Source organism: Perognathus longimembris, chromosome 5 (assembly GCF_023159225.1).
Source record: "Perognathus longimembris pacificus isolate PPM17 chromosome 5, ASM2315922v1, whole genome shotgun sequence".
Taxonomy (NCBI): Eukaryota; Metazoa; Chordata; class Mammalia; order Rodentia; family Heteromyidae; genus Perognathus; species Perognathus longimembris.
The window spans coordinates 82,440,778-82,512,866 of NC_063165.1; the positions used below are offsets into that span (position 1 = coordinate 82,440,778).

At 44.6% G+C, this 72,089-nt stretch overlaps 1 protein-coding gene across 1 annotated transcript; it reads right to left on the reverse strand.

Annotated features, from left to right (window-relative positions):
• Positions 1-19,450: 19,450 nt before the first annotated feature.
• On the reverse strand, positions 19,451-51,763 carry LOC125352036 (TCDD inducible poly(ADP-ribose) polymerase). The gene is made up of 6 exons (XM_048347220.1): positions 51,550-51,763; positions 47,308-48,280; positions 31,187-31,355; positions 29,283-29,443; positions 21,894-22,172; positions 19,451-21,424 (listed from the first exon to the last, which is right to left on the reverse strand). The coding sequence occupies exons 2-6, from the start codon at positions 48,237-48,239 to the stop codon at positions 20,977-20,979; spliced, it is 1,989 nt and encodes a 662-aa protein (XP_048203177.1). The 5' UTR covers positions 48,240-48,280; positions 51,550-51,763; the 3' UTR covers positions 19,451-20,976.
• Positions 51,764-72,089: the final 20,326 nt, after the last annotated feature.

Genomic DNA, 72,089 nt, shown 5'->3' on the forward strand with positions numbered 1-72,089 from the left:
TTTTATTTTAATATATGGAGTTTTAGTAGATCAACATTCTTAAATGTTTGGGCTCAAAACTCTATTACATTCTTAAACATATTGCGGATCCCAAAGGGCTTTTATTTATTTGGATTCTATCTGTAGTTATTAGTCACATTAAATACTGAAACATGGATTTAAGAATGCTTATTTAATTCTCTTAAAAATGACAGTTAACCCATTTCATGCTAACAACTAACATATTTTTGTACAAGAAGTATATTTTCTGAAACAAAACAAAATAGTGCAAAGAGTGACATTGTTTTACATCTTTGCAAATCTCTAACATCTGGCTTAATAAAAGACAGCTGGGTTCTATTTGTTTCTGCATGCACTCTGGTTTGATATATAGTTTCTGTTGAAGTATAAAAAGAAAGCTGACTTCACACAGACATGACAGTGGGGAAGGGAGGAGTATTTTAGAAATCTTTTCAGATAATTGAATACATTTTTTTTATTTTACACAAGAATATTTGCAGTGTGGAGTGTGGAGCCCTATGAAAGAATTCACATCTCTGTAATATTAAAACTCATTGGTCTTATGGCTGGGGATATGGCCTAGTGGCAAGAGAGCTTGCCTCGTATACATGAGGCCCTGGGTTCGATTCCCCAGCACCACATATACAGAAAACAGCCAGAAGTGGCGCTGTGGCTCAAGTGGCAGAGTGCTAGCCTTGAGCAAAAAGGAAGCCAGGGACAGTGCTCAGGGCCTGAGTCCAAGGCCCAGGACTGGCCAAAAAAAAAAACAAAACCAAAAAACTCATTGGTCTTTACACACACACACAGACACACACGATCTTATATATATACACATATGTATATATGCACATACATATGTGTGTGCATATACATGTATATGTATGTGCATGTGTACATGTATACATATTGCAGGTCCTGGGCCTTGAACTCAGAGCCTGGCCACTGTCCCTGAGCCTATTTGTGCTCAAGGCTAGCACTCTACCACTTGAGCCACAGTGCCACTTCCAACTTTTTTGAGTAGATTTTTGGAGATAAAAGTCTCACTTTTCAGCCTGGGCTGGCTTTGGACCTCCATCCTCAGATCTCAGCCTCCTGAGAAGCTACGATTACAGGCATGAGCCACTAGTGCCCAGCCTATACATATTTTTTAGGAACAAACAATCTTCGGTCATTAGAAAATTTCACGTCATCAAATTTTATACATTTTCAGAATGGTGACACATTATATTACACCATATAAAAAATCATTCTTGTAGGTGCTAAGGGGACAGCTTGGTTGCCTGCTTGCCTTGCTTGCACAAGGTAAAAAGATCCCCAGATCTGCAAAAGACAAATGTCACGTGTGAGCTGCGTCAGGAACGTGGACACACATCTTTTGTCCAGCGTCAGGAATGTCTTGAAGAACGAATTCACAAAGAATGTCCATTTTGCTGGCGTTAATTAACCAAATACTATGGAGTTCACTTAGCCTAGGTCGATGGCAACCAGGGTCTCTTGTTTCAAACTGAATTACTAATATTAGGGCTCAGGTCACGTGTGGGTTATACTATGGAGTTCACATGCTTGCAGGGTTCTCCAGGCTGGCCTACGGCAAGCGCAGAGATGGGTCACAGATGCAGAGTCACTTCAGGTCACATAGGACCGGAGTCCCAGAGTCATTCTAGAGCGTCCTGGAGCTGTGGAGGCCCAGTGGGGTCAAAGTGCAGAAGAGCTCCGGTGGCTGACGAGCACAGCCGATTTCAAGCGCAGCCTGGCACGGAGCTGTTTCCCTGCTACTCCAGCTTGCTGGCGGTGCCAAGGGGTGACACTGAGGAGGCCCCTGAGCGGAGCTGAAGTCCCAGGGACAGAGTTTGATGCCAGTTGACCCTTGACCCAAACCCTGATGGGTGTCCTTCCTTTTATATAATTTAGGTGAAAACGGTGCCTCAATCGCTGGATCTGGCGTGTGCATCAAGTCCGTCCCTGGTGTTTCTGATATAATTATTTACTGATATAATCATTTATTATAATAAATGATCAGCTTGTGATGGGGTATGCTGACAGATGTTGGTTGTTTACTTGCATAAACAGGAAGTCAGGATGTTCTGTGTTGGCACTTATACTCAAGATGGAGTCGCTTAAGTTAAAATGATAAAAAAAAATCATGCTACATGAAGTGAGCCAGACACAAAGAAACAAAGACTCTCTGGTCTCCCTTATTGGTAATAATTAGTACATGTCTAGGATAATCCTAGCAGATGATTGCAATAGCTTAATAGCTAGGGACATATGATCACATTAGATGATGATAAGAGAAACGATCTCCAAAATATGGAAGCAAGTGATGTTATTTTCAATGTATTGTATGAAACTACTTTTTTTTCTTCTGTTCATCTTCCCTATGATTTAGCCCCTGTAGTCACTGTATTTGATTCTGGTATCCTGGGTATTTTATATAAGTCTGTCTGAATTAGGGAAGGGATGGGAAACATTAAAATGATGAAACAAAGGGTAAAAGGCAAACCAATGCAACAGCAACACAACTGGGGGGTGAGGAGGGAGGAAAGGTAGAAGAAAAATAAGGGAGAGGGTAACAAGTTGGACAAGAAATGTCCTTACTACCTAACCTATGTAACTGTAACCCCTCTGTCCATCATCTTAGCAATAAAAATTGAATAAATAAATAAAATTCAAGCAGGTATTCTACTCTTTACAATTGTGATTATGGGGTCATTTAGTTTGTCTTGTAGTTTGACAAGATTTTAGTTCATATGTACTTCAGTTAAATTGTTAGAACCATTAAGTTCCTGGTTGATATGTCTAAATAGATGTTATCATTTATCAATAAAATTATAATTCAAGTGTTATAATTCTTTTGATGTATTTTTCAGATTAGTTTGCATTTGTATCATTTTTAGTAATATAAATACAATTTGCTTTTATGCCTAGTCTATAAATCTGTAACTTTCAAATATGTAATGAAATTGTTTACATTTATTATACTCATGACTATATATGTGTACATTAAAAACAAGAACATTGCTGGTGCTGGGAATGTGGCTTAGCAGTAGAGTGCTCGCCTTGCACACATGAAGCCCTGGGTTCGATTCCTCAGTACCACATAAACAGAAAAAGTCAGAGGTGGCGCTGTGGCTCAAGTGGCAGAGTGCTGGCCTTGAGCAAAAGAAGCTCAGGGACAGTGCCAAGGCCCTGAGTTCAAGCCCCAGGACTGGCAAAAACAACAACAACATTGTTTTGGAGTGGGTAAAATCCAGGCACAGCCTATTAGCTGCTGTTTCAGCCTGGTATATTCAGCAAATTGGCTCACACTGTTGCTGTGACACCCTCACTCACAATCTCCACACACACAATCCTCCCCCCACCCCACCCCCGTCCCTTTGTTCCTCTACTCAGCCCATCAGGTGACTCAACTTGTTCCTCGCTTAGAAACACAGTCTTGAATGTGATCCTCGGACTTCTGTTTATAATTCCTAAAATAGTCCTATTAGTGAAGTTGTCAAAGTTCAATGTGTTTCATGGTCTAAGGTTTCTCGGAAGGCTTTGCATTGTCCTGAAGAGCTGCAACACTTTCCCAGCCTGCCAGATACAGGCCCCAAGGCCTTACCACCCCTGTGTCCAGGGCAGACCCCCCAGGCCCAGCCAGAAGGAGAGCTCCCAAGGCTGGGCCTTTCCTTTCGCCCACTCGCGAGGGAAGAATGATCGTGGAGTCGCGACAGTGGGAAAGCCATGCAGGCATTCCATCCCGCCCGCCCTGATTCCCCTCTGCTCTGACTCCAGGCAGCACTGTGGAATGTGCCCGTGCCCTCTGCCCTCCGAAGGGTTAAACAAGGGCCCTGTTTCAACCAGCCTTGCTTGAGGCTGACTCAAAGGAGGGGAAAGGCCAGTCGTGCTGCCCGCCTGCTAGGTTCCCCGCATGAATCTCTTAAAAGCACAGAAGCTGAACTTGTTCTGGAGAAGGATTGTTTCCGCCTTGCTTCATGGCTGTGAATTAAAAAGAACAGAAGAACCAAGATCTGAATGTGGCCGGGGAGGAAGTTAGAGAATTGGCTCCAGCTTTTACTCAATGTTTCCTAAGACTTGACCTATGATGTTCTTTCCTGAAGGGAGTGCTGTCTGGAGCCGCCCTGTGACCAGGAATTACTTAGTTCCTACCGACTCATGGCCCAAGTGAGGAGAATGTCAGACACTCAAGGAACACAAACATTTACTCTCTGGAAGTGGCGCTGAGCACAGAGGCCAAAAGTAGAATGCCCTAAGCCACGGAGCTGGTTACAAGCTCATGCTGCCGACTCAAGAAGGGGGGAAGCTATAAGAAGAGAGGGAGAGAGGGAAAGAGAGAGGGAGGGAGGGAGGGAGCGAGGGAGGGAGGGAGGAACAGGTTGGTCATGCAGCTATAGAATAAGAATGGAAATGTGGATGGTTGTAGGGCAAATGGGAAGAGAATTCAGAAACACCCAGTGAGAGGGGTAGGAGCACAGTGAGGGTCACCCCTCCATCTAGCAAACGAACATTGAGAAGAGGTGCTAAGTGATTTACATGGGTGACATGATTGGCCAGTAAGGTAAATGCTGAAACAATATCCAAACCGAGACCACATTTTGACCACAGTTTTATACAAAACTTTAAACCACTACCGGTTTTTGGAAACACCTCTGGCGAATATGCTAAGCAATCTAAACCTATAGAAGAGAAGTTCAAACTAGAACACGGGTCACAGAGTTGGCATCAAAAACTGAAGGGAAGGCTGAATGTGGCCTAGTGGTAGAGCGCTGGCCTAGCATGCACGAAGCCCTGGGTTCGATTCCTCAGCACCACATACACAGAAAAAGCCGGAAGTGGCGCTGTGGCTCAAGTGGAAAAAGTGCTAGCCTTGAGCACAAAGAAGCTCAGGGGCAGTGCCTGGGCCCTGAGTTCAAGTCCCAGGACTGGCCAATAAACAAACAAATGAAAAACCTGAAGGAAACCATCTCAGCCAATCAAAGTGCTTTAACCGCTTCGTGCCTGGGACAGCGTGAAGACGCCACGCCTTGGGCAGGCCAACGTGGTATCTCACCTGGAGACAGTTTCTCTAAATCCTCTCCCCCGAGGCCAGCGGAGGGGCAGGAGGGAGCTGTCCCCGACTGCTCTGTGTACAGTGGAGGGGAGAGAGAAGGCAGGGAGGCAGGCAGAATGGGGGGGGGGGGACACTTCCTGAGCCGCCCTGCCCAGCCTCCTGCTGCTGCAGACATCTGTGCACAAGAACCAGTTTCACAGGCCACGAAGAGTTGCAGCAGCTGGCCGTCGGGATCCAGACGGCAGAGCTCTCTGCTCGGTCCGCCCTCGGGGGCAGCGCGCCTCTCAGTCCCCACAGTCCACCTCCGGGGTTCCTTCTCCCAGGACTGCCCTGCTCCTTGCCCAGCCCGTGCCAGGCAAGTGGCATCGTGACCTCAGGATTTGGGCGTCTGAGGCGGGGACTTGCCCAGCCTGTGCGACCACGTGGGGACAGGACCTGCACCTCAGGCTGGAAGGCCCTGTGCCTGGCCCTGCAGAGCGCTAGGGGTCAGGGCTGTCCCCACTGTGGGAGACCCAGCACAGGGTGACCATGCCTGGCGCTGAGCGAGCTTCGGAAATGCGCCCTGAGGCCCGCAGCCCGCCCACCCGCACTGAAGACGGCCAGGCTGCGGCCCCAGGGCGGCATTTCCAACCCCAGGCCATCAGCCAGAGGGAAACAGAGGGCAGGGCTTGTGCCACAAGCCCTTCTGTAATCCCAGCTACTCAGGAGGCCGAGAGCTGGGAATCATGGCTTGAAGCCAGCAACGAGACACTTATTCCAAGGAACCACCAAAAAGCAGAAAGTGGAGCTGTGGCTCAAGTGGTAGAGCACCAGCGCTGAGCAAAAAAGCCCAAAGACAATGCCTCAGACCCTGATTTCAAGCCCTGGCACACACGCACACACACGCACACACACACACACACACACACACAGAGAGAAAAGCTCTCTAACACACCTCCCACCTCAGATTAGGTTATGGAAGTCAGGCAAGCCCACCCTTGCCCCTCCCACTGCCCTATAACCAGACAGAGCAAGATAGAACCACCTAGACACGCAGCCTTGGTCAGGGGCCACGGGAGGAGGCCCAGATGGAGAGGAAACACGGAGGGAAGGCGAGGTTCAGGGTAGAAGAGACTCCCTTCACAGAGCGAGCCTGAGACCAAGATGTGTAGACCCCAGACCCAAACTCCAGTTCTACAGTCAGGTCTGGCCACTCGCTCCCTCAGCCAATTAGAGACCTGGTGGAGGCAGAGGGAGATTTATCTACCTCACCGCAGCCACAGGAAGACCACACTTCAGTAAGTCTTCAGCCACCGTCCTGACTGCAGACAGGAGCCAGAGGGTTAACTAGACAAAGTGGGGGGTACCGAGGAAATGGGATCGTCTAGGCGTAGGCCCATTCTGCTCCACACGGAGCTAAGGCCTGCCTGTTATCAGAAAACTCCAAACGTCAAATATAAAAGAACTTACTTACACAAACAAACAGTGTTGGGATTGTTGGATAAGAGTGCTTACATGAAAACATCAAGGGGTGTGTGTGTGTGTGTGTGTGTGTGTGTGTGTGTGTGTGTGTATGTGCACCTGCACTGGTACTAGGGCTTGAACTCATGGCCCCATAGTCTCACTTGGCTTTTTCACTGAAAGCTGGCACTCTACCGCTTGAGCCACATCTCCACTTTCAGCTTTGGGCTGCTTTGTGGACTTTTCTGTCTGGACTGGCTTCCAACCTTGATCCTCAGACGCTGTGGAGGCTGAGCTCCGGAGTAGCTGGGATTATAGGCATGGCCACTGGCACTGGGCGTCAGGGTCCTTCTTCTGAGGAAATCGCCATGCCTCCCGTAGCAACATGGCCTCCGTCAGCTCCAGGCTTGCATCTCCAGGCTAAAGGGAGCCTTTTTGCTGTTAGCATCCAAGAAAGGCCCCTGGGGGCCTTTATCTCTGAAAGAATCATCGGGATTCCTTGGGAATATGCTGCTCTGATTGGTCAGGTGTCATTCATAGGCTCATTCCTGGACTGGAGTGCTGTTACCAAAAGCAAGTGGGAATTACTTTAAGCTGGCACCATCAACTGTAGCTCAACACAGAAACGCGGCCGTCTTCGTTTGGTTTCCTAACAGATACCTGGCGTGGCTCTCACGCCTCCTAACAAGGAAGCCAGCTAAAGCCAAATGGCCAATCAAACACATGATGGTGTTCTATTACCCTTCCTACAAAGCCAGGAGTAAACTCATTTCTCTGGGGTGGTTTGAGTTAGCCTGACGGTGCATGTAGTGTTCCTGTCTGAATGGTCTCCAGGGATCCCCGGCTTTGCTTTGAATCAGTGACATCATGACCAGCATCTACTCTGTCTCTGCCTGCAGGTGGAAAGAATAAGTTCCTAGCAAGACCGGAGAGCTATGGGCCTAACCGCACTTGACTAAAAAGAAGCGTGGCTGGGTGTGTGCCGAGAAGAGTAACAGCCTGCTCGTGTGGCCTCCACTGCTTTGGAGTGTGTGTGTGTGTGTGTGTGTGTGTGTGTGTGTGTATGTGTGTGTGTACTGGGGCTTGAACTCAGGGCCAGGACACTGCCCCTTAGCTTTTTCACTCACTTTCAGTTTTTTACCAGTCAATTGGAGACAAGAGTCAAGATTCTTTTTTCTGCCCTGGCTGACTTCTAACCTTGACCTTCCGATCTCAGCCTCCTGAGCAGCAAGGCTTACAGGCGTGAGCCACTGGCTTGACTCGCTCTGGTTCTCACTGAGCACCTGTAGGTGTGCAATTCCTGATTCCCAGGTCCTCAGTGCACACTAGGTAAGAAACAAGTGTCCACGGGGGCGTGGAGAACACCGTAGGAGACAGTCACGCGAGACAGTCACGCGCTGCCAGCTGAGCGCAGGGCTGGCGGCTTGCTTGCCGAGACTGCCACGGTGTCCTGGTTGCTGCCGTTTACTTAGTGCAGGCTGTAGCCAAGGCTGTGGGTTTCTGTGTCAGCTCTCATTCAATCCTCACAGTTCTTCTAAGGTCCGGGCTATTCTCTTCATTCTATAGATGAAAAATCATCCAATTATTAAGAAAGGACTGAACTGTGTACATTTCGCCCCTGTTTGGGGGAACAGAGGCCAGAACTGTTTCAGGGTTTAAAGGACTAAGTGGACAGCTCGAGTATAAGATCCAGCTCCTCGTGCGAGCAGGTCCAGCCCGGAAGTGACTCTCCAGGGCCTTCGGGGCAGGCACGGGACCGTGTGTGCAAGGCCTGGGCCTCGAAGGTCACGGGAACGCTCCTGAGGACGCCGTGGCGGAGCCGAGGGCAGTGTCGCTGGGGGATCGCCCCTCCGCGGCGGTGCGCGGCCCAGGTTGCGTGTCCCTGGCCAGTTGGGCCACCTGGCTGGAGGGACACCCCATCTGTTGCTCCTGTGGGTGCTCAGAGGCCTCCACGGCCCGAGTCCCTGCCTTCAGATGACAGACGCACACTCCAGGACGTCTTTCTTTGAACAAGGTGTCGCGTTCGGCTGGAGGTAGGTGCAGGCGCCATGCGTGCTGCCTTTGCTCCTGGTCCTGTAGGACGAGAGGCATCCTCGGCTTGAATGGCTTCCTACGCCAGGCAGGCGGGGCAGAGAGGAAAGCCAGGCGTGTGTGGCAGTGACCGGTCAGGCCCTGTCCGTGGGTGCTGGGAAGGAGATCTGCTCCTCAAGAGGTGGCTGGAGGGACGAGAGACAGGGATTTACAGGGGGAAACCTTGGCAACTCTTGGTGAGTGAGCAGAGGCGGGGGTGGGGAGATGGGGGGAGGATGACCTTCTGAGAGCACTGAGGTTCGCTGATAGGCCCTGCGTTTTGGACAAGCCCGCCTTCATCTCCCTCTGTTTTTGTCAGTTCTGTGGCTTGAACTCAGGGCCTGAGCGCTGTCCCTGAGCTCTTTTGCTCAAGGCTAGCTCTCTACCACTTGGAGCCACCGCGCCACTTCTGGAATTTGGGGGTGGTTAACTGGAGATGAGAGTCTCATGGACTTTCCTGCCTGGGGTGGCTTTGAACCGCAGTCCTTAGATCTCCACCTCCTGAGTAGCTAGGATTACAGGCGTGAGCCACCGGTGCCTGCCTCAATGCCATATTTTATTATACTATGTACTGACCATTTTGGCTACCAGAACCATCGCGTAAAGGGCCGGGGGGTTCGCAGAGACAATCATGTGACCACACGTCCCACGGGGGGGGGGACCCCATGTCTCTCCCCTTGCCCTCAGCGTAGGAGGAATCTGGACAGCAGGTGACAGCGGTCATTTCTGGTCTTTGATTCCATGGCCTGCCTGCCCAGGGAGCTGGCCACGTTTCTCCTTCTGACTTCAACCTTGCTCTACTAAGGTAACCCTTTACCAATACTCACCGGGCGACAGTCTCCCTCCTAGGATCCCCGGGATGTTCCTTCCCTGCGACCGCCCAGGGACAACGACCCCAGAAGTCCGAGATGACAGGGGTTCCACGGTGGGGGGTGGGGTGGGGCGGGAGGGGCCCCTTCCTCGTGGAATCTCCAGCCCCTCACGCGTGGAGCGGGGCGAATTCACCTCTCTCTGGCTTCCAGGGGCTCCAGAAGAACTCTAAAATGCCACGGGGTCCTGGAGCTCAGACCCGCGACGGCTGCGCTCCTGACGGGGCGCCCCTCGTCCGCGCGCCCCGCGAGCCCAGGCAGGAAGGCAGACCTCAGAGCTGGCCTTGGGCACCCAGGGTGGAGAACCGCAGCAAACCCTCCCCAAGGGGCGAGGCCGCGATGTTCTTCTACACAGAAATGTCCCCTCGAACCTTACGACGTATGAAAATCAGACCCGGCCTCAGCCCCCACCCCCCCCCAAAAAAAGAGAAGATTCTATGCGATGATCGCACAGAGGGAGGGGGGTGGGACTGGGCTGTAACGTTTTGTGCGGCTCCAGGGAAGGGCTTTGTGAGCAGCAACTTTATCAGCCCTGGCCCCTGACTCCCTCCTCTGCCAACAATCTGGAAACAATGCCTCACCACCGCAGACCAGCCAGCTCCGTTCCCACGCCGGCCCGCCCGCCCGGGGCACTGTGCAGTCACTCCAGCGTGTGATACAACGGCACCTGCACAGGATCAAGTCATCAAAAGAATGCCCCGCCTCCCCTCCCTCCCTCCCTCCCTTCCATCCTTCCTTTCTTTCATGTAATGGTGCTAGGGCTTGAACTCAGGACCTCATGCTCTCATTTAGCTTTTTCTCTCATGTCCAGTGCTCTACTACTTGAGCCACACTGCTACTTCTGGCTTTTTTGCTAATTAATTGAAGATAAGAGTTTCATGGACTTTTCTGCCCGGGCTGACTTTGAACCACGGTTCTCAGATCTCAGCCTCCTGATGAAGCTAGGATTACCGGCGTGAGCCACCAGCACTAACCTTAGGATAACCGGGAAAGGCAGAGGAGAGGGAAGGAAGGAAGAAGGAGAGAGAGTGGGAGAGGGAGAGAGGAGGGAGAGAGAAAAGAGGAGGAAAAACAGGAGGAGGAGAGGAGGGAGGGAGAAAGAAAGAAGAGCAAGAGGAAGAAGAACAGGAAGAAGACGAGGAGAAGGAGGGAGGGAGAGAAAGAAGAGGAGGAGGAGAAAAAAGAAAAACAGGAAGAGGAGGAGGGTGAACGAGCAGGAAGAGAGGAGGAGGGGGGAGGAAGGGGGAGGAGGGGGGAGGAGGAAGAGGAGCTAGGGTACCAGTGGCTCATACCTGTAATATTAGCCACTCAGGAGGCTGAGATCTGAGGATCTCAGTTCAAAGCCAGCTGTGGCTAGAAAGTTCATGAGCCTCTGATCTCTATTTAACTACCGAAATAGCTGGGAGTGGAGTTGTGACTCAAGTGGTAGAGCCATACCTTGAGTGGAAAAAGCCCATTGAAAGCTCAAAGCCAGGAGTTCAAACCTTAGGACTGGCACACACACACACACACACACACACACACACACGTGCGCGCGCGCGCGCGTGCGCGCGAAAAGTTGGCTCATAGTCATGGTCACATAGTTTTCAAGCTATGAATCCAGGCCAACACCCCACCAGGATGGCCAGGGCTGCTGGTGGGGGGGGGACTCTTAGACGCCCCCCCCCTCCCAAAGTTTGGGCACACTGGGGTGCAAGACAGGAAAGCACAAGGCTCCCGTTAATAGCAGCCGTACGTGGGTGGGTCTGTTATGCTGTCTCCTGGAATTTTCCAGAAAACCCCCGAGGGAGATTCACACTGAGTCCACACCTGGCGGTGACCCCAGCCACCCCTGCGCCGCCCAGGCCCTCGCCCGCCCGCTCTTCTGCTGGGTCCCTGGAACAAAGCCTGTGAGCACCGTGTGGCCCGATTATCTGCCAGGGCCAGCCAAGGCCAAAGCCCCGTGTGCGCCTCTCAGTCTGCGGCCCGTGAGGGGCCCCAGAGCCCTCGGCGCAGGGAGACGTCAGCGGCTTAAACAGCGAAAAGCTGCAATCGGGTGAGAGCTGGGGTGAGGGAGAGGAGGAAGAGGGGAAGGAAGTAATCCCAAATTAGCAAGAGGCTCTTTGCTATTAAATTCTAAGCACTCCCTCCTTCGCTCCACGTTTCAGCTTTGTGAAGAGGAGCTTTTCATTCCTTCCTGGATGAGGAGGAGGAAGAAACTGACTTTTTAAAAAAGAGAGAGAGAGAGAGGAATGCTGGTAGCTCACGCCTGTCATCCTAGCTACCCAGGAGGCTGAGATCTGAGGATCGTGGTTCAAAGCCGGCCTGGGCAGAAAAGTCCATGAGACTCTCATCTCCAATGAACCAGCAAAAAATCCAGAAGTGATATGTATTCACTCCCTTAAGCCTGTAACTGTAACCCCTCTGTCCATCATCTTCATGTCTTTAGTTCCACTGAGGCTTCCCTTCCAATGGCAAATTCCCCTGGTGGCCCCAGAAGCTTCCAGGAGCGCTAGCGCCCAGAGCGACCTCGTCTCCCCGCCTTCCCGGTGCCAGACGCGAGACGTGGAGGGCAACCGCGGTGACTGCATTCCCCACACGACCGAACCCGAGTCCTTAGGCCTCGCCCCGCCTGCCAGCCCCACCCGGCCCCGGCTGAGAAGCCCGGGCGGCTCTGGGAGCTCCCGGCCACTTAGTCCAGTGCTTCAGTCAACATGTGCTGATCCGAGCCAGGGACCCTTCAAAGTGCCGGGGGGGGGGGGGGGGGGAGGAGGGAAGCAGCCATGTTTCCTGTTCCCCCTCCCCCCCAAACCCTCCCGCGGGCAGCCAGGGAAGGGAAGGACATACGTTCGGATCCCTCTGACAGTGACAGGGGATACGAACACAACCAAAGGGTGTGGAGGTGCCGTTGAGCTGAACGGCTATGGAAATGCCTTTCCGTCTCCGTGTTTCAGATGCAGGAGAGATGACGTGTGGTTTGAACCCCGGGGTGGGGAGGGGGGCAAGGGGGGGCGATTCAGGAAGGGCATATGGCTCATTAGAGAAAAATCACTATGCTGCGTCCCACACACAAATGGTCACCAGGGCCACGAGGACACACAGAGACCCCAGGTGCACGAGGCACGGCGCTGGGAGCCTTATCTGAGGACAGAGGGGCTCCCAGGGCCCCCAGGGCTCTTCCAGGCTGCCGTTCCACCCAACTACAGAGGAGGAGGCTGGCCAAAAGGGGGTCTCTAGAGAGGGCTGGGCGACTCGGGATTGGGGTCTCCTCCTGAGAATCAGGCTTTAGGGGAAGGTCTCGCTGTATGATCACACACCCCCTCTTCTTCTGCAGGAAGAGGGGGGCAGGGCACTGGGATGGGGGGGGAGAGGAGGAAGGGACAGGCCAAAGAGGGGAAGAGCGAGGCGGGGAGAGAGAATTCAGACAGAAAGCCACTCACGGTTCGAAGGACGTGTGTCTCCGGCAGAAACCAGGGAGGCAGTGGCGACGACCTTGGATTTTGACTTGCGTTCTCCACTTTGTATTATTTCCAAATTCCTTCTTGAAGCTGCTCGCCTGGAGTCAGAAGCGTTTCCTCATGAAGCCGGTTATGTGTCTAGGGAGGTTCAAGTTTTAGGTTTACTCTTGCTTTCCTTCCATCCTGCCTTTCTGTCTCTTTGCTTTGTTTCAGTACTGAGGTTTGAACTCGAGGCCTTGCGCTTGCTAGGCTGGCATGATACAGCAGATCCGTGCTTCTCCCAGCCCTGTTTGTCTCAGAATCCTAGAATTAGAGAGAGCAGCGGGGATCCAGACTACTCGTTTTAAAGATGAGGAAGCTGAGGAATGGCGTTGATCCAACCTTGGAAAAAAATCTGGGACTAGAATTCAAGCCTTCTTTCTCCAAGCAGAGATCTTGGATGCTTGAAAAGTACCAGGGCTTTCCACGTTCTATCCACATGTCTACTTCCCGTTCCCAAAAGACTGACTATACTGCCGGGCACTGGTGCTCATGCCTGTAATCCTAGCTACCCAATAGGCTACGATCTCAGTGAGGATGGCTGCTCAAAGCCAGCCTAGGCAGGAAAGTCAATGAGACTCTTATCTCCCATTAGCCATCAAATGGCCAAAAGTGGAGTTGTGACTCAAGCGGTAGAGTACTAACCTTGACCCAAATAAAGCTCGGGGACAGTGCTTAGGCCCTGAGTTCAAGTCCTAAGACTGGGGTGTGTGTGTGTGTGTGTGTGTGTGTGCACGCATGCACACACACACTATATATATATATGGACACAGCAGGAATTAAGACAGAGAGATTCTAGGCTATACATAAGAGCTTGCAAAGCTGTGGTTAAAGGAATCTTAATTGACAAATATGTTCAGCTTTAATAACACTTGAGACATATAAATTGACTTCAGCTCAAACAAATGAAAGAACGTTGGCCTTTCTGTAAGGACTGAGTATCTTCCACTGCCCGCGTCCTGATGCGGCCTGGGGCTCTGCACTTAGTCCTGGTAGCTAATAGTGACTTGGTGCCAAGAGAAAAAAGAATTTGGCATTTTCCAGCTCACTAAGTCTGCACAACCACATAATTAGGCATCAAGTGTATTGTGTTTTACCAGAAATTTCCATCTTGGCAGTCTTGATCAAATCAACTAAAAAGTAATTGCCACTCTGGCTATCTGTAAAAATAGAATTCAAACGCTGGGGCCTTGCCCTGAGTCTCCTCGGCTAACACATTGCCCGGGCTGGGTTCAGACCCTGCTCTGCTGAGCTAGAGGTAGTAAAGGAGACACTGTGCTTTTAGGTGTCTGTCTTATCTCGATCTTAACCTTCCATTCAACCGTACTCCTTAGGAATGGTTTTCAAATCGCCTCTACCGTGTGGTGGTGAAGACACCTGCTTTCTAAAAAAGCACTGGAGCTGAGTCTGTGATGCCTGTCTCTGCCCTCGGGGATGTCAAGGCAGGAGGAGGTGGGAGTCAAGGCCTCAAGGACACAAAGGCCCCCTCAAGGGGCTCCCAATCTAGAGGCAGACAGGCTTTTAAATGAACAACGGCGGCAGTGTGGGTGGAAAGCAGACTTGGTCTACGTGGTGACTAGGTGATTTGTCTTGTAGTCACGCACCCTGTTCTATTGCTTCTTGCATGTGCTACCTCCGTGGTGTTTGTGTTGTTTCAGCTATATGCATACTTCATTTTTGTTGTTGGTGGTGGTGGTGGTTGCGGGGCTTGAACTCAGGGCCTGGGCGCTATCCCTGAGACCCCTTTGAGCCAGGGGGCCACTTCTTGTTTTTGATTATTTAATTGAAGATGAAGAATCTCACGGGGACTTTTCTGCCAGGGCTGGCTTCGAACCGCAGTCCTCATATCTCAGCCGCTTTCATTAGTTAAGATTACAGGCATGAACCACCGGCACCCGACTACACGCTTCATTGCTTAATTTATACTTACTTTTATTACGTAGTTGTGCACGGAGTTTCAACTCCACAAGTCAGGTTATGAGTACCATGCATCTTGATCAGCGTCAGCCCGAACCGTCTGTGTTGTCCTGGGCTTCGTCCGCTCTTGGAGACAGACCTCACCATGGCGGCCCACAGCTGGACTCCGCTACTCATCTTGGCGCACTGTGTGTTGCTGTAACAGAATCCCCAAGGCTGGTGCAGTTATCAGGAAAGGACATTTCCTTAGCTCATCTGTGGCTTGGCTCATCGGTTTAGCTTCTGCCAAGGGCCTTCTTTCCGGCTGGATTACCACGTGGCTGAGGGCACGGGAAACCGGGTGTGCAGAAAAGATCATATGGGAAAAGAGAGGGAAACAGCTGGGCTCCATCATGCGTAATGACTCTCTGGCAGGAACTCACTCCTGGGAGCCATAACCCACTCCCACGGGACTCGTGTTAATCTGTCCAACCGAGCCCCGGTAGGCCCTGTCTCCTCAAGGCCTTACCCCTGCTTACACTGTGACATTGTGGTCCACGCTTCTAGCACCTGACCTTGGGGCAGCCAACCGTCCATCATAGACGTGCTCTCTTGCAGGAAGGACGGCACCAGGCAGGTCCCAGCCAGGATCTCAGGAGTGGAGTGCATGCAACGGTGAGGGAAGGAAGGACCAGGTCCCGGGAATTCCATTTCCATCCACTTTTATGTTAACAGTGAAGACTGCGATGTTTCCCTAGCTGTTTACTTTTGTGACCTTGGCACGCTCACTAGATCTGTCAGGTGGATGGGCGCGTGTCAAGTATGTAAGGCAGGAGAGGAGAGATTCCTGGCAATTTCCCGGCTGGTGTGTTGTGCTTAGTTGGGATTATGTCATCTGAAGTAAGAGTCTGCGAACCAGATCGGTCCAGGCCTGCTTCTAGTCACAAGAGCTGGAGTTGGACATCATGGTGACTTTCAGGAAATGAGGGCTGAAGACCTGCTGTGAGCTAAGTAGGGACAAAGAAATGATGTACTTACTACAAAGCCCCAAGTATTTACTCGCAATCCCATTGCAGAAATCGCTTACTAAACTGAGCTCGTAAGCCCATGCTTGTAATCCTAGCTACTCAGGAGGCTGAGATCTGAGGATCAAGGTTCCACGCCAGCCTAGGTAGAAGGTCCCTTTGGCACTCGGCCTTCCTGTAGAGAACTCCAAAGTCAAGAGTGTTTCGTCTCTCGCCCCCCACCCCCCCTCCCAAGGCCACTCCTGGTGCCAGCTGGCCTCGCTGGCTCTGCCCCCGGATGGGAGGTTTCTGAGGAACAGCAGGGATGGGCCACCTTCAGCTGGATGGTGTTCGAGTGTGGAGGCAGAGCCGGCTCAAGTGGCACTGACCCGCAACTGTCCCCGAGTGGGAAACAGAAACACCGGCCTTCACAATAATGCCTGCCACAAGGCCTGGCCCTCCCAAAGGCTCCGGCTTTCCTCCCTGCTAGAGGCTAAGCTTTGTAACCATTCCGGGGCACATCACAAGTAACCGATCAAGTAAGCTCACTTCTGGCTTCAACTTTCTAGACAGAATAACAGTGGTACGTAGTATGGATAGCAGCAGGCCCTAATAGCAAACTCCAGAGCTAAACTAACACTGGTGTTCTTGAAACTGCACGTAACTTTTAAACTTTCAATAAGCACTGGGAAATGCTCACATATACGTGCTTTTTAAATTATTAGTTTGTACTCAGTTTCCTGATGATTCTCCAGTTGCGTTCTTAATTCGTGTCCTATTACAAACCACACTTAGTGAATGTAAACACACAGGTATATAGTGTAAGAATCACAGTGTTGGTAGGAATCTAGGGCACAAGTCTGCGCCAACTCTGCTTCTAGAAGCCACCTGCATTCCTTGGCTACGGGCCTCCACCTCTACGTTTGGTGCCAGCAGCCTAGTATCTCCAAGTCTCCCTCCGATCTGTCTTTCTTATGAACACTCCGTGGTTATAGTATTACTGAACGTTACCAATTCGTGCTATAAAGTGAACATAGTTTGTTCCTAACAGAACACAGGTTGAGGCCTGTCCTCAAGTTGGCAAGTGTACAGGAGGGGACACGAGAGGTGTTTGGGGCACGAGAGCGAGCCCTTGTGAATGGATTCATTTCATAGGAATACCAGTTTGGACCTTCTTCCATGTAGACGTTCCACCTTTCCACCCAATGACAAAGCACAAGGCGGATGTAATCTCCTGATCTTGAACTTCCCACCCACCAGTACCTTGAGCCAAATGTCCTTCATTTGGAATTCCTGGGTCCCAGGCATGACACTAGACCAACAGAAAACAAACCAAGGTTACCTCCCTGGCACCATGATCTAATCACACATGCAAAGCCCCTTCTGCCATAGAACACAACACACAGACGAGCTTCTGGGGTTAGAATGTGGACATTGTGGGGGGCCATATTTAGTTTACTATACTGTTATTCTTGCTGTTGCAGTACCACTCTTAACAGCATGGGATCAAAGCCGATTGATTGCCCACCTGGACCACACACTGTTCCAAGGGCTTTGGGTTCTGTATCCCAATTTGTCTACAAGTCAATCACTTTTGCAAAGACCTTCCTTGGACACGCTTTTTGACTAAGCCGCTGCTTTCTGATGACAGCAATTATCCACAAAATCTGCAGTCCCACTCACCTAGTACCGTCTACAAAATCGTAGGTTTAGAAAAAAAAACTGTAGTCCTGTGTGTAGAAATGTACATTTGGAAGGATGCAAAGTGGCGCCATACAAATTAAGCTTACAAACACCTGGTACAATTAGCCTAAGCCATTGAGACCAATGTTACTTGGATAGTCTAAGCCCTTAAAAAGACGAAATGCACAGCCTTCAAATGGGATTTATTTTTGTCAGAAAAGTCGAGGTTCATGACCCAAATTTATCACTGCTGCTCCCAAATCCATGAGTCAAACTGCTGGCTGCACAGTAACTTGTCACTGCGGCCTGTCATTGTGTACCCTTTGGCCCTGTGAACTGTACTTAGCTCCTGTGAAACCCGCACTGCACTAACACTGGACCTGCCAAATACAGTTTGGCATCTGACTGGCCAAGCGTCAGAAATAGTCCAGTCCAGTGGTTCCCAAGCCTAACGAAACCTCTGAGATTATCACAGGAGGCTGTTAATCCAAGTTAAAGAAATGGAATGTTTCACTGCTTTTTACCCTCTTCAGCTCACTCCCTGTAGCTACCTGCAGTCTAAGATTACTTGTAGGCCATGGCTGAAGTTTCATCAATGTCATCTGTTGATCTTGTGTTGCTTCATTTGCTCCTACAATATTCTTTAAGAGACACTTGATGTCTATGCAGAACTGTCAGATGGTAACTTCTGAACTTTAATCTCACACGAATGAAGTTTGTGTTGATAAATTCTTGAGGCAATTGGAGTGAACAAGCATTCGAAGTATGTCAGGATTCCAGACCATCCTAACAGAACTTAACTGCACCGAAGTATCTAATAATTCAGTTGCAGATGGCCAACTGCTACTAGGAATGTACGTACTTCTTTAACTTGCCTACAGGACCAGAACTTAAAACAATAAACTGGATGTCTTGAGAACTTAACACTGTCCTAGGGAAAATGTACCTGGCTTTTAGTTTGTAAATAAGTGCTACCATTTGTTTATATAGCACTGGATAGTTTTTATTTGCATTTTATGATCCAGAGTTCAAACATTTCTATCATTGTCTTTTTTCATTATTTATTCTTTGCCCAGGCCGCTTTGAGCCATGACCCTCAGATCTTAGCTGCTTGTATAGCTCTGATTATAGGTGTGAAGCCACCAGCAGTTGGCTCTTGTTCTTTTATAAAGGCACATTTGAGAAATGAAAATCTAATAATGTGAAAGAGAGTGACTTATTTGTGAGTGTGGCATACTTGTTGTGGAAAGGCCCAAGTTGTTAAAGTGTTCTACAGCGATGGCAATGTGAGTAGGGTAAGTCTTTGCAAGTACCATGTAGAATGAACATTCACAATTGGATCCCAATAAAGAAAAACTGGAAATGCGTTACAAAATCCTTCTGCGAGTATTAGTTCATTACCTCAGGGTTATTTTGTATAATGAATTATAGGTAACAAGACAGTTGAGCTTCAGATTTATGAGGGATTCAGTATTTATAAACTTTGCACAAATAAAAATCTTCCCGAGTATGGATTTAAATGCATTGGAACAAACAGTTTGCAGACTCTCACTTCCAAGAATTCTGTTCTACCCATAATTTAAAGGAGTCAGCAACAGCTTTCTTTTGAAATGGTGTAAATCAAGTGCTGTGCTGGTAGTAGGAAGAAAACTACCAAATGTCTTTAGGAAGTTTTAAATCCATGTGACCTTTACAAAATACTCCTTCTTCTGTGACTCAGAGTCACAAGTTAACGTACTTGATATGGAATCTCAGAGCAGAAAAGGTTAAGCAGCATTTTCTGGAAGATACTCATCTACTCATCCCTCTGTCCATCCACCTAGCCATCCAACTGCATAGCCACCCACCCACCCACCCAACCAAAGACACACCCACCCACTCACCCACCCGGTGTTTGCTGACCATCCACTGTGTAGTGAATTCAGCTCAGTGGAAATAAAACAAAACCCAACGTTCTAAAGAACTGCCATAACTTTTATTTTTGCTTAGTTTTATTAAAAAAATAAATATGTCATAAAGCTTTCGTTTCTTTTAGGGAGAATAAAAGGAACAACTTTCATAAAATCAAATAAACAATGGTAAGGTGTTTTAACTTGAAAAAGACTGGGAATCACTGGTTTACGAGTTAAGAGTTGAATGAAAAACAACTACCACAGTTGCCCCTTTTCACACCAAAGGCAGCGAACAGGATGAACTAGGGCAAAATAAATATCTGTGTGGAAGCCCTGGTAAGTGCCTTAAACAGACTATTCAGTTTTCTTGCTTCAAACAACACAGAAGTTCCCAAAAAGTTCTGGGTGATGAAACAACACAGGAGCGGGTGGTATCTGCTGGAATTCTGTGCTGCGCCTTTGTGAACAACTACTTGCACTGTGTAAACCCAGTGTTGGCTCTGCTTGGGGTGAGTATAGAAGTGTGCCTAGTGGCCACTACCTCTGAACCGAGGTAGCGGTACATCTGCCTGACCAGACTCCAGCTGGGCTAGTGGCACAGCTTCCGAGTATGTGTTTCTATGAAGAAAGTAGTGTAAGGAACAGGACCAGCCAGGGAACCCAGCTGCCTCTGGCAAAGCAGGCTGAGAGGTGGAGCTACCACCTTTAACAGTCACTTCAACTCAACAAATACTTCTGAGAATCTACTTTGTATAAAATACAGTACTAAACCTTTTTAATTTGGCTGTAAATGTCTTCTTCCTTTCTCCAAAACTATCAGCAAGGGGATCTAGATCTGGAACCCCAAAAGAAAGTAACACTTCTAATCCTCAAGTCTGGCTTTAAGCACATTAGCTGCCCAACTTCTTCATATTACGGAAGAAGATAATGAGTTTTCTGAAGCTGAGGTTTAACACGAGTCCCGTTTCATATAACTTGTTAATGAAAAAATCTGTTGGTAACAAAATTTCAGTTTTTTTTTTTTTAATACTTCCTTTAAACAGGACTCTGAATTCTCAGGAAAACTCTGCAGATCACTAATGATCTCTGGCTGGCGATGTACTTCAGACCTGCTGACAGAAATATAAATTCCTTTCCACCAACTAGAATGTCACGAACTTACAGTACCCCAACGTAAGGATGCTTTGGCTAGGAAATGAGCAGGGGCCGTGTCAGTTCCTGCCAGTCCCCTTCAGTGTAAGTAAACAGAATGCTCACAGCCACTACTCCGCATGGCAAACTTCTACAGACCCCAGCAGCTTTCCACTACTTGGCTAGGCTGTTCAGGTTTTTTTCTAAATGCTTCTAATATCGCTGCTGCCCCTATGTACAGTGTGAAAGAAAGTGTGCAATCTTGAGTTCTTTTCCACACCCAGTACACTAACAATTAGTAATTATAAAGAATAAGTGGTCACTTTAAAACTTTTCTTAAAAAACAACACTTTCTAGCACGTAGAGAATGGGTCTGACAAGTGCTGCTGCCACCCGCACCTGCCGCCAACGCCGGGCGGGATCGAGGTCACACCAAATAACTTAGGGCCAAGATGGTTTTCTTCAAATGGAGACAGTGTTACCGACTTCTTCATATTGGATAACAAAATAAGGGTAACTCTGGTCATCGTTAAAAATGACAAAAATCTGAGGCTCAAAAAAATTATCCACACAGGAGTCGTACAGGTCACTGGTGACGCTGCCGGGGTTGACCGGAGGGGGTCTCCTCATGCCATGGCTGCCCATGGTGTACCTGCCAGTCAGCACTTTGGCCAGAAACATGAAATGGACTCCTTTGGAGGACTTCTTTGAAAAGTTATGAGAGTAGCTCGCCTTCTTTGCAAAGTAACTGCCTTGTCCAAACATTGTCGCGTGTTTTCCGCACACCCGAGGGTCAAAGTTGTGCTTGCAGATGCCATCTACCACATCCTGGGATGTCCCGTGAAACAAATGTCTCTCATTTATTATTCTGTCTCGGCCCAACATTTTCCTGTTCATATATTCCTTTTTCCTAATGCAAAGAGTGGGTAGGGAAGTCAGAAGAAGGAAATAAAGATCAATTGAATAGCAAGGTGTAGTCACAGTATTTCTTTCTAGTTTCAAGGGTGAGAAAATAAAGAAGTAGCAAGCAAAGGCACACTATGCTTAGTGTCAAAGATCAGACTACATGTTCCATTCCAGAGAAGCCTTCTTCCTTCCTTCTCCATCCCCTACTTCCTCACTTCCTCTTCCACTTCAAGGCTAGTTTTCCCATTTCATTGTCCTCATCTAATTCTCAGGGCTCTTCACTGCTGAGAGGCCTCGTTATTAGTTATGAAGTGCAGAGTGAGGTTAAGAGCATTTCTTGTGCCCAACTACTTGGGTTCGAATTCTAGCTCTACATCTTCCAAGTTCCCACACATGCATGTCTGTTATTGTGTGCATTTGACGTTAGCTCTAATAAAAAAATCTCTCCTGAACTCTGCCCACATCTCACTCACCTTTTATATTTCTCCCAAAGAAACTGGTTTTGGACCCTCAATATTTGCAAAATTCTGTATTTAAATTCAGGTACAGTTTTATGGAAAAGATTGTAGATGATTCGGTAACTTTTGTCTTCTGCAGAAACAGGCACTTGAATGAAGTCCTGAGAGGGATGCATGTAAACCCAAGTCTCTGGGTAAAAGTTGGCTGAGGTGACCCCATCTGGACAGGTGATCTGTGATGACGCAGTTGCTTCGAGGGGCGAGGGGGCCTGGCCAGGAACCCCACCAAGTGTCCTAAAATGGAGAGGTAACACCGTTATTATAACATTCAGAGTAAGTACACCTCACCCATGCAGTACTCTACAGTGGCAGCCTGAGATAGCTGTACAGCTTAAATTCTTGTTGAAGAATTCCAAAGAAAATCTTAGAAAATAAACACCAGGCAGCCATGGACTAAGCTAGTACTAGCTTCTTTCTGGCTCCTCCCTCAGAAAACTCTGGAATGTACTGCTGTAAGGCAGTATATATAGGCAAACAACCTAAAGCCAAATTATAAATATTTTCACTTTTGAATCTTCCTAGAGTCCTCTTTTGCCTACATACTTTAAGAAGCCTGGATTCAAGGGAGCAATGATAATTTATACACACTTTCTCCAAACTTGGCTGAAAAACATACACTAAAGGCTGTGTGGGATGGAAATTAAGCAAGATAAGGAGTGTGGAAAAAGGAGGTTGGGGGTGAAATTTAAAAATAAATAAATAAATAATAAAAGCTTGCTTCCATTTCTACAGAAAATACAAAAACCATGAGGCAGGCATTGAAAGCTGAAAAACTGTTGATTCCTTCACCTTCTAGGATTACAACACAAATCACCAACAGGATTCAAGTTGATAGCTTTGGGTGTGATTAAGATGGAGTACAGTGGGGTGCACGTGGCTCACGCCTAGAATCCTAGCGATGCAGGAGGATCCGTTCTGAGAATTAAAGCTCAAAGCTAGCACAAGAGGGAAAGTCCATGCAACTCTCATCTCCAGGGGCTGGGAATGTGGCTGAGTGGTAGAGTGCTTGCCTGGCATGCATGAAGCCCTGGGTTCGATTCCTCAGCACCACATACACACAAAAAGCCAGAAGTGGCGCTGTGGCTCAAGAGGAAGAGTGTTAGCCTTGAGCAAAAAGAAGCCAGGGACAGTGCTCAGGCCCTGAGTTCAAGTCCCAGGACTGGCAACAACAACCAAAAAAAACCTCTCATCTCCAATTAACCAGCAAAAAGACAGAAGTAGAGCTGTGCCTCAAGTGGCAGAACGTCAGCTTTGTGTGTAAAAGCTAATAAACAGTGCCCAGACAAGCCCTGTCGTGTCCCCCCCCCCCAAAAAAGATGGATCAGTTGCTAGGGGGTATGGCTGAGGGGTACAGCTCTTGCCTACACACCCACCTGGCCCTGAGTTGAGCCCATTTTTTTCCAAACCCCCCAAAAGGGCAATTCTAGGTACCAGAATGACTATCATTCACTGGACCTGGAAATCCAGATTACCTGAAAGGAAGAACTTAGTTAAGCAGCAGCTTGTCACGCATTCCTGCCTGACTAAATCCTATTTCTGAGGCATTCTCACAACAGAAAAAGCGGTGAGGAGCAGAGTAAGGAAATTCTGACAGAGACCTAATTCCAGGGTCGGGGGACTCTCACATCCATCAGCACAAGGTCACAAGGAAGCACTGGTGCCTGCCAGAATGGATTAAGAAACTGCAGTTTTCAAAGGAGCTTTGTGACACAGAGGTTACAACTGCGTGAACATGCAACCCATCTCCAAAGAGCACGCCCAGCACCAACACATACTGTGATCCGTGTCACTGTCCTAACAGCTTTCACCATGTGGAGCAGCTTTGAGTTTCTTTGGTGGAGGGTTGCTGGTAATACTGGAGTTACAATTCAAGGCCTGTCCTTATAAGTGCTCTACCACTTGGGCCACGGCGTCTGCCCTTTTTGCTTTAGTTCAGATAGGACCTCAAGCTTTTTCTCCCCACCCCCCACCCCCAGGCTGGCTTCGGACAGCAATCCTCCCACCTCTCAGGTAGCTAAGACTACACATGTGAGCTAACTGCGCTCAGCCTTGAATCCCCTACTTAACAAATAAACTAAGGCTCAGAAAAGTTAATTGCCCTAGTACAGCTAGCTGGTCAAGGGCAGAGGCAGTTAATTTTGAATCTAGGCCTATGGAGCTATTTTCTAAACTCACATTGCTGTCTTTTTTATGTACTTCATAATTTATACCTAGAAAAATCAAAAGGTAGAAAGCCATCCCAGTGGTGACCAGACTCCTCTGGTGTGTCTGATTCCTGCTAACAATACTACCACCAGACCTTTACAGTTTTCATACTCTTAACAGACCCTTATTATACACTAAAGGCTAGCCAAGTGTGATGGTGCATTCCTGTAACCCCAGCACTCAGGGAGGCTGAGGCAAGAGGATTTGCAAGCAAGCTGGTGCTACATTAAAAAAGAAAGGGTGGGGGCTGGGGATATAGCCTAGTGGCAAGCGTGCCTGCCTCAGATACACGAGGCCCTAGGTTCGATTCCCCAGCACCACATATACAGAAAATGGCCAGAAGCGGCGCTGTGGCTCAAGTGGCAGAGTGCTAGCCTTGAGCGGGAAGAAGCCAGGGACAGTGCTCAGGCCCTGAGTCCAAGGCCCAGGACTGGCCAAAAAAAAAAAAAAAAAAAAAAAAAGAAAGGGTGGGGGGAAGGCTATGGAGGGGGCTGGGAATATGGCCTAGTGGTAAAGTGTTCACCTCGTCTACATGAAGCCCTGGGTTTGATTCCCCAGCACCACCCTATATAGAAAAAGCAGGAAGTGGTGCTATGGTTCAAGTGTAGAGTGCTAGCCTTGAGCAAAAAGAAGCCAGGGACAGTGCTCAGGCCCTGAGTTCAAGCTCTACGACTGGCAAAACAAAACAAAACAAAAAAGCTATGGAGACACAACTGCCCAATCTAATTCCTGCCTGGTTGTGCCTCAGGTTGAGTGACTGGACAAGCCCCAAGTATTTGAAATTCAGGGACAAATTTAGAGTGGTGCTGTTTCTTCAGTCTTCTGGCCAGTATAGTGATCTGATAGTTACTCACACATGCTTGAAAATGAGTAGGGATAAATAAATCCTGTTCATTCTGAGATGTTAAATTAGACTCTACATGTGGTTAGCATCTTTGCTGAACTAAAACCCACATGCACAAATATGCCTGATGGGCTTCTACATTCAAGTTTCAATTGGCTTAAAAAAGATGTACACATACAACATGTAAATGCACACACACACACACACACACACACACACACACACCCCTCAGCAAAAGTAGCAAGTATGTCTTTATTTTCTGAGAAGGCCAAATAGTTCCTACTACTCCAGTGACATGATGTATGGTTCACATTGCCTTTTCTACAGGAGCAGATCAAACGTTATAGTCAAGGACCTGGCTGGGGTTATTACCTTCCCTCCTTCAGTTCATTTTATCCTGGGGGCAGGGACGGGAGAGGAAGAAGTCCTATGATTCAGTCTCATGACCAGGAAGTGACTGCATGAGATCAGTGTCCTTCCAGCTCTTAAGAAATGGATGCCCAAGCCCTGCACCTGACTTGTCTCTACCACGACATCAGGTGAAGTTAAATAATAGTGTGTGTGTGTGTGTGTATCTGTATGTATACATGTATGTATCTATTTATTAGCAGCAGCAGGGAAAACCTTAAAAACAGCCAAATTGATGGGAAATTCAGGAATCATTAAGTCAACCTTCTCACCTCTCATTTCCAATTCTTAAGCCATTTCTGTCCTGAATAGCTGTGGACTTTCATACCTTTTTTGGCCAGTCCTGGGCCTTGGACTCAGGGCCTGAGCACTGTCCCTGGCTTCCTTTTGCTCAAGGCTAGCACTCTGCCACTTGAGCCACAGCACCACTTCTGGCTGTTTTCTGTATATGTGGTGCTGGGGAATTGAACCCAGGGCCTCATGTATACGAGGCAAGCTCTCTTGCGACTAGGCCATATCCCCAGCCCCTCATACCTATTTTTTAATTTTATTTTTATTGTAAAGGTGATGTACAGGGGAGTTACAGTTACATAGGTCAGGTAATAAGTGCATTTCTTTTTGAATGCCTGTTTTGGTTTTTTTAAACCTTTGCACTTAATAACACTTAAGGGGTTGAAGGTATGGCTCAGGGAGTGGAGAGCCAGCCAATAAGCAAAAGCAAGCATCAGACACAGTAAGTTCGAGTCCTGGTCTCAGACCAAAAAAGAAGTAACACTTAAATGTAAAAGACAAAACAAAACTTTCTGGTTAAGGGATTGGACTCTGAATTGGGAGTTTGAAAGCAGGCTCTCCCTCCCACTATGTCAGCACGAATACTTTACAGACCCAAGGGCAGACAAGATGGCTGCACTTCCCATCCACTCTGGGGCGCTTGCCCTTCCTCTGCTCTTTTCTTTTTTCTTTTTTCTTTTTTTTTTTTTTTTGCCAGTCCTGGCTCTTGGACTCAGGGCCTGAGCACTGTCCCTGGCTTCTTTGTGCTCAAGTCTAGCACTCTGCCAACTTGAGCCACAGCGCCACTTCTGGCCATTTTCTATCTATGTGGTGCTGAGGAATCGAACCCAGGGCTTCACGTATACGAGGCAAGCACTCTACCACTAGGCCATATCCCCAGCCCCCTTCTGCTCTTTTCTTGCTGTAGCTACTGCCAAATCTCTCTGACCTGCTCATCTTTTATTTTAATTTGATTATCACTGTTCCAAATGAGACTAAGTTTTTTATCCAGGCATAGTCATGCTCCCTGTAATGCCAGCTATTCAGAAAGTGGAGGCAGAAGGATTTGAGGTCCAAGCCAATCTGGGCAAACATAGCAGGAGATTCCATCTTAAAACAAAAACCGAAGTAACAGGAGTGAAGCTCAAACCTCGGGTTCAATGCAGTACAAAAACAAAACACATAATCCAACAACAACAAAAAAGAAATCTGAAAGGGAAGAGAAAACTATTCTTTTGTTTTCTTGTAAGATAATACTAAAAAAGAATAGGGCTGTTTATTTTAAAAGTTTACATTTTTACAAAATACTGAAATTCCACTTCACCTCGTCAGACAGGCTATCTATTATCAAGAAAACAATGACATGCTGGCGAGGAGGTGGGGTGACGAGAGGACACTGGTCCTTTTACACTGTCAGTGGGAATGTAAAACAAAGCAGCCACTATGGAAGGCACAAATTTTGGTGGGAGATTTGGAGGTTACTGGTACTTGAACTCAGGGCCACATACTTGCAAGCCAGAAGTAATAGAACACCAGCCTGGAGTGAAATAAAAACAGCACATTTGGGTCTTGAGTTCAGGTTCTAGTACCAGTGCGTGCGCACGTGCATGCACACACACACACACAGACAGAAGCCAGTGGCTTACACTAATCCTTGTTACTCAAGAGGTTGCAATCTGCAAGATTAAGGGGTTTGCTGCCAAACTGAACAGAAAAAGTTCACAAGATTCTATCTTCAAAATAACTGCCAAAGAAAGGAAGAGCAGAGGAAGAGCTCAAGCAGTGTAGTGCCACTGTAGTAGCAAGCACAAGGTGTAAGTTCAAAACTCTTGTAATACTGCACTAAAATGTCTCCTTTTCCTTCATAGGGAGTAGGGAGATGTCTTTCTCTCTTCCTTTTTTCCCCACTTTATTCTAATAAAACAAATCCTTATTTTAAAAAACTCAAGATAGAACTATCATATGCTCCTGCTATACCATCTTGGGCAAATATCCAAAGGAATGTTGAATCAGCACAAAATAGAGATATTGCACACCCATGTTTATTATAGTACTATTCATAACAGCCAAGCTACAGAATCAGCCTAGGTATCTATCAACCAATGAATGGGTAAATGTGGCATATAGTCACCATGGACTATTACTTAGCCATAAAGAATAAATTATGTCCTGAAAGCGGATGGAACTGAGATTATCAAGTGAAATAAGACAGAGAAAGACAAATATTACATTTTTCTAAATCATAAGCAGAATTTAGGTCTTTAAAAAAGCATGAAGATAAAGGAAGATTATTTGAGGAGAGAAGCTAGGAGGAGGACGCGGAAAGAAGTGGAGAGAATATGACTGGCACAGAAGAGGATGGCATAAGAAAGTAATAGATGGGGTGCTATTAACAAGTACATTAGATGCCTATATGGAAATATCCCAAAGAACCCTATCACTTTGTATAATACGTGCAAATTTCCTAGACTTGTTTGAGAATCAAAGCAAGCTTTTTCCCCAACAACACAGCACTTGAAAGAATGTTTGTGTGGGAACAAAGAAGCGACACCTGCCTGCCTAGCTCAGCAGCCCCGCCAAGATGCTGGTCTCACTAATGAGTTCAGTCTCACCAGGAGGACGGTGTGTTCTGGCTACCACACAATGACATGGACCCCAGCTGTGCGAGTGAAATCCCAGGAATGACACTTTTATTAATTTCAATTAAAGAACAAAACCTTACAAGGAAAAGATTTTTACATTTGAACTTGGAAGAAAGAAAGCAAACACTTAACCGAAGCCAATGGGTATTTCTAAATTTCTTTGGAATATGACCATTTCAGGGATTAGTTGTTTGTTTTTAATGTTCTTGCAATCTCAGAATCAGATTAAGAGAATCATTTGGTGAAGTTTGATTTTGAAATAGGAATATAAAAATGGTATCTTTGCTGCAAAAACTGGTAGAATAGACCAACTATTATTATAATAGACAAGTTGATAAAATCAGTAAACTTGGTCTCACTGAAAAATCAAGCTCAAGACCCTAACATTCCAAGATGGCCCTGGTGATGATAATCTGCCTTAGCTTTTGGGGCTATGAAGAGGTTCTTTGGAGAGGGAAAGACAGGGTGGAACTTGGGGAAGACAGAAGAGAGATTAAGCTGCAATTGAAGACCAAGTTCAGCCTTACTCTTTTATTAAGAAATTTTATTCTTTGGAAATACAACAGATGATCTTAGTTACTATCACAAGAAGATATGCTAACCTAACAAATAAGAATGCAAATTATTTGAAAAGGCATTTTTCCTCCTTTGATTCTAATTCTAATGGAAGAAAAAAATGTAGACCTGCTTTGCAGGTAGTGATGCCCTGGCAGGGTTATCTATGGAAGAGAATTGGAATACTCCGAAACAAAGGCAAATTTGGTGCCTCATCTCAAGTTACTTTTAATTGTGGAAAAACACTATGTTCTGCTTTTCAGTTCAAAAACCAACAAGAGGTTCACTTTTTTTGTATTGGATTAATTGTTGCAAGTTATTCATATTCTGGTAGCAATAACCAAGACAGCTCTCTTAATTGAAACGATTTTCCTCTCCTGCATTCAGTAGCGCATTTACATTAAGCGAGAGGACACTTACTTTAAGTAAGGAAGCAGTATAAAGCATGAGCGGAAATGTGGTCTCTTCTTTATTTCTCTCCTGAAGAATGAGTTATGAAGGATGTAGTGGTTGTTCCACATCATGAATCGGACCTCTTTCAGACCCCGAGAGTTGGCTTCTTCAATCAATCGAACAACTGACTATGGAGCAGAAAACAGGAAGAAACAAAAGACCAAAAAAATCAAGTTAATAATCAGTATGAAATAGGAAAATGTAACTAAAGGCAAAAGGAGTTTTCCTCATTGCTCCACAGCAAAGGAGTTAATAAAGTCAAGTCAGATTCTTGGTATACCTAGAATCCCTGAGGCAGAATGGAAAAGTACTTCTGGCTCAGAGGAGTTAGATAAATCTCCTCATGAAACAGGCAGCTAAGACCCACTATACTACTCTACTTGTAACCCTAGCAATGTCTCACAGGGTATGTGTGTTTCCTGTTTCTTAAGGAAATTTTCAGAATGAGGACTAAAGCTAACGTACAGAGTGCAGAGGCTGGAGGTATGCTCAGCAGTGGTACTCCACTGCTAACATACACAAGGACCTGAGTTCAAACCCCAGGGATACCAAAAATAAATATAAAGTGCAAAAAAAAAAAAAAAAGTTCCAAAAGTGAGATATATCTTAGAGGAAAAACAGGGATAACATCCAAGTATTCTGAGAATACACTTTAAACAGCTTTTTCTGTTTGGAATGGAAATATTAGTGGTTACTTGAAAGTCAGAAATGTTAAGTTCAATCTTTTGTTTTATAGTAGTTACTGCTAAGGGCTGAAAATATGGCTTAGCAGTAAAGTGCTTGCCTTGCATGCATGAAGCCCTGGGTTCAATTCCTTAGCACCACATAAATAGAAAATGCCCAAACTGGTGCTGTGGCTCAAGTGGCAGAGTGTTGGCCTTGAGCAAAAAGAAGCTAGGGATAGCACTCAGGTCCTGAGTCCAATGCCCAGCCCAGGACTGGCAAAAAATAAATGAAAAAAAGAACAATAATAGTTACTGCTAACAGTCATGCTATTTTGAGTATCTTTAAAAAAAAAAAACCAAAACTCCAAAGTCAGTCAGTTCTCCCTTTTTGTATGCTGGAAATTAACTTAATCAAATTAAAGAAAGTAGATTATTAGAATGTGAAATTAATCTCTAAAGTCTATTTCAACGTGTTTAACCTGACTTGGGATTGTCATTCTAAGGCAGAATACATCATCACTGACGACAAATTCTAAATGACTAGTCTAACCATAGCTTAGTTCATAAACCTTCCCAAGTACTGTTTCCAGAATTGAAGAATGAATGCTTCCATTAGGCTTCTGAAAATGGCAAGTACAACACATGACCTAGTCTCCAGAAGCCAAGGGTAGATAAAGACAAAAGCTACTAGTTCTCATCTCATTAAAATTATCCCAAAGAAATGTACCTAACTTATGAAATGGTAACCCTCTGTACAATACCTTCATAATAACAATAAAAAATATATTCAAAAAATTATCCCAGAGATGGCTCCAAATCTAGGTCTTCATCTTTACAGTGTAAGATTCTGGAGGAAGAATTAGTTCTCAGATAACAGTTTTTGAATTTCAAGATTCATGAGAAGAAATCCATTCTCAAAAATGGGAGAGGAACTGAAGGTATGGTTCAAGTGACAAGAGATTCACTCAAAAGCTAAAAGCTAAAAGGCTGAGTAAGAACACAAGGTCCTGAGTCCAAACCCAGAATGGGGGGGGGGGGAGGAAAGGAGGGAAGAAGGGAGGGAGGTAGGGAGAGAGGGAGGGAGGGAGGAAGAGAGAAAGAAGAGGGAGTGGGGGAGAGGGAGAAGAGAAAGAGAGGGAGAATGGGAGCAAAGGAAAGAGAGTAAGAGGGAGAGGAAATATTTAATGAAAAAAAATATGTAAACACCTCAGGATACTCTCTCCATCCAAAGTGGTCTCTACAGAAGTATTTCCAAAATGTGTGGTAAATAGAGTTGAAATTACTGGAAGATGGTGTGGACAGCCTCCGTAGTTGGTCAAATTCAGTTGTTTCATACACATTCATGGCATTAAAATCCGCCCAAAACTCTTGTCCTCTGAAAAGAGCCAAGAAAAATACTGCTGAACAAAGTATCTAAATAAATACCATATTGGACATACAAAAGCTCAGGGAGAGCACCCAGGCCCTGAGTTCAAGCCCAAATAAAGGGCATTACGGGTTATTTCCCCAGCATCACATTCCCACCAAAATGTCCAGGTGGTGGACTAACGGTAATGTTGATGTTAATTCGTTTCGTCACTGGCCTAAGCCCATCAACTTAACCCTACCTTCCTCTCCCCAGTGGAAGGCACCAAGTCCTAGCACCAGCCAATCAGGGAGTCAGACTGAGAATGAAGCTATTAGAGCCCAGAGAAACAAAGATCCCCCTCTCCCCCACCCACACAAGATAACTTTTCCAAGACACCAGTCATCTGCACCATTATAGGAACATACAATATTGTCTGATAAAAACTTGGTAAAAAAAAAAAAAGAAAAATATCCAGATAAAGCCCATACTGTTAATCCACCAACATCAACATTTTACCCTGTGATAGAAGTGTTGGCCAAACATGAAGTAAAACAAGTCTGTATTATTATGAGAATCAACTATGAGAACATTTTTGTCATTTCTGTTACAGTCTGCTGTTACTGAGCCAGCCCATAACAAGCCACTGTAAGAAATACTCATTTACACAATTAGCTTATAAAGCATGGTTGAAATATAATGTGTTTCCTTTTTAATGGATTATCTAATGTTTGAAATATTTCAACCATTCATTATTTCAAGTAACTGGCAAAATGTTCATTATACTTTTTGTCTTTTTGTTTGAAACTTCTCTCAGAAAACATTAAAAAAAAAATCATAAAATACCCAGACAATGGTGACAAAAAGCACATTACTTGTAAAAAGAATCAGTATGCTCCTTTAAAATATCTGAAGATTTCCAATAACCGCCATTGTTTAGAAACGTACTAACTAGGATGTCGTTTTAAAAATGAATAGTTTTAATTAAGCATGAGATAGGAATAAAGCAATAAAATGTAGTTTTAAATCGTATTTTGAAAAGCATGAATAGGGAGACTGCAAAAGAGATAGGGGATGGAGAAAAATATTAGAATATGATCAAAGTGTGTTATATATACAATGAAAAAAAGGAATGATGAAACCTGTTATTCTGTTAAGTTCATAAGACACAAATTTTAAAAATTAAGGAAAGAAATAATTTGAATACAGACTCAAAATGATTTACAGTGCCTAGTAATATATAATTAAAGGGGAAATGTTTCTTTAAAAAGATTAAAAGGAAATTCTGACAACCAGAACCATTATGCCTAAATTAATCTTCCTATCAATTTTCATTTAATTTTAGGAGAATCTGATGTTGTAACTGCAAAGAGAAAAAAATATTTTCCCCTTGTAAGACCATTTAACATTTCTAAACATATTTTCCTCTTTTAAGCTCATTCCCTAGTAACTGCCCCCAATTATGATTTAACCAATTCTCAGTATTTCCTTTAAGGAGTTTTTGAAACAGCAGATATTATAACATGCATATGCAGCAAATGATTTTTGCTTTTATGTGTCATGATTTATTCTGGACATCACTCTACCAATTTCTGCATAGGCTTGTATTACTGAAACTTCACAGATAATGATTTGCATGAGAAATGCAGGGTTTTTTCTGCTACATTCTGTGTACATTTTAGGCCTTTGGGTATTATGAATTTTCTATGACAAATTCTAATTTAGTACAATCAACTGTTCTTTGGATAGATGTACTCAAGTACTGTTTTGGCTGTATTTGATTTTCAATATACTTTTCTAGACTTGACAGATAAGCTAACAAACTTTAAAAACACTAAATTATCTTTTTAAAAGATTAATTTTACCACCTGGCATTTTTTTAAGTGGGGGAAAGCTTTAAATATCCAAAGCCAAGAGCTTTTTCCTCCACAATCGGCATCACTGTAAATGTGTGCAGCAATACACTTGCCAAATGTTCAACATCCACCACTCTTCTTTATCAAACCATTGTTTCCTATTATCAGAAAAAGTTATGAGTCATTCTGTGTGGTAATAGATTGTAGGATGAATTAGGCAATGAATTAAATAGATGTAATCTGTTTTCCAGGGTCTTCAAAAGAGAGGACGCCTAACAATGCAAAAACAAAGCAGCAGTACATCTGCTTATCTACATTCACCATTCAGAGAATGAGAGGATGAAGAAAGAACAGATTTTTGTTACTCGTGCACAGAGGCTGATAAAGGTCAGAAAAATAAAAGGCTTAACCAATCCAAGATAACGTTTGTGTAAAAGAAGAATTGTAGGAGCAGTGAAAATTTTAGGTAGAGAACAATATAGTAGTAAAGGATTATGTAGAAGTACAAGATTAAAGAGCTTTCCAAGAACTTCACTAAGGACCAAGGGAGCTGTTGAGCATTGGAGGAGACCTTCTCAACAGGCTATATGAGACCAAGAAACTAGGGTAGGCAATGTGAGAGGGGTCAGGTCATGAATTGACCAAGTTTAGGATCTCAGATTAAGGTACAGGGGTACAAAAGCAGATAAAGGGTAAAAGAATATGTGAAAACTGAATGTGAGAAACAGTCTTAGAGTAAGACTGGGGGAAATAAAGTTGTCACTGTGAAAGGATAATCCTGGAAGTTGAGAACCCAATCTTCACAAGGACATCTCCTACAGAGAGATGGCCAAAACAGGGTAGATAGCCACTATTTAGTAAGAGTGGCTAAATATCAAGCAGTGAAATCAATCAATGTGAGTGTGTGTGTGATGGTTCTGGGGCTTGAACTCAGGTCTGGGTGCTGTGACTAAGCTTTTCTTTTTCGTTGAAGGCTAGCAGCTCTATTACTTGAGCCACAGCTCTACTTTCAGCTTTTTGGTCGCTAATTGGAAATAAGAGTCTCACAGATTTTCTTTCCGTGGGCTAGTTTGTTTGAGCCATGATGCTCAGATTTCAGTCTGAGTAGCTAGGATTACAGGTGTGAGCCACCAGTGCCCAGTAATTGTTATATCAAAGATATTAATCCTATCATGAATCGGGGGGGGGTGGGGAGGAATATTGTAAACAGGTTGTGGAGTTACACTATGAAATAAAAATAACTTGCACTGCAGAATTATTAATAATGCTGGTTTTATATACTTTCCCAAACAAACATATCACTACATATTATAAGAATCCAGATACACACTTGAAGGAAGGAGCTGGAAGCATGTTTCAGAGTAGAGAGTACCTGTTTGAAAGACTGAAGACAGAGAGACCCAGAGTTCAAACACTAGTACAGAGTAGTGATTGAATGGAAAGTATCCCACAACTGGAAGTAAATGCTTCCTTCTGGCCAGCAATTTTCCACTGTCCAGTCATCTGAAACTTCTCCAGCTATACCCACGTGAGATTCCTGACTCACCAGAGCCTCTGGAAGTAAAACACTATGATAACACATCTAGTCCATTCAAAACAATAGACTTCTCAACTTAAAAAGAGAATGAAGGCTGGGCACCAGTGGCTCACACCTGTGTAGCTACTCAGGAGGCTGAGATCTGAGGATGGCAGTTCAAAGCTAGTCTGAGGTAGAAAGTCTGTAAGATTCTTATCTCCAGTTAACCAACAAAAAGCTGAAGAAGAGATGTAGCCTAAATGGTTGAAGGTCAGCCTTGAGCAAAAAAGCTCAGGGACAGTGCCCAGACTGAGTTCAAATTCCAAGACTGGTGCGTGCGCGCACACACACAATCCAGGCACAAAATTATTTTTTGAAAATTATTTTATGAAAAGCATAGCCATTCTCGTAGCTTATTAGATGTTTTATAGCAATGGTTCTCTCATTCAACAAATATCTTCACACATAATTAAGCCAACTTTTTTTGTTGGTTTTTTTTTTTTTTAATCTGTCATAGGGCTTGAACTCTGGGCCTGGGCACTGTCCCTGAGCTCTTCAGCTTGAGGCTAGCACTCTACCACTTGAGCCACAGTGTCACTTCCAGTTTTTCTGGTGGTTAATTGGAGATAAGAGTCTCACAGACTTTCCTGCCCAGGCTGGCTTTGAACTGTGATCCTCAGATTTCAGCCTTCTGAGTAGATAGAATTACAGGTATGAGCCACCAGCACCCGGCTAAGCCAACATTTTCTAACAATAATAAATTATCATAGCATAGAACACCAACACACACTAAGTCAGAAAGAATGCCCCACATATGATTCTCCTACACACAGTCCAGATACTAAACAGCAATGATAAAACATTGTGGGAAGAGAATCAAATCCATCAAAGAAAAAGGCATTACATGAAACAAATCTGTAAGTATATCATTTCTTTATCAGATATATGAATGGCTCTTGGGTTTAATATAATCACATTGGGCAATTCTATTTTTTTTAAGGCATTTGAAACCAAAAAGCAAGTGTGACCATTTTTTCCTAAAAATCATCATAATCTTAAGTAGATCCACAGATTCAGTACTAGGCTGAACTCAGGAAAAGAGGATGAAAGGGAATGGTGCCAGAGCATCTTCCTAGTGGAGCCAACAACCCGAGGGGCAACGTGAGGTATGGCACAACGGTGGTCCAGGGACAACTCAGAAGCAGAGAGGCTTCTGGGAGAGCGGTCAGAAAAGCTGGTAGCCTACAGTTCAGGAAATGTGGGCCAAGTTCAGTTCCTCACAGGCAGACAATGGGAAACAGGCCAACACAGGTGGACAGAGGGTGACAGCTGTGTGCAAAAGCTAACCAGGCATGAGGACAGTGTGTGAGACGCACATGCAGCTCATGTGGGAGGTCAGGTGTGTGTGTCCAGAAAGGAGGTGATAAGGGCCAAGACTAGACTGGAGAGGCTGGCTAAGATCAGATAAGAGCGAGCTTTGGATTCTGGATTAAGAGGTTAGACTCGATTTGGTGGCAGTAAGAATCACCAGTGGATATTCAGTAAGATTCAGGTTTGCCTTTTACAAGGTCAAACAGCAGTGGTATAGAGGGCTGTTAAGATTATTGGCAAGGAGGATGGGAAGAGCAGAGGGAAGGCAAGAGATTGGCACTCATTTGTAGGTATTAATTAGCATAGTTGTTGATTAGAATTTATTGTTTTATGCTTACTTGTTTGCAATTATAGAACTAAACATGAGACAGAAGATGACAAGGAACTGAGGAGGCAAGGACCAGTACATGTGGGAAAGAAGAATGTGAAGAGTTAAGGATGGCTAGCAGCATGCACATGGATACTCCCAACACTTGGACTTCAGGCAGGGAGGACTACAATTGGAATACATAGCAAGACTGTGTCAAAACGAACAAATACACAACAACAACAAAAAAGAAACCCATTACATTGTCAAGGATGATTCTGAGCTGGATGACTGGAAAATGCCAATTATAGGAACCACAAAAGGCAAAACAGGATTGGAATGGGAAGATAACGTACACAAAATTTCCAACTTTACTTCAGCAAAGGTCAATTAGGAATAAACTTCTGAACAGTAAGTACCTTGTTCTGTTTCAGCCAGATCACTTAGACTTCGGAACCTTGGCTTCCTGCCTGTAAGGAGTTAATGTGTTTCTACAAAGATAACACCTGTGACCTGAGATACTGTTTACATGCATCTAATCAACTAGACCAACTAGTCTAGATTGTTGGGGCCTCTTACATTATTACAGTGAAGTAAAGTGAAAATATTTCACCAAATGGAGGGTTATAATGAGATCAGGATAAAGATGAAGTGTGGCTCTTCTGCTACCAGCATGAGACAGTTTTACAGATGGAGTATGCTAGTTGCTGCCAAAGAAATTTCACAGGCACACAAAATGTAGCTGGGCTTTTGATACCTGGCTTTGATGTCTCCAGCACTCCATTAGTAATGCTGGACTATCTGACAGCTTACATACCCTTCAAATATGTTATAAGGTGACGAGAAACAAAGCTATGGCATGTATAGTACTAGCCGTTTTGTAAAAGCAGGATAGTTATTAAGCTTCAGAGAAGTTTGTAGTCACACTTCTTATTGTTGTTGGTCCTGGGGCTTGAACGCAGAGCCTGGTCACTGGCCTTGAGCTCTACCACTTTGAGCTGCAGTTTTTGAGCCACCAGTTTTCTAGCAGTTAATTGGAGATGAGTCTCATGGACTTTTCTGCCCTGGCTAGCTTTGAGCTGCATTCCTCAGATTTCAACCTCCAGAGTACCTAGAATTACAGGTATAAGCCACTAGCATCTGGCTATAATAACTCTATGCTATTGAAGCATAGTAACTGCCAATTATTCTGCTACTAACAAAGATTTCTTGCCAACACTGTCTCAAATCAAGAACACAGAGCTGTCAAGAGAGGCAACAACTTATTTAAAATGCTTACATGCACGGCAGCACCTTTCACATTCAGAAGAGGATAAAATTCTATATTCAATTTCTGCAATACTGCAGTTTGTTAACAACTAAGTTTTCTTCCTTTTGTATTTGGAAGTAACTTATAGTCCCACACTCACCAACCAAAATTCTAAGTTTCAATTATTATGCACAGACTTCATAGTTACAAGTACAAGTTGACTCAACTACAAGTTGTAGAAGAACTACAAGTTCACTCACTTACAAGTTGAGTTAAATTTACCCACCTCACCAGATATGGTAGTTCCATCACTCAGGAGGCTGAGGCAGAAGGATAGATCTCAAGCTAGAAGTTTATTAAAATCCTTTCTCTTTTTTTTCTTTTCTGGTTCTGGGGCTTGAACTCAGGGCCCTGGGCACTGTCCCTGAGTTTCTTTTGCTCAAGGCTAACACACTACCACTTGAGCTACAGGGTCATTTCCAGCTTTTTCTGAGTGGTTTATTGGAGATCAGAGTGTCTCAGACTTTGCGGATGGCTTTGATCCACTATCCTCAGATCTCAGACTCCAGGGTAGCTAGGATTATAGGCATGAGCCACCAGCTGTGAGACTGTAGCTCAAGTGGTACAATGCTAGCTTTGAGCTAAAAAGCTCAGGGACAGAGCCCAGGCCCTGAGTTCAAGGACAGGCACCAAACAAAACAAAACAATCTTATAGACTAATGCAAGCAAGCAAACACACACAAACACACGTCTCTTTCTAATAAGATGTGGATTAGCTTAAAACTCTCCAGAAACAAAAACTACAGTTGTAATATCTCACTGCTATTTACAGAGTCTTGGGGTTAAATTCTGCCCCCTGAGAGTGCCAGTTGTATCACATAGCCAAGTTCAGTCACATGTCCTAAGAATAGTGGAAGGTAACTGTGAATGAGACATAATTTTCAACTGTGGCCTAATGAGGAAGTGAAACAATTTCTACAAGAACAGCTAGGACAGAAGACAAGCTAGTTTTTAGAAACTGTGCTTTAAAACTATCTTATATCTAATATTGCTTTATACAGCTAATATATCTTTGTCAAAATGAAAGAATATCCCCTTTCTGAAGTGAAATATTTTAAAATGGAAGTTTCTATCTACCTCAAAGTAGATAATTAAAACTAAAAAGTCTGCCATATAGTCAAGTCATAACTACATTAAACTTTATTAATTTGGTAGTATTTATGAAGGGATAAACTTGTGTTTCTATATACATTATTAACAGTATATGCAAGATATTACAGGTAAATAAAATTACTTAAAAGTAAATTGTTTTTAAATAACTTGATACCTCAGAACTCATTTATACATAAATGAAATAATTATAATCTTATATACCCTCTAATAATATATCTTCTAATAATCTCTCGAAAAAATACTATATTAGCTTAATTTCTGGTTTAACATTTAAATTACAAATGACTTTTTAAAAGGCTTTTATTCAGAATTTTTAATTTAGCCTTGTCTCTTCTCCCAATTATTCCAGATAAACTTTAACTGATAAATAAACTCGGTAATTTATTATTATGTGCTAGCACCTAGCTTATAATACATACTATTATATCATAATAGCATCTCCACTGAGGACCTGGTTTCCACAAACAAACAAGAGACTTGAAAAGAACAAATTAATATACAGAGAATCCATTTCTGATAGCCCTTTAAATTTCTAGGGTGGGGGAAGATTCCTACAAAACATATTAGCATATTTTAATTTTGTTTCTGGGAGAGACGCACTCAACAAAATATCTCTGACAAACTCAATTTTATAGACAAACCTAAACAAAGTCTTAGCAACAACCTTACACAAGCTGCCTGGCACTACCTGGATAATCCAAATGTCAGAAAGCAAAGTTCCTTCTGTTTCACATACTTTACTGGGATTCGAGGATGTCTTTCTTTTGATTAAAACCATCATGGAGAGATAAATCCAGTATTTCTTCACTGCCTATTTTTATTTTTTCAATGCCTAGAAATGAAAGAGCTAAGCCAGGTTCAGAAAGCAAAGGCCAACCACGCAGGAAATTATTTAGGGTAGTCTTTCTGTGCCAGAACTGTGAAGGTCACAGGGTGCAGGCGAGACTGGGAGCACGTGGACTACTGCAAACAAAGTTCACCCCTGCTCCCACCCCTGCCATTCCTCACTGACTACTCAGTGCGTTAAGAACTTAGAGCAAAGAACTTTAAGAAACAGCATAAGAATCCTAACACAAAAGAAAACTAAAAGCTAGTAATTTGTCAGTACAAGCTAAGCCTACTTCCTAATCATTCTGAGAAATGCCATTTCAACCAGCATGCACACCCCCTTCCCAATGCTTGGAAACAACTTCACCAAAACTGCACATCCACAAAGAATACAAACTTACTGAACTCTTTCTCAAACACTCCTTACACAATTGGAAAGTCACTAGGTTCTGCAGTGTGAGAAGGCCAATAGTATCACTCCAGCATTCTTACTCTTAAAAGAGTGTCCTTTGACGACCATGGACTCCCACTCTCTGCTGGTCAACTGGGTGTTCCCAGTAAGTAAACAGCATAGGGCAAGGAAAGACAGAATGAAGAGACAGTCTGCTATATGGAAACAGCCAACACTGCTGGTCTTAGCAATACTAACTGGATGAATCAGCAAGGGAAACTAGAAGTCTCACACTTGACAACACAAATATCACTAATTTCTAAAATCTGAGTTCCTGACTACAGAACTGGTTGGATATATCTAGCTGTCTGTAATGCCATCATTTGCACACACTGATTAAGTCTTTGTAAAATACCAACCTGGATAATGACTTTATACTATATCCTTACCTTCAAAACTTACCAAAATATATTTCAGAGCTTGTCATTTGTTATTTCAAATTCCTCCATTAGCAAGGAATTTTTATTATAAAATTGCAGCTTTTAAGTTAATGTTTCAGAAGTTGGGCTGGATTAAGTTTAACTTACAAAAAGAAATTTTAGATAGGAGTGAGTCCCTATTTAGTATCATTTCCGGTCCCTAGAAAGCTATCATTATCATAATCTAAATCTAAATAAATATAAGCATATGCCAGATGCTGGTGGCTCATGCCTGTAATCCTAGCTACTTAGGAGGCTGAGACCTGCGGATCACGGTTTGAAGCTAGCCCAGGCAGGAAAGTTGGTTTATGAGACTGTTATCTCCAATTAACCACTAGAAAATCAGAAGTGGAGCTGTGGCTGAAAGTGGTAGAGAACTAGCTTTGAGTGAAAGAGCCCAGGGAGAGCAACCACGCCCTAAGTTCAAGCCTCATGGCCACCCAAAAATAAATTTAAAAAATAATAAAATAGAAGCATATAATAAATAATACTTAAGAAATACTTTAATAAACAATACTTAAGAAATACTTAAGGATTTCTTGGCATTTAAGAAATTCCTTAATAAAATGCACTGTCTTTTTTTCTCCCAGAAATGGTGAGTTTTAGATGTACTTTATCCTTTGTATAATAGTTTATGGTGTTGCAAAGTACAGTCCAACCCCAGCCCGAGGGCTCTCACCTAATAAATTCTAAACCCAGAATGAAACAGAAAATGGCTCAGCCTTCAGTTGTCTTTTATAGATGCAGAATTACTAACTTTATCTTAAAACTCTCAGACTAATTTAAAGGAGAAACTCTACAGTTTTTACAAAGTTTCTTTTAAAATTACTAGTGTCCAATTTGAACCAGTCAGAATCATGCAACTCAAAATATATTTTATTCTTTCATAAAAATGACATACACATGTACTTAAATTTTCCTTCCCCAACTCACAAAGATGGTAATATTAAAGTTATTGATCTATCATGAATGAGGAATCTTTTACTTGCCAAAGGTTCTTGGGATATTTATAACTTTTAATAATTTGTGGGTCATACAAATACAAGCAGATGGCCAAGAGCAGCCGAGGAAACATGTCCGTCTCATCATGTACCACGTGATTTTGTGGGCCTTACATATCACATGGGCCACAGGTTTCCCCATCCCTGGCCAGGGGAAGAGGATCTGAAGTCTTAATTTAAATGCGATCCAAAATCACCACAACTAGACAAAAAAGTAAAATCCGGTGGTCTCAATTCGGGCAGTATGAAATAAATAAGTCATAGGAAATTTCTACCGCAAATGACTGAATTTTAGTAGCCTTTCTTGACTGGTCTATGTAAGTGAACAAAATAATTCATCCTTTTGAAATAGCCCCCTGCTGGGTGGCAGAAATTCATATCTTATATTCTAGGTACTCAAGAGGCTGAGATCTGAGGACTTCATTTCAAAGCCAGCCCAGACATCAAAAAGCCATTGTGGCTCAAGTGGTAGAGTACTAGCCTTGAGAGAAAAAGCTCAGGAACAGCATGCTGAGGACCAGCGCAAAAAGAAAATAATAGCTCCCAAACCTGGAAAATAGTGTAGTTCACTGGTCAGGATGAGAAACACAGATTTTATGAATTTATTATTCCTTAAAGTACAATGTTACTTTAAAATCTAGAAATCCTAGTTGAATAGAAAATAGATTCACAGGGGCACAAGAGAGCTGATGAGTCAAAGTAGTATTCTTTTGATATGCCCACTACATACAGAATTGCTTTTTTAAAATGTCATAGAAGTTATTGCTATTCCTTTTTTTTTCCTGTTAGGTACAATCAAAATTGAAATTCTGGATTTGACTCAATAATAATGTATTATGCAATTATTCTTATGAATTGCCAGATACCCTTACAAGCTATTTCTTCTAACTGTCTAATTTAAAAGTTATAAAACCTTTGTTTTCTTCAATGTTCATTTTTATTACATAAACACATCAGTAAAGGACTGACCCCAACCTGAAGCCAGGTGACAGCTGCTTCATAAAGTCTAATCTGCTTATTGATGAAAAGTCAGAAAGAATTACATGAATGATTGCCATTGATTTCCCTGATAGCTCTACTCAGACCCAGTAACTTCTCTAGATTAGTATAGATAGAAGCCAATTAGTTTTATTTCATATGTAAATAGCAGCATAATTCATTGGCCTGCTTTATCCTAAAGCACACAGCACACATTTTCAAAGTCACTTCAAACATAGTTCTTGCTTATGGAGCTCTCTTTCTTAAATGGGAATTTTTTTAATAAATTCAAACTGATACAGCTGTGTATATTCAAGAAATACCAAAAAGTCACAAAGCACAGTAAGTTTCAGCTGCTTTCTCTCCTCACAGCTGTGTAGGCCAGTGCTAACTTGGCTAATTTAACTATCAAGTAGATTTTAGTAAGGCGCCTGCTCTAGTTTAGGTAATTCACTTTACAAGTCCTAGAAACCAATCTGACAAATACTTCTACTATTAATTACTATTCATTCCTTACATAATTTCTGTAGAAGTCACAGATGGCACTGTCTCTTGATAATATTTGAAAGAAAAAAAAAAAAAGCTCATGAAAGCCACTGTCAATTCAAAACTATCCAGCAACTTTAACTAGGACAGCATTCTAGACTTCAGTCTTATGAGCAAAAAGCCCTCTTATACCAATAAGCATCAATTCCAAAAGAACTTATCCTCTGAAAAAAAAGTAACCATGGATTCAGTTTACAGTTTTCTTCTTTACCATTCCTTCTTTCAACAAAATCAGAATATCACAAGATATCACAAGAAATGTACTCACTGCCCTATTATGTAACTGTACCCCTTTTGCACAACACCTTGTCAACAAAATAATAATAAAAAATTACAAGTAAGATTGCTGGTCGCATTGCAAGTAACCTCCCAAATAAAACTACAGTTTGTAGCGTTCCTTCCGTCTTGATAGGTAACAATAACTAGAAGACTATGCTGGCACAGTTTAGAATGAATGAAATGTAAAACCAATGGTGATCTTCAGTGCTAAGTAGAGCTTTAAGTGGCCTCCACAATTTCAATGACCCCAATTAGTGAGACTCTTAAAAACTGGTTCTGCCATCCGCTATCACCATCTACTGAGGATGAGTGCCCACTATTAGAGATTGTTTCCTTTATCAAGATTACAACATTCACTGCTGCTTCCTCAAATGCATATTTTGAAATTCAGAAATGTACAAAAGCTTCAACATCAATCTGAGGCTTTTCTACACAGCAGTTTCCAGTTGATGTTGGCAGTATACATCTACAGATGAATAAAAACAATGACAAAGCAAAGGTAATTACTATTATTTGATTATAAAAACAACTTACTGAAATCTTTTTAAATGTTTTTAATATCTAAGCATCTTGACTAAGAGATGAGGAGAACTAAACTTACCTAGCGCAATTTCCTTTCCAACTACATTCCTAACAAATTGAACACATTTAATTGAGATTAATTTAGAACTTAAAGCCTCATGCTTACAAAGTAATTTTACTTCAGTCTGTTGGAGACCTAGAACTACTGTATAACTTTCCCCAAGTTCCACACAAGGAAGATAATGTGGCACAGTATGTAATAATGGTGTTTGCCAAATCATAAACTACTATAAACAATTAGAACAAATGCTATTCACTATTCCTGAATCCAAAAATTACTGGATCTAACTTGGACATAGACACAGCTGAACACACACTTCCTGGTTATGTGCAATCTGCACAGATAGACCAGCTTTACAGGCCTGACCACAGAGATTAATAACTTTAGCCAAATAGTGTGGTAACCATGTGAACCTGGGCTGCTCCAGCTTGTTTGTGAATCTCTCAGCAAGGCTCGACATGCCGTTATCTGCATCTTGTTGCCAGGAAACACAACATCGCTTTGGAACACAGGGAAAGCCAGGTTGCAATGGCCACAGATCAACTTCCCAAAAGCCTAATTTTTGACAGCTGGCTATTTACAATCTTACATTTTTTCCTGTAGTCCATTGAGAATTCTGCTTTGCTAATTAACAGTTAACAGTATATACATACTTTTTTTTTGGCTATTCTATCAGAGCAGGACCACTTGTAATGTAGTAGTAACTACAGCCATGCTTCCACTTGCAGATTTTGCTGGTTAATTGTGGAGATAAGTCTCAACGACTTTCTTCAGCAGGCTGGCTTCAGATGATCCTGAAATTTCAGGTTCCTAAGTAGCTAGGATTATACGCCTGAGCCACTGGTACCTCACCAAGTAGTAGCAACGTTATGGGAGTTAGGAGTAGTAACTCATTTGTCAGGTATCAGGAGAGGAAGAATATTACCTCAGTAAAACTGATTTTGGAAATCAAGCACTCACTACAACTACTTTAATAACTAATCTAACAATGTATGCTTCTGAGCCTGTAGCAACATACTCTTTATCAAAACCATCTTATCAAAGGATAAATATCTAATATCTAACTAAGAATTCCTGGACCTTGAGGGCTCAAAATGACCGTCTTGCCTTGCTCACAGTAATAGAATGCAATGTGTTTAAAACAAAACAAAACTGTTAGTTCCTTCCTGATCAATTCAAGCAAAAACCTAATGTACCAAGATGCTCAAGAACTCAGTGGCCTGGAAATTGAGTTCATATAAGTGAAGTGGAGCCAGGTGCCAGTGGCTCAAGCTTATAATTCTACTCAGAGATCTAAGGATGGCAGTCCAAAGCCAGTGAGAGAAGTTAAGTCTGTGAGACTCTTATCTCCAATAAAATACCACAAAAAGTTGGCAATGGAGATGTGGCTCAAGTGGTAGAGCTCTAGGTAGAGCACTAGCCTTGAGCACAAAAAGCACAGGGACAACACCCAGGAGTTTAAGCCCTAGGAAAGGTGGGGTGGGGAAAGTGAATCAAGTGGGAGGCCACTGTTCTGTTCTATGGACTTCTAGAATTAGTATGACTTTGAGAGTGTAGACAATTACCCTGAAATAGTAATTTGAATAGCTAGCTATCTCAGAGACAACAGATTTTAGACTACCTTATTAAAAAGAAAAATAAATAAATAAAAGCCTGTAATCCTAGCTACTCAGGAGGCTGAGATCTGCAAATCTAGGTTTGAAGCCAGCCTGGGGCTGGAACATCCATAAGATTATTATCTCCAATTAACTACTACTTAAGAAGCAGGCAGGAGGAACTCTTGGGGCAAGGCCAATGGTTTTAGGAGGCGAACACTTTACCACTAGGCCATATTCCCAGCCCAAGACCAATGGTTTTAAAAAAGAAAAAAAGACTTTGGCGTACCCCCTGTGGTTGGTCACTGTATATGATTTTGGTACATTGGATATTGTATATATGCTTATCTGAACTAGGGAAGGGAAAGAAAAATGAGGGAAGGTGTAACAAATAAGACAAGAAATGTACTCACTATGTTATTATGTAACTGTACCCACTCTGTACATCACCGTGTCAATAAAATTTAATTTAAAAAAAAAAAAAGAAAAAAGAGGGCTGGGAATATGACTTATCAGTAGAGTGCTTGCCTTGCACACATGAAGCCCTGGGTTCAACTCCTCAGCACCACATAAACAGAAGTGGCACTGTGGCTCAAGTGGCAGAGTGTTAGCCTTCGGCAAAATGAAGCCAGGGACAATGCTCAGGCCCTAATTCCAAGCCCCAGACTGGCAAAAGAAAGAAAGAAAGAAAAAGCTGGGCACTGGTGGCTTATTGTCTATAATCCTAGCTACTCAGGAGGCTGATCTGAAAACCAAGGGGTTTATTTTGTCTGTCTGAGGGTTATGGGGCTTGAACTCAAGGCCTGGGTGCTGTCCCAGAGCTTTTTGTTTTTGCTCAAGGCTAGCACACAGATAGTAGAGCCACTGCCCCACTTCCGGTTTTTGAGAGGTTAATTGGAGATGAGTCTCATGGACTTCCCACTCCCAGGCTGGTTTTGAACTGCAATTCTCAGATCTCTGTTACCTGCACCTGGCTCTCACATGACTCTTATCTCCTATTAAACAGCAAAAAATGTTGGGACTCTGGTGTGGCTCAAGTGACATCCCATCAGTTGTGAGCAAGAAAGCCAAGTGAGAGGCTCAGAGTTCAAGTTCTTGTATTAGTGCTGAAAAAAAAAAAAAAAAGAAAGAATGCCAGGCACAGGTGGCTCATACCTATAAATCTTAGCTACTCAGAAGGCTATGATCACAGTTTGAAGCCAGCCTGGGGCAGGAATGTCTATGAGACTCTTAGTTCCAATAAACCACCCAAAAGAAGGAAGTGGAGCTGTGGCTCAAGTGGTAGAGCACTAGCTGTGAGTACAAAAATTCTGGTAAAGTACTCAGGCCCCAAATTCAAAGGCCAGGACTAACACAAAATAAATAATAGGTCAGCTGGACACTGGTAGTTCATGCCTGTAATCTAGCTTTTTGGGAGGCTGAAATCTGGGGATCAAGGTTCAAGGCCAGCCAGAAAAGTCTATAAGACTCTTCTCTCCAGCACAAAAAAATAAACAGATAACATACAAGACTTTAAAACTAAATAAATCTGGTGATACGTTGTAAGATTAACCTTGAACATAAGTTCTCCTATTTGATTCACAATACTCAAATACTTAGTTACATGCCTGTGGGACAGAATGACATCTGAACTATTCAAATAATCAAATCTTCATTGTTTGGTTAAACAGCCTCCATTCAAACACCATGAAGAATCAGTATAGTATAATAACCAAAATAACAGAGAAAAAAGAGAATGCCATGTTAGTACTGAAAGGAACCATTGTACTAAGTTTTTAGTCTATCTTCCCTAGAACATTTAACAGTTACGTAAGTTATTAAGATACATACCTATACATCATTCTCATTCTGTCATTTTCTGGGTTACAATAAAACCTCTCCAAGTGCTCCTGGGAATCATTGGATACACTCTGCCACTTCTGAGTAGTTGTCTTCTTGATCTGCCAATGATATGGGAGTATCGTGTGATGCTTCACGCAATCCCTGCCATAAATACAAGTGCCCTGCAGGAAGTCCATGCAAATTTCAATTTCATTCTCTTGGTGAGTATGGTACTGCAGCTGGTTTACCAGCTCAAACACCAGGTCGAGAGAAGCCTCCTCACTTTTGTTCTGGAAGAGCTCAGTGTTCAACTTATTACTGGTGTTCAAAATGTACTGAATTGTAAAAGTGTTTTCTTCGAAAACTCCTGGAACACAATTTCCAGCTTTTTCAATGCAGTCAGGGCTAGCAGGAGCTGGAACATCCCCTGGAACCGAATGCAAAACCTCAGCCTGGAAGGGCACAGCTGCAGAATCTGCCTCTGCCACTGCTCCACTGATGGTTTCAGATGGAAAGCTGGGATCCTGGATTGGAACCACTTGTTCTGGAGTTTCAGTGGAAGGATGGGCTTCTGGTAATTGGTTCTCACTATTTGCCTCATCAGGAATCAGGACAGACACACTGTTTTCTGCTGGTGGGCATGAGGGAGATATTTCCAGAGTTTTTTTCACCATAGGTTCGTGTAAGCTGCTTTCATCTGTACTCTGGTCTCTAGCTCTAAAAACCTCATCAAGTGAGCCAGATTCTAGTAAAGTGTTTAATATAGGCCTCAAAGACCTCAGCGTTCCGGTTCCCAATCTCTTCTGGTCATGCTTTTTCTTAAAACAAGTCTTCAAAGGAGCGATCTTCTCAGTGAGCTTCATTTCACATGGGAAGTCATCAGGAGGAGAGGGAGGCTGAACTACACAGGCTGGCTCAGGTTCAGTTGTTTCCATTTCCATGATTTAGATGAGTTCCAATAGCTCCTCAGAGTCTGAAAATCCTATGGGGAAAGGAAGAAAGATGATCATCTGCAAACTGACAAGTGAATCTCATTCATTCATTAAAATGGTTTATGTTTAAATAAATCCCGGAAATCCCTTGTCTTGCACTATATTCAGTCTTTACAAATCAGTTTCAACTTTTATTGACAATTGAAGGCACCAAAGCAGAAAAAAACATCTCATGTTTTTCAATAGTACTTTAGTATTTATCAGTGAACTTAGAGTAAAACAGGATGTAACAGTTTGGGGTATAAAATTCTCCTGTACTTGCCTGTCTCTTGTCCCTCTGTTTTCTGAATTAAACTTTTTGCTTTGCTTTAAAAAAAAATCCTGTGATTTTACGTAGAGATGAGATGGCCGGTAGTAAAAATAAAAATTGTCTAGCAGGTAAACCACATCTCCCCCTAGTTTTGTGGTTTTCTTCACAGTTGTTGATGATGCATCATCTGTTCATCTGTCTCATGAGTTGGCAAAATCATCTTTGTTTTTTTGTGTGTGCCAATCCTAGGGCTTGAATTCAGGGCCCAGGTGCTGCCCTTGAGCTTGTTTGCTCAAGGCTACTGAGCCACAGCTCTACTTCCAGCTTTGTTTGGTGGTCAACTCGAGCTAAAAGTCTTGGGGACTTTCCTGCCCTAGTTGGCTTGGAACCATGATCCTCAGATCTCAGCCTCAGTAGCTATAATTATAATCATGAGCTAAGAGCACAATTCAAAACCTTACCTCATGGGGGGGAAAGTTTATTAAATAAAGAAAAAATTTCAAAGTTAAACAGCAAGTGAATTTGGAACATAAGAATATACACAGGACACAAGTGCTCAACTGAATTGTTATATGAAAGAAAGCTAGAAGCCTCTTAAGAACTTTTTGTACTTCATAAGCTCTGACATACTCTGAAGAATACTCAAGGCCTACTTTTGCAATAAGCACATTACTACTGCTGAAAGAATACAGCAGGGTGTGTTTGCCTTTAGCAATAACCACTGAACACTGTGCTAGAAACCCAGCCACTATTCCCTAACACAGAAAGGGTCTCCCAATCTTTGTTTTCAGAAGTTACATATACGCATTTTGAAAAGCACAAAAATACAAAAAGCATACCATACCAAATTTCAGATTCTAAGTGAACTACTGGAAGAGATTTATTTTTTAATGTGTCTTACAAGAATCAGAACTCTTGGTTTAAAAAAAAAAGTTTTTACAGGCTCCCATCTGAAATCCTAGATTCTCAAGAAGCTGAGTTCTGAAGATCAAAGGTTCAAAGCCAGCCCCGGCAAAAAAAAAAAAAAAAAAAAAAGTCCTGAGACCTGAGACTCCAATTAACCACCAAAAAGCCGGAAGTGAAGATGTGGCTCAAGTGGTAGCCTTGAGCAAAAAGCTCTGGGACAGCACCAGTCAGGTCCTGTGTTCAAGCCCCAAGACCAGCAAACACACACGCACACGCACGCACGCGCGCACACACACACACACTTTGGAAATATTGAAATGCCAGGTGAGAAAGGATGGCAAGGATCATCAATCCTCTTTGCTCTTGTTCCACAGACTGAAGATCTATGAAGCAAGGACATTTGATTTAATCATGTGTGCGCCCGTGGTCATCCACTATGAGAGGCCTGGCACAATGCACACTGGATATTCCATAAACATTATGTTGGCTGGATTACTGAAGAAAAAAGGCATACATTCAAGTCTTTGTTCTTAGGTGATTTGTGAGTCAAAACAAAAAAAAAAGATAAAATTTGACTCCCTAGAAAAATGAGTATTCATGATCTACTGGAGAAATTCATAAATCTATGTATAAAAACGGCCCAACTGTCAAGCTCAGAAAAATAAAACACAAAAGTACTGTAAATAACAGTGTTAGTTTAAGTACAAAAGGAAAAGGAGAGTTTAGTAGAGCTGGCATCGTGAGGGAAAGCTTCACAGAGGAGGGATCTGACAGGAGACATAAATCAACTGGAAAGCAGCCAAGCCCGGCGTTATTATTCCTCACTCGGTGTCTTGCCTCCAGGCTCTATTGGCACATATTGTGGTATTCCCTCTCTGCCACGCCAAACCAGCCTGTGCCTTCCTCCAAGCGCTCGTGTGCACACTCACAAATACACACACAGCAACACCCCGTCACGCTGGCCCTGTGCCTTCCTCCACGCGCGCGCACACAGCACCCCCACCCACCCAGTCAACGCAAAGGAGACACAACCATTTGTCATCACACACACACACACACACTCAGAGCCACCACCCGTCACGCCCAATCAACGCAAACCTGACACGACTGATTGCATAGGTCACACGTACGCACAGTACAACTTTTCCGGAGGTTGCCCTTCCTGGAACTCGGAAACAACGCTCGGAATACTGGCAAAGCAGAGGGAAGCCACGGGAACCAAGTTCCTCAATTAGTTTGCATGACAGAGACGTTCGGTCCGGGCGGGTGGCCTCCCCGCGCCGCCCAGGCCAGCGGCGCCTCCGCCTCGCCCCGCCTTCGTGACGCCCGGGCGCGGAGGCCCCCGCGTTCCCCCCAGGACCCCGGCGACCCCGGGAGCCGCTGACCCTCCGCGCCGAGTCCGAGCGGCGCCTCCTGCCGGCCGCGGCCGTTACCGCGCCGCCGGCCGCCCACCGCGCCACCGCCGTGGAGGCGCCGCGATGCGGGGCGTCCCGAGCATCCCGGGGCCCTCGGCGCCCCCCGCCCCGCGCGCGCCACGGCCCCGCGCCCGGGCTCCCGCATGCGCCCCAGTCGCTACTCGGGGTCGCCGTGCCGGCCGCCCCCCCCCCCGCCGCGCCTCCCGAGCTCCGTCCCGCGAGCCCGGGGTGGGGGAGGGAAGCCCCCGCAGCGCGGGAGGTCGCGGGGACAGAGCGGGGGGCGCAGCGTGGGGTGGGGGGCCCGCAAGGGCCTGGCTCCCGCCAAGTTCCGGGAAAACAACCCGCACAACTTGGGGGAGGAGGAGGGGTGGCCCGAGGGGCGGGGCGGCCGGGGCTCCCGCAGCGCCCGGCCCCGCGGGTCCCGCACCGCCCGCCCCGGGCTCCCTCAGGGACGCGCCCCGCCCGCCGGGCCCCCGGGGGACCGCGGCGAGGCCCCGGGCGGCGCGCCGCGCACACCTGCCGGACTCCGTGACTAAGTGCAAACCCTCCCGTCCCGGCGCCGAGGGGTCCGGAGCCCTACGTGCGGCCCTGGCCAGGCTCGCTGCCCTCCGGGGGGTCGGGGCCGCGCGGCCCGCGCCCGCCCGCCCGCCCGCCCGAGCTCCCAGCGCCGCTCGGAGCCCACCTTTACCTCAGCGCGCGGAGGACCCGCAAGGGCGGATCGCAGAGCCGCGGCTGCTCGGGCAGCGTCCAGGTCAGCGCGGAGGGAGGGCGGGCGCCGGCGCCTAGGGACCGCAGCCTGGCGACGCGGCCAGCCGCGCGCGGGCCATCCCTCGGAGCGGAGCGGAGAGCGCCGCGCCGAAAGCCGAGTCTGCGCTCCGGGTCCGGCTCACTCTCCTGTCACCGCGAGCTCCGCTTTAAGTGGCTTCCGGTCGCCTCCTCCCGGCGGCCCCGTTGCGGAGGCGGAGCCAGGGAGGCGGGAGGGCGGGGCGGGCGGTGGATCCCGGCGCTCATTGGCTCCCCGGAAATCGGGCCCGCCTCGCGCGCGCGCGCGCGCGGGTGTGCGTGCGCGCGCGCTCCCGCCAGGGGGCGTGTCCCTCCGCGGGCCGGCCGCGGTCGCCGGGGGTCGGGCGCGCGGCGCGCCTGCGTGCCCGGGGCGGGCGGCGCGCTTGGGAGGCACAGAGTCACTTTGTTCCGCGGGGACCCGGCTCCCGCCGGAGGGAGGGTGTGGGACTGGACGGCCCGTTTCCAGGCGGGCAGGCAGGCGGGCGGGCGGGCGGGCTTTGTCCCTCCGCCGCCTCCTCCGACGCCGCTGGACCCTGAGAGGAGGCCAAAGGCTGCTACGGCTGCGGCCGCCAGACGGGGTCGCCGGCCCCGCGCCGGACGGGCGGGAAAGGCGCTCGGGACCGCCGGCCTCCGGGGTGCCTGGCTTGGGGGGGCCTAGATGGCCGAAGCGCGTGGACGGGTGCGTGCTTTGAACCCCACGATCCCCCAGCACCCCGACCTCCCAAGACCTTGAAACCTGCTCCCTCCCTTCCCCCGCTAATCCGATTCCCCGCGACCCCGACACCCCAAGACCTGCAGCCCCGTCCCCCCTTCCGCAACCCCGGCACCCCAAGACCTCCCAGCCCACGTCCCTGTCCCCCCCCCGTGATCCCGGCACCCCAAGACCTCCCAGCCCACGTCCCTATCCTCCCCCGTGATCCCGGCACCCCAAGACCTCCCAGCCCACGTCCCTGACCCCCCCCCCGTGATCCCGGCACCCCAAGACCTCCCAGCCTACGTCCCTATCCTCCCCCGTGATCCCGGCATCCCAAGACCTCCCAGCCCACGTCCCTGCCCCCCCCGTGATCCCGGCACCCCAAGACCTCCCAGCCCACGTCCCTGTCCTCCCCCCACCGTGATCCCGGCACCCCAAGACCTCCCAGCCCACGTCCCTGACCCCCCCGTGATCCCGGCACCTCAAGACCTCCCAGCCCACGTCCCTGTCCTCCCCCCACCGTGATCCCGGCACCCCAAGACCTCCCAGCCCACGTCCCTGCCCCCCCCCGTGCTCCCGACCCCACCCCCCGCAAGGCTCTGCAATCCCGCGACCCCGCCACTCCAGCCCCCCAGGATCCGGCAGCACTGACCCCCTCCCCCTTCCCCCCCCCCCCCCCCCCGCTCCCCACGCCTGCTTTAAGGACTGCAGGGCACCGGGTAGTCATCTGTAAAACACTCACGTGCTAGGCTGCCCTGCTTTCTGCCTTGCCTCGCGCGTCCGCGGCTTCAGGATAACCGAGTTTCAGAGGGGAGGAAAGAAGCACCGCATCGAGGTACTAGAACCCCCGGGCCAGCCAGGTGGCTTAGGCTGTAATCCTAGCCATTCAAAGGGTGGCTGAGGTCTGAGAATGCAGGACGCTAGCCAACTCAGGCAGCCAGGTCTGTGAGACTCCTTATATCCAGTTGCCTAGCAGAAAAAAAGATGAAGTGGAGCGGTGGCTCCAGTGATAAAGCACCAGCCTTGAGTGAAAAAGCCAAAGGACAGGTCCCGAATTCAAACTCCAGTACTGACACACGAGCACAATCACCAAAGTTCACGGTAATTTCAGACCCTAGGGAGATAGGAAGTTTTGGTTCCTAGTTTCTATTATCTTCATGTTCTAAGTCGGATCAAAGGTAGTATCTCCCCCAGGAGATTGATTTCAAATTGCAATAAGGCAGGGCCATCAGATCTAAGTAAAAATGGTTTGGGTGGAATGTACAGGTGATAGTAGGCAAAAGATGGGATCTTTAGGCTAAAAATATATGAAGACATGATTTTCATCTTCTACTCATATGTAGAATTGCCCAAAGCAGAAAGTTAAGTCTAGCACCTTCCTGCTTACTTTCTACTTGTCTTATCCTATGTTCCTGTGCTTTTCCTTTCCTGCTTTCTTTTGGACTTTTTAAAGTTCCCTTCAGGAAGTGGCACTGTGGTCCCCGCCCAGAGTTCAAGCCCTACAACTGACAAAAACAAAAACAAAAGTAGTTCACTTCCAACAAGTTATTTGATACGTGTTTTTTTGATACTTCTGGTAGTGATGCAAATATTTACTGCTGTGTACAAATCATCCCAAAATGTAATAACTTAAAACAATGACTCTTACTTGCTCATGATTCCAGATTCTATAGTCTAAGAATTTAGTCAGGACACAGGACAGGGGCTCATCTCTGCGATAGCCAGGGCCCAACTAGAATTGACCCAGTGTCTTGAACCATACGTCTTAGGACATGAGGATGGAATTAGAGTTTCAGGACAAAAAATATCAAAAATACAAAGATAAGAATGTTGGTGCAGGCACAGTACCAGTGGTTCATACCTGGAATCCTAGCTACCCAGGAGGCTGAGATCCTAGGATTGCAGTTCAAAGCCAGCCTGAGCAGGAAAGCCTGTGAGACTCTTATCTCCAATTAATCACAAAAAAGCAGAAGTGGCTCTGTGGCTCAAGTGGTAGAGCACTAGCCATGAGCAAAAAGTAGTTCAGAGACAGTGCCCAAGCCCAGAGTTCGAGCCCCAAGACCAGCAAAAAAAAAAAGGTTGATGCTGAAAGAAGGCTGTTGTCTTTGGTGTTTGGGGTTTTGTTTTCTTTTGTCCTTTACATATTTTCCACCTGGTTGATGCAGGTGTCCTCAGAATGGTCATCTCAGATTTACAAGAGCACAAACCTTAAAGTCAGGTCTTTACTTTTGGATCATGCTTACTAACAAACATCATTCACAGCTCTCCATCAATGTGGGAGGGACTGCTTAAAGCTGGTGTGGTTCCTTTGGGATCTCTTAGATTAAGTGTTGATTACCTTAAGTCAGTTAAGGACTAAAAGTTAACCGGAGGCAGATCCAGTGGTGTCCACTTGTAATTCCATCTACAGTAAGCACCTCAGGTGTGACCCACGGAAGATGACAAGAACAGGATTCTCCTCCAGGGTCAGAAATGCAGTTCAGTGGATCGAGGACAATTGTTGTAATCAACAAGATTTGACTCTTCCTATGGACCAATATCCACTGTGTGTTTTTCCCACTGTGCCCTTTCTGAAGGAGAGTTTTTATCAATATCTTGCTCCTTGTCTCCCTAAATTGAAGTAGTACTGAGACAGATCACCTTTCTTTAAATATTGATTGTCAGAGCATGGAAATGCATACGCCTGAGGAGAAATACCCTGGACATCCTCCGGGCTCTTGATTGGAGACTGTGAGCTAATGGGCTTATTGTAGTACCTAGGTGGGACTTTGAAATTCCCTCGGGAGGGGATGAATATATCCTTTGAGTGACAATCATGGTGGATTGAGGAGGATGCTACTTGATGTCTTTTTTTCTTGCAGTCCATTTCTTTCTATTAAGAATCTGAGCCAGGTGCAGTGGCTCACACCTATAATCCTAGTGGAGGTATGGCTCAAGTGGTACCACACCAGCCTTGAGTGGAAAAGCTAAGAGCTCAAGGCCCTGAGTTTAAGCCTTAGTACACACATACATTTAATAATATTGTCTGGGTGTTTTTTTCTGAAAGCCAAGGTCAGCCTGCCCGGCTGAAAATTCATTTCCTTAGATCCCATGTAATCATAGGTGTCCATGAGAGATAGTTGAATACGTATACTCAAGATTTCTAGAAAAACATTTCCTTTCCTACTACATAGCCACCCTTTCCGTTTTTTCTTGTTTTCTTTTTCCTCTCCCCTAGAATACTGACACAAGGATGCAGATAAAGTCTCATGACAAAAATAAAGCTGTGAGTGATGTAGAAAATATGGAGATGAAAGCCACAAGCTAAGGATGCTGGAGCAGAAAGATAGGAGGAACTTGGGTCATTTCAGGACCTCCCAAAGCTGCTGTAATGGTCCTAAAATATCTACCCCTAGTTTTACATCTCGAAAAAAATCCCAATTTGCTATACTGTTTTCTGGAATGTACAGCTGAACCCCCTCTTGGCTGATATATGAGCTGTTGTCGGTTTTCTCCTGGCTAGTTTTCTTGCTTACATTCTTTACAAATTAGATAGTAACATGACATAGTATATGTCAGAGCTGCCACAAAGCTTTACCTCAGCTCCAACACCATTCCCACTAATTCATGCTAGATATATCAAACTATTAATATTGACATGTACTAAATAAAACTAGGAAATAGAAGAAATAACAATACTCATCATTGATTCTTCTAGTCTTATTTTGATATAGTTATGTTCTGTTTTTAATTTATTCAAAAATTTCCCTAACATTATGATATATTTAACAAGTGTTTTACCTAACATTATTCATAAACCGCTTTCCACATTAGCATATTCTTTTTTTTTTTTTAGCAAGTATAACTCAGTTAAAGTAGGGAGAAATAGAAAAAGATACAAACATTTCCTGCTTCTCATGCAGGTAATTGGAGTTAAAGACTCCAGTATATTCTTTTAAACAAGTAGATTATTAATATTCACAATGTTCTTATTTGGCTCCTTGTGATTGAACATGTCAATTCACTCTGTGTGTGTGTTTGAGATGTTTTGCTCTACCTTGTGATCCACCCCTCTACTTCTGGCTTTTTGGGGGGTGGTTAATTGGAGATAGAGTTGCACAGACTCTTATTTCTTTCTGGCTTTGAACCCTGATCCTGAGTAGTTAGGATTATAAACATGAGCCATCAGCCAGATGGCATCAGTTCATCTTTTTAACAAATAGATTATTCACTACTTGAGTCAATGATTAAATATTATACGTATGCATCAAGGAATGAGATAGATTCCTCCCTGATGGGCTTCAAAACTGCAAGATCGGCTGGAGGCTCACAAGTAGAATGTCTGCCTACCAAGCATGAGGCCTGCGTTCACAGGCCAGTACTCCCTATAAACAAACATGGATTAACAACTGCAGAAAAATCCTTGAATGGTGATACACAGCAACAACCCCAGTCCTCAGCAGGTTGAAGTAGGAGGATCCTGAGTTCCAAGCCAGCCTTGGCTACCTAGGGACACACTCTCTGTCTCAAGCAAGCAAGAGACAAAACAACAAAAACCCTTAAGACATATATCTATCTGATTATATGCTCTGTGTTTTATTTACTTTTATATGTGGTTATTCATTTTTCTATAAATAAACATATTTATGAAATACGATGGAGTTACTTTAATTTCCAGGGTTCCCTCCCCCCCATTTCATCTGCTAGATTTGCCTTATCATAATGGTTCTGCTCATCAGAGCACTCCCAAGGAACAATTCCCACAAGAAAGCCAAGACTTCTTTCTGGAACTTTCAAGCGACTCAAGGCCTTCCATTTTCATTTTCATTAACAGTAAATGTTATCTAGTGTAAATGTCAATATTCTCTGTTGTTTTCTGTTTTGGAAATTGTCGGTAATAGTTGATTTCCCAACATCCTCTTGCTGAAAAGATAACTATTTTTGATAACGTGCCAGAAACAAAACAGTGACCAGCATGAGTAAGAGCACAACGAAAGAACGTGAGATTTGAATAAAGGAGCTTTATGTTTTAGAAATTACTGTACTGAGATCCCATCGAGAATCCACCAGCTTGCATAAAAAATGGCATGCTGGCAACTCCTTATTTTTGAGCACTAAGTTCAAGCTGCAATGTTTTCTACAACCAACTTAGGGCAATATTTAACTAAAAATAAAAGTTCATGTGGGGGGGGGGCAAAGAAAAGTTAGGTTGTACTTACCTACATAACTAAATTACTGTTCTTTTTAAATGTGTTTGCTACTCCTAAGGCTTGAACTCAGAGCCTCAAGTTCTCACTTGCTTTTTTGCCTCAAGGCTGGCCTGAGTAACACCTCCACTTCCAGCTTTTTCCTGGTTAACTGGAGACAGAGTCTCATAGATTTTTCATCCCTGGCTGGCTTTGAACTTCCTCCGGCTCCTGAGTAGCTAAGAGTATGGGCTTGAGCCATTGGAACCCAACTGAGGGAAGATTTCTTATTTCCCTGCAGTTCTAGAGCAAGACAAGATTTTGCCAGAAATTCATTTAACTCAAGAGACTTTTATTATTTTATTTAATTATTAAGTGTTTGTACAAAGATATTACAATTCCATAAGCTGGGTTTATGAAAACAATACATCTTGATGAATATCACCACCCCCTTTCAAATGCCTTTTAAATAAAGAGTGCTGGTAGGAGAAGATTCAGAAACACTATTCAAAACACTGTCAGAAGAACTAAAACAGAACTTAAATCGGCATGAACTAAGGGTAATTTAATTCATTTGCTTAGAGGTAAGATGGTTGAGAATTTGTTATAAACATGCCTTGATAACTGTAGATTTAAAATTCATACTTTCATAAGTTAATGGAATATTCATTTTGAAGACCATTTCTAAATTTTAAAAAGATCTCATTTCTAAAAAGCAAACAAATACTTTTTTTTCTCCGCTTCTGGTAAGTAGAATATTGTTTTGGAAAGGTGAAAATATCCAGGAGGAAGTGAACTGGGTAAAGTATGAATAGAAGGAGTTCTACAGTACTTAGCGAGATTATCTGAGATTTGCATTTGTAAATTGCCTGATTATCTGCCCCGCTGCTTATTCCTTAGACTCCAAAAAGTGCTTTGATTTCCTCCAGTTTGAGACTCATTGAGTCATTCTTGCTACACACAGCGAAAATGTTTTCGGCTGTAACTGATTTGGGGTGTATATCAGAGATAATTTCCTGACAATTCACTTGATTGATTGAGCACATACTTCTTTCAGGAGTGTCTGTGCCAGGCAGCAGTTAGGTAACTAGGTTGCTAAGATAGCCTCCACTCTGTCTCCTTATTATAGGGAAATCTGTGAACTGACCCTCCCACCCCACCCCCCATCTTTGGTTCAGACCCCGCCCCGCAACCTGGCCCTGGAATTGGAATGTCAAAGAACAGGCAGGGAATTCCACACTTGGAGGCTCCCTAGATACCAGGACTGCTCCAGGTCCTCAGAGCTCTTGAGTGTAGGGCAAGCATGCTTAGGCATGTGGCTAACTAGCAAAACAAATATACTTTGGAAAAAGCTTAATAGACATGCACACAGAAGATGCTAGGAACGTAGAGGAGGAATTACACCTAAGTATTTTTATTGGAGGAGACAGGATTGCCAATAGATGTGTGTGAGTGTGTGCTGGTACTGGGGCTTGAACTGAGGGCGTGGGCACTGCCCCTTAGCTTTTTCTGCTCAAGGCTGACTGCTGGCCCACAACTTGAGCCACAGTTCCACTTCAGGCTTTTTGGTGATTAGTTGGAAATAAGAATCTCACAGACTTTTCTGCCAGGGATGGCTTGGAACTGTAATCCTCAGATCGCAGCCTCTTGACTAGCTAGGATTACAGGCAGGAACCACCAGCTCCAGGCTGCAAGCAGATTTCTTGAAGAATAGTAGTAGTATTCCTTAAAATATTCATAAATGCAGTTGTTTCTACTTAGAGTACATCTACAATTGAGTACAAACAAAAAGAAACCTTTTTCGAAAAAAGAATTTGGGGGTAATATTAAAGATCTTGATAATCATAGGCAGAGATCACTTGAGTGAACAGCACGTCTACTGGTGTGAATTTATCCTAAGAATATAACTGGGGCCATGGGCATGAATTTTCATCCAGTCCCAGACCTAGATCGGTGTGGGACAAGGTTCCTCACTTACAGTTTGATGAGACGTTCCGGTCCACAAATACTTTCCACTTTTACCCTTGGGCCTCTGCACAGCCAGTGTTCTATGTTTTGGTGAAGACTTTTTTGAATTTGGAACTGTCATAGAACCTGGAGGTTGCTGTAATTAATTGGTAACACTGGCCAGACACATTGCGCATAGTTTAAGGTTTCAGGTTGGTGTCCAAACTCAGAATGGTGATTTTGGCAGACTAGAGGGGAGGGGTGTGGTGTTCTAATGAACACTTGCCTTTCATTTCTGACTTCCCCTTCGGGCAGATAATGCCGACACCATGGGTTTTCGGTCTGATCTGGACACTTGTTAGAATTTATGTGGGTATGCATTTATTTAGTTCGTTCTTTGGATTTTAGCTTGAGAGCAAAATTAATTTACATGTGTAATGTAAATTAAATGTTAATTTACATTCACTCTGGAAAATTCTGGAAAAGAACATATAACAAGAAGGTTAGTTAACAGTCTTGGAAAGAGATTCAGGTGTCTTGGACTCGCGAGGGAATGAGGAAATGGCTCGATAGCACTGAGAGGACCGAAGATTGACTTGAATATGGGCTCAGACACTGAAGAGGCAGGAATGGCTCCTCCATTTAGCTAGGGCAACTGGAAGCATGGGGTTGTGGTTTTAGTGAGATAGGGATGAGTGGGAGACCAGCAGGCTTTTGGTAGCCAAGAGAAACAGGAGTGTAGTTTTGGAGATAAAATAGATACAAGTGGAGAAGTCAGTAGGCAGTTGGATCCTGAAGTTCAGCATTTAGAGGACATGCTAGCACTGTAACTAAGAATGGCCCTGTTTCTACACCTACAGCACAAGCACTTGGTTCTTCCTTTTGAGAGGCTGCACAATGAGCAGGTCTTTGACATGAGGAAGAGTGGCCTGCATTCCACATTTGCAAAGGTGGGTTCATTTCTTTTTTTTCTTTCTTTCTTTTTTTTTTTTAGCCATCCTGGGGCTTGGAATCAGGGCCTGAGCACTGTCCCTGGCTTCTTTTTTTTACTCAAGGCCAGCACTCTGCCACTTGAGCCACAGCACCATTTTCTGTATATGTGGTGTTGGGGAATTGAACCCAGGGCCTCATGTATAGGAGGCAAGCACTCTTGCCACTAGGCCATATCCCCAGCCCAGGTTCATTTATCTTCTGCAAGCCTGGTGTGAAGTGTGGTCATCCCTGGCCTGTACCCTCATTTTGTAACCAAATACATGGGGTTTGCCTCTTGACAGGTGCAAAGCCAACAGACACAGCTAGGAAAGAAGACTGAAGAAAGGTTCCTCTCAGGCAGGGCATGGAGGGGGTGTCTCTTTTATTGGGGAAACGTATGCATATTCACACAGAAGGTTTCTTCAGCACCAGGAGATAGGGTCCAAAGTGAGGGCGAAGAGAATTTAGTATTATAATGGGAAGAATGAGGCAGAGACTTGCATCAATTCTTTATAAATTTCTCTGAAGTGGCCTTTAGGAAACAAAAGACAATCTGAGAGTTAACTGTCCAGGAAAAGGGAGTACCTCTCCCTGCTCCAGCACAAGGGACTGTCCCCAACCGTCCCTGCCTAGCAGCTAACAATTTCATATTTCTGCAGCAGGACAAACTGTAGTTCTGATGATGCGCCTGAGCTAATTAAGGTTTCCCTTACCCAGAGGTGACCTGAGACCCCCTCCAGGGAAGCTGACTGAAAGGGAAATTACTTAGTGGCTAAAGAAAACAGGTGACATTCGTACACTGTATTAGTGGCAAGGAAAGAAAGGGCCAGGTCAAGCATGGAAATATGAAAACAAGTTTCCAGTAATCTAAGCTAAATATGGGGTGTGTGTGTGTGTGTGTGTGTGTGTGCGTGCGTGTGCGTGTGCGCGCATATGCACATCCTGGGGCTTGAACTCAGGGCTGAGCACTGTCCCTGGGCTTTTGTGCTCAAGGCACAGCCCCTCTTGCAGCAGCTTCTTCTTTTTTTAATTAATTTAACTTATTTATTAATTGAACACAAATTTTTTTGACAAGGTGTTGTACAAAAAGGGTACAGTTACATAGTAGGGCAGTGTGTACATTTCTTGTGATATCTTACGCCCTGTTTTTCTATCCCTTCTCTAGGTCAGGTAGACATATATACAATATACAATGTATCAAGAACATATACAGTAGCCACGTGGCCTACGCCCAAGAAAATTCGCCTAGGGCTTTAAATGCAATGTCGATATTAGACCATATGTCGACAGTAGTCTTATATGAACGTACATACCTAGCTTTTGAGCTATTGTATTCCCCTGAGAGGTCAATTTTTGACCTTTATGTGTTGAGTAATTGTTTGGTTTTAGTTACATACTGTTGGGTTGCTGCCCCAATCCTGTGGGAAATACCATTTGACAAGCAGTTTTTGGTTTCACAGACTTGGTCTCTACTGTCTCTCCGTCTCCCTTTGTTAACAGTCATATATCAGGGAGATCATGCCCCTTTGTTTTCTGTGTTCTAGGCTTGTCTCACTCAACATTATTTGTTCGAGTTCTGACCATTTCCCTGCGAATAACAATATTTCACCATTCCTAATCACTATGTAGTATTCCATTGTATATAGGTACCATATTTTTTGGATCCATTCATCTGTGGAGGGGCATCTGGGTTGTTTCCATATTTTGGCTATTGTGAATTGTGCCGCGATAAACATGGAAGTACAAATGTCTTTTTGGTATCTTGGGGTTTGCTGTTTAGGATAGATGCCTAGGAGTGGTATGGCTGGGTCATAGGGTAGGTCTATATTGAGCTTTTTGAGAAACCTCCATATTGTTCTCCAAAGTGGTTGTACAAATTTGCACTCCCACCAACAATGGAGAAGGGTTCCTCTTTCCCCACAGCCCCTCCAGCATTTGTTGTTGCCTGAGTTCAGAGTATAGGCCATTCTAACTGGGGTGAGGTGGTATCTCAGGGTTGTTTTTATTTGCATTTCCTTTACTACCAGGGATGTTGAACATTTCTTCATATGTTTCTTTGCCATTTTTATTTCTTCTCTTGTGAAGTCTCTCTTTAGCTCCTTTGCCCATTTCCTAATTGGTTTATTGGGCTTGGAGGGGCTTAGTTTTTTTGTTTGTTTTGTTTTGTTTTTTTTTGCCAGTCCTGGGTCTTGGACTCAGGGCCTGAGCACTGTCCTGGCTTCTTATTGCTCAAGGATAGCACTCTGCCTCTTGAGCCACAGCGCCACTTCTGGCCATTTTCTATATATGTGGTGCTGGGGAATCGAACCCTGGGCTTCATGTATACAAGGCAAGCACTCTTGCCACTAGGTCATATTCCCAGCCCGGGCTTAGTTTTTTGAGTTCTCTATAGATGACAGATATTAGGCCTTTGTCTGTTGCTGTGCTGGTAAATATCCTTTCCCATATGGTTGGCTGTCTTTCTGTTTTGGTGGCTATGTCCTTAGCTGTGCAGAAACTTTTTAATTTGTAGTAGTCCCATTTGTCGAGTCTTTCCCCTATTTGTTATGCCCCTGGGACTCTATTCAGGAAGTTCCTTCCTGTGCCTATAAGTTCTAGCGTCTTTCCTACTCTGTCCTTCAGTAGTTTCAGGGTTTTAGGTCTGATATTGAGGTCCTTGATCCATTTTGAGTTGGTCTTGGTACATGGTGATAGGCTTGGGTCTACTTTGAGTTTTCTGCATATGGCTGCCCAGTTCTCCCAGCACCAGTAGTTGAAGAGGCTATGTTTATTCCATTGTATGTCTTTAGCTCCTTTGTTGAATATCAGCTGACTGTAAGAGTGCGGTTTTATTTCTGGATCTTCAATTCTAATCCATTGGTCTTCCAATCTGTTTTTATACCAATACCAGGCTGTTTTTGTTATGATGGCCCTGTAGTAGAGCTTGAAGTCTGGTATTGTGATATCTCCTGCACTGCTTTTTTTGCCTAGAATTGCTTTGGCTATTCTAGGTCTTTTGCTGTTCCATATGAATTTATGGATTGCTTTCTCTATTTCAGTGAAGAATGTGGCTGGGACTTTGATAGGGATTGCATTGAATTTGTATAACAATTTGGGCAATATGGCCATTTTTACTATATTGATTCTGTCTATCCATGAGCATGGGAGGTCTTTCCATCTCCTTGTGTCTTCTTTGATTTCCCTTATTAGATTTTTATAGTTTTCATTAAATAGGTCCGTCACGTCCTTGGTTAAGTTGATCCCTAGGTACTTTATTCTTTTTTGGCTACTGTAAATGGAATTGTTTCCATAATTTCCTTTTCTGTTTGTATATTGCTGGTGTACAGAAAAGCTGCTGACTTTTGTGGATTGATTTTGTATCCTGCTACTTTGCCAAAATGGTTTATTAGGTGAAGGAGTTTGGGGACTGAGTTTTTTGGGTCCTTCAGGTATAAGATCATGTCGTCTCTTGCAGCTTCTTGGTGGCTAATTGGAGATAAGAGTCTCCTAGACATACTTGCCTGGGCTGGCTTTTAACTGTGATCCTCAGATCTCAACCTCTTAAAAAGCTAGGGTTACAGGTGTGAGCCAGGACCGCCCAGCTCTAAATCTGGCTTTACAACCAAAACTTAGAGTTCTCATTATTTGCTGGCTTCTTGCCTGGGACTTTTGCTTTCAAATGGAAAACAGATGGAAACTTACTGTGCCAGTCAAGTCTACTCGAAGCAAAAAAAAAAGTTTTTTTGAAGCGTTATTTACTGTACACATTATTTTGACTTCATCATTGCCGGAGATACTTTGTTGTTCACTTTTTGTTTTGTTTTTCGTTTTCTGAGCGTTAGGCAAATTATAAGTCAAGGTACACTGTAGTACAATTTACTGAATTCCTAATCCACTCCAAGCACAGGTAAAGAAAGGCACTGACATGCCTTTATGGAAGAAATACATTACTCAAATATTCACTCAAACTAAAATGTAGGAATTGGACTGATGTACATGCTGTAAATATCATAGGAAAATCTCCTTGTACAGTTAATTTGTGTGTGGGGTGTGTGTGTGTGTGTGTGTGTGTGTGTGTGTGTGTGTGCTCAAGATTTGGATACTGTCCCTTAGTTTCTTCATTCAAGGCAGGCACTCTACTTCTTTGAAGCACACCTCTACTTCTGGCTTTTTGGTGGTTAATTGAAGATAAGAGCCTCTCTAATAGGTCTACTGGCTTGAACTCCAATCCTTAGAGCTCAGCCTCCTGAGTAGCTAGAATTACAGGCATGAGCCACCCACCTAGTTGCTAATAAAAAATGCTTCAAATGAAAAAGTCAAAATATGATTTCAAACTTTGAAACTGCAAACCTTGTCAGGGACAAGGCCAGCAGGGGCAAAGGCAGAACTGAGAAAATGGAACCTGTTCTAGTGTTTGTTTACTTAAAAACAATGACCATATTTTTATTTTTAATGCCAATATGTAATAAGGGAGTTCTTTCACGTCCAGCAATAGCTTAGGTAATTCAGGCTCACTTTACCAAGAAAACCCAGGACATTTGGACACGATGTTTTTCAAACCACTCTGAGAGGTAACATGACAACAGAGAATGAAAGAAACAAGATCTGTGAGGGACCTCTGAGAGGGAAGAATTTAAAAGAAGTGGCTTGGACAGCTGTGCAGAGAACTTTTGACAAATGAATAGAGGTAGAGATATCACATTGAAATGTGAAGAAGTCAAAGGGAGTGATGCCAGGTTTTGTGCGGGGAAACCCAGCAACTAGATCTGGTCAACCAGGAACTGAACCGCCTTCCGGCAGGATTGAGCCTTCCACCTGGAAATCCTCTAACATCCTCCGACTGAGCGGGATTAAAGAGATTTTATCACCGCCATAGATCTTAACCTCTCACCCAAAGCAATTGTTCTTTTAGATATCAAACTGTTTTCACATCTATTCAAATGTAATGCCAGCATTTCCTGAAAAATGGCCAGGTAAGCATCATACACCAGTGGGGCAAATCAAGGCCCATAAGCATAACGGAAGGTCCTCCTGGGCAAAATAGGGCGATTCAAATGGTAAGCCGCAACTTAAAAGATGCTTTTGCTAGGCCCTGAGAACTAACTTCTCCCTTTCCCCACTTGGTGTCCTTCGATCTGAGCTGTTCTCTGCTGCGGGTCACTTGCCAATCAATCACCTTGAGCTCCAGTCAAGACAAAAGGCCAGATAAGACGCAAGGCTGTGTTCTTATCATTTTAAAGAAAACAACCCATGCAGTGGTGCATGCCTGCAGTCCTGGCTACTCAGGAGACTGAGATCTGAGGATCGCAGTTCAAAGCCAGCCCAGGCAGGAAAGCCCACGAGACGCTTATCTCCAATCAACCACCAAAAAGCTGGAAGAGGAGCTGTGGCTCAAGTAGGAGAACACTAGAGTTGAGCAAAAGAGCTCAGGGATAATGCCCAGGCCTTGAGTTCAAGCCTTGTGACTAGCACTCAAATCAATTAAGCAACGTGATCTTAATCAGTATGGAGAATTGCAATCACAAGTAATACACTAAGAACTATTTTATTTTTGTGTGTGTCTTCTTACTGGGGCGTGCCTCTCTTGCTTGGCCTTTTCAGCTCCAGGCTGGTGTTCTGCCACCTGAGACACATGTTCATTTTGGGCTTTTTGCCAGTTAGTTGGAGATGAGAGTCTCATAAATTTGCTGCTTAGGGCTGGCTCTGAACCATGCTCCTCAAATCTCAGTCTCCTCAGTAGCTAGGCTTGCAGATGTGAGCTACCAACACCTAGCTTATCGACAGTTTTAAATGTAGGAAAAAGGAAAAAAAATAGCAAAGGTAAATTTTCTTTAGTGTATTTAAAAGATTACAAACAGTAATGCTAAAGTTTTAAATTTCTTGTGAAAACCCTAGCAAGAATAGTTTGAACAGAAGTACTTCTTCTGATCTTAAAACTTACCATATGGCTACGGCATCATTTCTGTGCCTTCACAAATTGTCACAGTCTTTCCTAAATTTGGATTAACTTGTATTATTTTCTCTTTGTAGTTACTGAAGGATTGACCTCTACCCTATTGCCTCAGGCCCAGACAGACACCAGGGGGGACCTCAACATGGGAACCTGCTTTGATATGCAGACAGGACATTTCACATAGGCCCAGCTGTAAACAACCCTTTGTGGGCCAAATGGAAAAGCCTCAACTTGCTAGACCCAGTGGCTCCTTCATTAACCTCTGCCTCCTTGCTCAGGCCCCATATAAGCCTGGTCCCAAATTCACTCCCTTGCTGTTTCTCAAGGAACAGTCCTCCCTGTTGACTGTCTGGCCTATTCCTTTTCTATTCTCCTCCATTTTCCTAACAGTTATAATGTTATAAAATATTTCTAATTCGACTTCATTAATATGAAGTTTTTTTCCCCTCTATTACTTCCTCCTTGAATCTGAGGTCTTAGCATCTGGAGAAGTTAGGATTATAGGAAGGAGTTATTGTACCCACCTGGCAGGGGATTTTGAAAAGCATCAGAGGACTAAAAGAGAGAAAGACAGAGAAAGAGGAAAAAAAAAAACAAAACCATGTAAAAATGGGAAGAGAGCTTGCTTAAGGTCATTGTAATGGTTCTTGTGAAAAATGTTTAATAAATAGGGTAACCATTTTCTAAATTGCTCTTGAAGAGCAACGTGTTCTGTCAACAGGATGTTCAATTGAAGCTCTGTCTGTTTTGGTTTTGTCGGGGGCTGTAAAGCCTGAGAGATAAAAAGGACAGGTAGCAGGGTCCACACTTGTAATCCAAGCTGCTCAAGAAGCCAAAATCTGAGGATCTTGGTTTGAAGCCAGCTTCCAGCAGACAAATTCAAGACTTTTCTCTCTAACTGAAGTGGAGGTGCAACTCAAGTGATAGAGTGCGGGGCCTTAAGCAAAAAGGCCCAGTGAGAGCACAATGTTCACTTCAAACCCCAGAAAAGAAAAAGAAAGACACAATTTCGAGCACCCTGGCCAACATACCATCTACATTCACGAGATCTTTAAGACAGCTAGACTACCTTGGCCCTTGCTTCAGAAAAGCGAAGAATTCAGGCATGACACAGACATAAGTAATGATAATAGGAAAGTCTGTTAGGGGGGAAATAGGGCAGAGAAACACAGCATGTGAGAAGATCAGATCGCTTACTTCTGCCACCCTGGGCCCTTCTCGCCTACCTTCCTCATCACAGAGTTTGGCCCTGGTTAAACAGGATGGCTTTCTGATTAGTGGGTCTCCTCTGTTTCCTGTAGAGTGTGATGCTGGAGTTGTACTGTTTATTTCCTCGTTCTTTTGTCCTTATTTTCTCATCCTTTGGTTCTCCACACCTCCCCCCATTTCATTGTCAAGCAGGTCTAGTGAACCACTAGTGAAAGAAAGCATGATCAGTGGCATCCTGTAGTGACAGAGGAGGCTGGCATAAAGGACAGAGGGAGTCACCCGGGGGCGTGGGACAGGAGAGTGAGAATAGGAAAGAGAAGCAGCTGTTTGTTTTCTCCTTCCCGCACAGGCTTTTCCAGTCCTGCTGTAGAAACCAGATGAGTGGGATGGGGGGGGGGGGGCAGTTCGAATTTTATGATGAGGTAGGTTGAATTTTATGGAGCCTCTTAATTACTGAAATGAGACTATTCTTGTGACGGGAGAAGCTTTATGACTTGCAAGTAGCTGCCTGAGGGAGCAGGAAACAAATAGAAAACAACTAGCCTACAAAGGAGGTGTAAAGGGCAACTGAGAAGAAAAGGACCGGTGTTGTCATTGTGCCCTGTAGAATGCAGCTCATTCACTATAAATCTGGTTACACTGGATGGGCGAAATGATGACAAGATCCAGAGTGAGGCTGTGGGAAGGGCTGGCTCTGATGAGGTAGACTGGAAGGTCATCAAGGGTAAGGAGGTCAAGTGTAAAAGGCCTGGCTGAGTCATGGTGATGTGTGGTGCTGACGTCATATGTGGTGCTGCAATGTAACCGGTGTGCCCAAGTCTAGTAATTCTCAAACTCTGGAATCTATTAGCTCTCCAAAAGAATCAGGGAGCCTTTAGAAAGCAGAGAGAAGCAGACTTGGTAACAGAGGATGGGTGTGGACATCTGTATCTCTTTTCCACATTCCCAGGTGATCTGAAGTGTACAACAAAATGGAAGAACGACTCCAAAATAGTTAGTGGACAGAAGTAACTGGCCAATCAGTACACAATAATATCTAAGAGAAGAAGAAAGTGTAGTTTAGCCAAACAGCAGGGAAGGAGTGGCCTGGAAATTGTAAAGGAGACAATTATCTTCTCGACCATTACTCTTTGGTGGTGGTGGTTGTTTTAAATATTTATTATTATGAAGTAGTTGTACCAAGGGATCTGAGTTCTGGAAGTCAGGTCATGCGTACAATGCATCTTGATGAACACCACTCCTGTTAGAAATGCACCACTCTCTGGTGTCAGAAATGACTAGACACACAGAGAGGTACAGGAGATTTCGTCGAGGCAATTTACTTTTGCACAAAAGGGTACAATGCCATTACTCTACCCAGAGCTAGGCAGGCACACCGTGCAAGACAGTTTGCTAGGTTTTTATCTCAATCCAAACCGTCCCTTCTCCTTGTCAAGGCGTTAGGCTTACCATCTAAGTACAATATGATTCCTGAGATTAGAAAAGGGGGTCGTCATGGCTGGCTGGCTACTTTTAACTTCTTCCACACAAGATGGAGCTCCCTAACATGGCTAGCCGGTAACACGCAATAACAGTTACAACTGAAGTCAACAAAGCAAATAATCCCAGGAAATATCAATGCACAATACCAAATACGCTTCTGTTTGACAGAAAAGACTTTTCCCTCTCTTTTCAAATCCCATCCCTTCCCTCATTATGTAGTTCTACTTTTACCTAATGTACTCGGTAACAACTGTAATGTAATAACTGTATTTGTTCACCTTTTCTCCTTCCGTGTGTGCCCCTTCCCATCATTTTCACCTTCCTGGTGTTCATTTTGTTAAACAATTCTTTCGCCGCTCAGCAAAGTTACACCATTGGACCCCTCCCTGAGTATACTACCCTTTGGTCAATTTGCTTGTGTAGATATAACCCTGTATTTATTTTCATGTATATTGGTATTTGAAATCTAACTTCTATGTATGAGAGAAAATATGTCACTTTGAGCCTGATTCAATTCACTTTTTTTTTCTAGCTCCATCTATTCCCCTGCAAATGACATAATAGTCTTCTTTCTGATAAATGTGTATCTCTGTATGTCTGCATGTCTGTTTAGCTCTCTGCCTGCCTCCCTGCCTGCCTCTCTGTCTATCTATGGCATTTTCCTGAGCTACTCATCCATTGTAGGGCCACTGGGCTGTTTCTATAACTTGGCTAGCATGAATAGTGCAGCAATGAACATGGGTGTGCAAATGTCTTTACTGTATCTCGATTTATAGTATTTAGAGTAGATGCCGAAGAGTGTTAATGCACTACATTTAACTATTACCTTCTCTTTTGGTGAAAATGAGTGTTATGATGGTGTCTTCCCCCAAAAGATACTCAAAAGCCCTAACTTAAAGACCGTAAATTTGTGTCATTTTAAACCATGAAGACTGTGGTACTTTGTTACAGCAGTCCTAAGAAAAGTATACCCTGAGCTTCCTCCCGCCCTGCCCTTCCCTTCCTTTCCTTTCCCTTCCCCTTCCCTTTCCCCTTCCCCCTTCCTCCCTCTTTTTCTTCCTTTAACTTACCCTGAGAAAGATGAAGTGCTTGGTTTATTTAGTAAAGTCTACAGCCTGAGTGGCACCACTCAGAACAGGAACACAGAAACACAAGGTGCCCCACGCAGCTTTCTCCGGGTTCGGGCACTCCACTACAGGGTGCCTAGCCGCCTCAAACACGTCAGGGCAAGACACGCTTTGTGTCCAGAAATGCGCCTTCTAGAAATAGAGCTTGCAGGATCCCAACCCCACCCCCTCCTCCCTGCCCCAAAGGGCCAGGGAAAGCAGTGGGGTAGCCCAGGGATTCCAGAAAGAGGAGGGGGCCGTGGTTGCTAGGTCTGCTGTCCTGTGTGATTCTAAAGCTGTCCCTCGCTCAGGGCATGATCCGGCCTTCCAGGACAGACTTTCACTCAGGTGCTCTGCTGGGGCGCCTTTCATTCCCTCTCACAGCTTAGTTCATCCTCCCACGCCAGCTCCCTGCCGCAACTCTGCTCTCCTTTTCAGTGACTTTCCTCTTTTATTGTTGTTTTCTTTCCCTTCAGAACCCAGGGCTTCACGCATGCTAAGAAAGCACTCTCAACTACTTGAACCACACCTCCAGCCCATTGTGCGTTAGGTCTTTTCAGATAGGCTCTCAGGCTTTGTGCTTTGCCTGGCTTTAGACCATCGTCTTCCTAACTACACCCTTTTGCAGAGTTGTGATTACTAACTCTTTTGCCTGGGTGGGCTATGAACTGCTATTCTCCTTTCTCTACCTTCCAAATAGCTAGGATTATAGGCTTGAACCACTGTGCCCTGCCTTATTCTGTTACTGGTATAGGCTTTTACTAACTTCCCATGCTGGCATCAAACTTGAGACCCTCTTATCTCTACTTCCTGAGCAGCTGGAATTGCAGGCATACACTACCACAAGCAGTTTGTGATCTAGCCTCCCAAAGAGAGTTGTCTCCCAGCGCAACCTCTAAATACCCACCTCTTTCACGTTCTCCAGTTTGTCTCCGGTATCCTTTGGATTCCTGAAACTGTGTGTTCAAGGCCTCCAGCAATCCTGGTGGTGCCCAATCTAGAGTCACTTTGTCCTCAGGCTTATTTCTCATCAGTGTTCAAGCTACCTTACTCATCAGTTGTTGGTTCTCTGGTGCATTCGTGGTGTTTCCTTTCTACTTCCTCAGTGGTGCCTTCTCTATTTCCATACCGTCTTCTCTTCAGCCTCTGAATTATGCAGTTCCTTCGGCATGTCGTTAAATACCATTAATGCATGCTAACAGAGACATCTATGGGACAGTGCCCCCCCCCACGATCACCTCAAACATATATAATTTGTTTCATTGTTTTAAACATTTATTTCCAGACAGGGTCTCACTATGTTGCCCGGGCTGGCCTTGAACTAACAGTCCTCTCGCTTTTGTGTCCTGAGTAGTGTCCTGAGGATGCCAGGGCTGGACTACTGGACTAGACTGGTTCAGGCAAACTACTTGTTCTTTCAAAGCTCCCCAGCCTAACCTGTTGTTCCTGAGCATTTCTAGCTCCGTAAAAGATTTCTTCAAGCCAGAGGCTGCTCCCTTGCCCGCATCGTCCAGGCTATCTGTGCTCGCTGTGATTCTCTACAGCCACATCTCACATCTGTTCTGTCTTTACTTCCCTTCCGCCAACTTGACTTAAGCCAACACGGAGACTCTGGCAACAGCAACCAAACGATTTCTCTGATGTACTTCTTGCCATTCTCGTCCAAAAGGAGAAAAGTTGATCAAGTTCACCAACTTTAACCAGAGTAAACACCTTAAGGCTGAGAATGCGGCTTAGCGGTAGAGTGCTTGCCCGGCTTAGCGGTAGAGTGCTTGCCTAGGATGCATGAAGCCCTGGGTTCAATTCCTTAGTACCACATAAACAGAAAAAGCCAGAAATTGTACTGTGGCTCAAGTGGTAGATCAAAAGAAGCTCAGGGACAGCGCTCAGGCCCTGAGTTCAAGCCCCAGGACTAGGAAGAAAAACAAAAAAGCTTCT

What these genes read in the sequence shown, in the direction of transcription:
- LOC125352036 (XM_048347220.1), bottom strand. Translation starts at nt 48,239, where the DNA reads ATGGAAATGGAAACAACTGAACCTGAGCCAGCCTGTGTAGTTCAGCCT. An exon ending in ATACTGCTTCCTTACTTAAA is followed by an intron (nt 22,173 to 29,282) that starts GTAAGTGTCCTC and finishes TCTCCATTTTAG; the next exon opens with GACACTTGGTGGGGTTCCTG. An exon ending in CTTTGGGAGAAATATAAAAG is followed by an intron (nt 21,425 to 21,893) that starts GTGAGTGAGATG and finishes TCTTTGCATTAG; the next exon opens with GAAAAAGGAATATATGAACA.